This window comes from Balearica regulorum, chromosome 4, assembly GCF_011004875.1.
Source record: "Balearica regulorum gibbericeps isolate bBalReg1 chromosome 4, bBalReg1.pri, whole genome shotgun sequence".
Lineage (NCBI taxonomy): Eukaryota > Metazoa > Chordata > Aves > Gruiformes > Gruidae > Balearica > Balearica regulorum.
In genome coordinates, this window is record NC_046187.1 from 59,479,830 (window position 1) to 59,551,918 (window position 72,089).

At 35.6% G+C, this 72,089-nt stretch overlaps 1 long non-coding RNA gene across 1 annotated transcript; it reads left to right on the top strand.

Annotated features, from left to right (window-relative positions):
- The first annotated feature begins 9,905 nt into the window (after nt 1-9,905).
- Nucleotides 9,906-37,692, top strand: LOC142601566 (uncharacterized). Its single transcript, XR_012835081.1, has 3 exons — nt 9,906-10,076; nt 16,100-16,223; nt 37,504-37,692. It is a non-coding gene; the product is annotated as an uncharacterized LOC142601566 (long non-coding RNA).
- The last annotated feature ends 34,397 nt before the right edge of the window (nt 37,693-72,089 follow it).

A 72,089-nucleotide genomic window follows, 5' to 3' on the forward strand; every position in this document is an offset into this window, starting at 1 on the left:
ATGTTGATGTTAAAACAAAGGGGAGAAGGAATTTTGCATTTTAACAGATAAGTTATTTCTATGCTAGTTTACATCTGGCATAGATGTAGTACCTATGCTTCAACTGTGTATTCTCTACAGTTTATAATGCAAGAATTTTCTCATTGCTTTCTAGTGTTTTGGCAAATAGAAAATCCTGGGAAAGTTATCATAGATTTAATTTTTTACATACTTTAATTATTAGTATATATTTTTAATAAAAACATATTGAGATATTTGATCTGATTTTTTTCTTGAAAGAAAAATCTTATTGAAAAAAAATCCTTCATTCTCTTTATTATATGACTTTTCTCCTGGAAAAGGTTGTATTTGTTGAATATGATAAAGTCAATAGCTTTTTTGCGCACATATTGTTCTTCTGTTACTAATAGATCCCAGTCAACATAATATTTGGAACTGGACTTTCAAAAAAGTAAATAAAGCAAAGATTTCAAATATCTGAACGTTTTCTTTGTTGCTTTGTGGCGATGACTTCCACCTTGCTTGTGAAGTGGATGTACATCAAAAACCTGTAAGACAGAATACCTATTTGCCAAAGAAAGACAACGTTTCTGAAGCTGGACTTCTGTCTCTTTGTACTTAAGATTACAAAAATTACACATCCACTCTTTGAAACCACAGTTAATGAATTACTTAATCTCTCTTTCAGTGATTGCAGTACGGTCCCTTAGTTTGTTTCAGAGATCTAATCATATGCTAAAATTTAAAGTCAGTGTAAGGAAAGAGTGCAAAACCTGCTGTGGTTAATACACAGGATCACACTTTGTTCTAGAGCTGGGAAAGATAAAGAGAAATCCTGTTCATGTTATTGGAAAAGAAGTGAATAAAAGGGACTCTTAGTTTTAACTTCCATATTTTTGTACTGATTGAAAAATTGGGATTTTTTTTTTCCTTTTGTCTTTTGAAAAACAGAACTGGTTTAAATTTTCATTTTTTATATTCTAGAAATGTGTAAACATGGTAACCATAGAAAAATGAAATGAAACATGATGGAGTCAGTTTCGATGTAGAAACTGTTTACAGACTTTCATTTATCAGTTTCTGTTGTATATGTGTATGGGTGTGCATGTGTATGTGCACTTACACTTTTTATATGTAGAACTTTGTGTTATAAGTCTAAACAGGCTTACAGAAATTTAACTCTTTGTGAGATCCTAATATTAACAAGTCAGAACTAACTGTAAATTGTTAATTTTGGGTGTTATGAGGACAGCTTGAGTTGGCCTGCATTTTCCCATGAAACAATCTCTTTTGTAACTTTCTTACTCACTACCAAATTGTATGGCAAGCTTTGCAAAAACCCACAGCTGCAGACTGCTAGAGAGAGCGTTTTCTTCCACAATATATTTGTAACATGGACTGAGAAGCAACAACCTGACAGGGGATTTTTGAGATTTATGATTCTCATCTCGGATCCTTTGTGTATGTGGGTTTGAAGTTGAGGGTTTGCAAAAAATAAAAACAAAACCAAAAAACCCCTGCAAACTCAACAAAAAGATCCAGATGTTAATTTTTAGTGATAAATTACTTCCTCATATCAGATGTTGCACTTACAGAAAAGATAAGTGAAATAAGTAGCCATGCTTGAAAGATCTTAGAGGAAACTACATGTTTGCACTGATGAGAAGGTTGTCGCTCTTTTGATTCCAAGTCAAAAAGTATTTGCAAGCAAAGGGAGCAAAGATCATGGTTCAATGGAAAGAAATCATATTCAAGGAAACTATGTTTGCTGCTGGAATAAGGTTGAACTGTCAAATATTAGAATGGATCAAGGAGACAAGATAGCCTCTTTATGAAATATTGACTACTGGACAATCTTGGTGCAGCTGAATTTAACAAGAACTGGGCCAGAAGAACATGAATGTCCTAATAGTCTCTACACCTTTGCGCATCTTGTAATCTTTTATGGGCTTTGGTTAAATTAGATATAAAGAAGCAAAAAAATAAATTCCCAAAACCCACCCTAGTATCCAAGATGAACCCTAAAAGGCTTTCTATTTTGTGCATATAAAGAATTGCATTTTAAACCAGGACCGGTGTAATTCTGAACTGCTGTCTACCATCAGGTGATCAGTACATGCTTCAGCATACATAGCAAGGAGAACAGTGAAATGTTAGTAGGGGGTGATACACATTGATTGTTTTTCAGGGCAAGGCAATTTTCTGAATGCCCAAATTTTGGTAGCAGCTGCTTCAGAGTGCTCATGTCAAGAAGATAGTAGGCAGCACATTCATCTTTGTCCAAGATGCTGTCTTTTGTATTCTGTTTTTTAACCACACATTTGGTTATAGGTAGAAAGTCCCACCCTTTTTGGCACCTCAGACCATTTCTGGACCTGTTTCAAGATATAAACCAATCCATACAATCCAGTTCCTAACTGAAAATGAAAGGAGAAGAGGCTGTTGGGAGTTATATACAGGTAGGGTTGCTATCAGTACCCATGCTAACACTAAACTATTTTATTGATAACATTCTTATTTGACTACAGTTAAAAATGACAGAAGTCATCTTTTACATGTTCTTAGAAGCACCAACTACTCCATAGAGCTAAGGGACCACTAGATACCTGTGAGCCCTTAGGAGCATAAACCATCCCAGAGGTCAAAACTGTGGAATCTTTAACATCCTGCAGTATTACTTAAATAGAAAACTACTATGCTATTACTATGTATCTATGACTAAACAAGAAGTCAAGAAGTCTATTCTCTACTTCTTAGAAGAACAGCAAAGAGTATAGAAGGGACAGTTAAGGGGCAAACTTACTTTTGCATCTATTCCATTCTGTCCTACTTTTGACATTCCAGCAGAAGCTGTCTAAATTTAAGCAGTCTGTTTTCACCTTACTTTTATTATTGATACATAGCAGAAACTCCAGAATTTTCCTACTGAGGACTTCTACTTTAAGCATCCTCTGCACCTTGAGACCTGTCCCCATTTTGTGAAATAATCCTCATAAAAACATTTGGTTTCCTCCCTTCACTAGAGAATTTTCCTCTATTCCAATCTAGGGGTTTAATGTCTCTCTGCACTTCACAATCAAGTAGAAAACAAAAGCAATACATCTTGACAAGTTGAGCCAATTCAAGGATTCTAAATACTGTAAAATAAGTTAATTTTGTCAGCTTAAAGGACTTACATTGTGCTTATTGTTGGAATGGAACAATTCAGTTTTGCTGTAGTATCAGAACACCTTTTTGGGTTGAGCCTGTGAAGAAATACAGGGGGCAGAGGTGCTTGTAGCCAAAGCAGGCTTCTGACATTTGCAATTCCTTTCATTGCAAAGGATGTGGGCCGCAGCTGGGAGGAGCTGTGATAACAGAACTGGAAAGCATTTTTTCTTGTGATGACAGAACTGGAAAGCATTGCTCTACAGAATCTAACATAGGCATCTTTACTGAAATAATTAGGATAGTTGGCACTTTGTCACCTGGTGAGATACCCATTTGGCTAAGCATAAACATGGCTTTGCTGATAATACATTATCCCTACAAATGATGCTATTTGAAACATAGCATCTAAGTTTTGCAAAATATTAAGGTTTGATCTTGGTATGAGAAAACAACACATTCAGATGAATTTATAAATAGAAATTTCATGTGAAAGATAAGATAGAGGTAGCTCTAGGGCTACTTGAGAAAGTAGTCTTTAGCATCTGCATTTTGCTACAATATACCATGCTAAAATAGCACAGTATATCATCATGTTTGTATCCTGCCTGACGTTTAGCTACCTGAAGAGACTGAGAAACTTCTGCAGATGACATGAGAAACTTCTGAACATAAGTAACACAGTGAGATCTGACAAAAAAATACAGACAGCATTTCACTGTGGATGGACTGCATTTCACAGGTGATGAAGGGCAAGTAATGTGACCTGTGGACTGACATCCCAGCCCAGCCTTATCCTGCACAGCCCAGCCAGGCTTCCCCAGGGCTCTGTCTGACCCCAGTTCCCTTCCCTGGGACTGATCCTGACTCCCATCCACCAACTGCTGTCCCTGTCCAGCCTCAGCCCTGCCTCACCTGCCGCGGGGGAGACCTTGCCACTCCACTCCCAGCCCCTGGGGAATTACTGTATTAAATAATTAACTTCTGTGGGGTCATCTCTTTGAAGGTCTCAATTTGAGAATGACTTCAGTGACTGACAAAAGAACTGTGTTAAACTTAGAAGTCTTTCAATATTCACATAATTCTAACTGATACGCAGCATACTTTTTTCTTTTTTTACAGTTACTTTTTTAAGAACTAGTGTTCCTTAATTTTATGTAATAAACTATAAGGTTAAGTGATATAGATAATTTGACATCATTCATTGTGAAATATCAAAACATGTATAAAAAGCACAGTCAGTAGCGTGCCAGAAGAGCCTTCCTAAAGTGGATCACAATATGTCTTTTATGATCACTGATTTTTTTTCTCCCCACAACGCTAAACCTGCACCCTCTAAGCATTTATTGTTGTATGCTTCTTCAGAGAACATCTAAAAAATAGAGAATTCAGATAGTAGATCTGTTCTGATTCTAGAAAGAAATAAAAAGAATATAAAAGTTTCCAATAGCAACCTTTTTTTTATTGTACTATTGTTGAGATCCTGCAACATTTAAAGTGACACTCACAAATAAATGAAGGGATAAAAGAAGCTTCTTCCTAGAACTGTTACAATTGCGTATCTCCTTGTTTACTTATGCATATAAGGATTTTTTTTTCCCATTGTTAACATTTTTCTTTTCTTTAGATAAAATGATGGTTACTTTTCTGACAATAAAAGGTTACTGGTTGTCCTGAGGTTTGATTTTGGAATACATGCCTTTGAATCTTCCAATGGGGGATATATTTTATAGTCTGTAATCACAGCTGTGAGTCAGTCATGGGAAAAGTAAAATAATGCTCTATCCCTCTAAAAAGGAATTTTTTGGCATTCAAATTTGTCTGTGTAGCTCAGCAGCAGAAAATGCAAACCTTTCGCCATCAATGGTTTCTGTTAGAGAAGATAATAGCAATGCTTGGTTAATGGTTCAAGGAAACAGAATGAACCCATATGAGCACTCTGATTTCATTTATTCTATTCTAATACTTTATAGCATGCAGTTTCATTTATGGCACTATTTATCATTAAGTAATACATTGTAATTCATCATAATTCATACTGGTTTTGTTGGTATGGACTTCTAATGGTCATCTGGCATACGTTAAAAAAAGCAGTGCTTTCAAAAAATTCAGGGGTATTTGTAAAGTCTATTCAACTGCCCAAAAAATAAGACCATGCTACTCAAATCCATGGGATTTTAAGACTAAATTGTGCTCTAAGTTATAGTGTAATTACTCTGGATATATTCTAGAATAATTGACAGGTATAATTGACTTTTTTCAGCCTCCACATTGTAAAACCTGGATCCTGAGAACTTCATGTAGTAGTTTAGAGGAAACAGCTAACTCAACAAGCAGAAAAAAAAAAAAAAAAATGCACATTGTTTCTGGAAAAAAAAAAAAAAGTGCCTAAAATTCTCACTAGACACTCAGCATCTTTGTGATTCATAGCAATTTACTGTTAAAGAGTAGTTATTCAACAAGTACAACATTAAAAAAAAAAGATAGTTTTCAGCCAACTTGTTTTCTGCCTATACTACAGTTTTGTACCCTTCTAAGAATGGTGTATTGAGTTCAGCAGTGGTTTTATTTTGATTTTTTCTTAGTTCTAGTCATCAGGGAAAGATATATGCATAGGTAAATATGCACAAATAGGTGTTACTGATTGGTGAATTTAGATGAGATAATATAGTACCATATCCAAATCGCAGGAGGAGGCCACTAGTTTACATTATATATCATACAATTTATATTATGAATTGGCTTGTTTTACTAAATGAGAGAATAGGATGATTCACCTTCTGAGTCCTGTACCATGTGTCTCATCAGCACTGTTCAGAGAAAACCCCCTTCCAGTTTGTCATCTTTAATTTTTGAGAGCCTACATTCTCAATCCAGCTTTGAGAAAGGAGATTAGGTATTTTCTTTCTTCTGCTAGCAGAAGGCATCAAGAGAATAGAGCTTCAATTTGGCAGACGTTCAACAGTTTCAGGCTTTAAAAATGCTTGGATTAATAGGCCAACAATCAAACAAGTTTTACAGTCCAATGAGAAAACAAATGAAGAAATGGATAATCAGCATGGGGCAGAAGCAAAGATTTGTTGCTGATTTGAAGCATATGCCATAATTGCACAGAAATAAGATTAGAATAAATTCTGCATTTTTGGAGACCCTCAGGTAAGGCTTGGTGAATATTTTATATCAGTTCGTTTCTTAAAATTGCATGACTAAACTCCCACTAGTATGATTACTGCCATGCTTCAAACCCAATATTGTCTTAGACTTTTTTTACTCTGAGTCTGGTGAAGAAGACAGACTGGAAGCTCAGGTATAATGTCTGTCCCTTGGCTAACACAATGAATTTGAACGAGAAATCACTAGGACTAAATACATTCTCCTTAGAATCAAAAAGAAAGAAATTTCTTTAGATGAACATCTTTAAACTCAAATCCCCTGTAGATTACTAGACAAAGGGAAATTTAGAATATAGAATGTTAAAACTATCTATTGGTGAATGCCATAGGACTTCCAATGGAAAAATGCTGGAGGAAGACATATTCAATACACATGCTGAAGGTTACATTTTGCTATATAAAGTGGATATTGAGATTGTATTAACTGTTTACCAGTCCTTCTCCAAGTTGAGAAACTCTGAACAGGAAACTGATAGTTCTCGTAGGTAACTTTTCACTGGAATTTTCTAAGAAATAGAATTATATTGGAACTACAATGCTAAGAAGCAAGAATGAGAACAGAAACAGCTTTGAAATGCAGTATTTCTTTGAAATTGCCCTTGTGTTCTGAAAAAATTGATAACGTTAATTCCAGAGACAAGCCCAGTATCTCTTTGATGAGAGAATCACTTATGTTGGTATGAAGATTAATTTTTCAAGTGAGTTGATATTTGCTGTCGAATAAACCACTTCACTTTTATCACCAGTGTCACCAGGACCTTACTCATATTAATTAATTGTCTGCAAAGTACTCTGAAGATGTAAAATAAGGGTTAATCATGCCATTATTAGTTTTCATTATTTTCTATTTATGTAATACAGAAATTTGCTTTTATAAGAAGTAGTTATTTTTTTATTTCTGTATGTTAATATTGTGAAATAGTATTTTATTAGGATTATATACACATATATTCTTATTTTAAGCAATCATAGATTAATAATGCTAGGAATTATGTTAACCCTATGAAGTCTGACTATTTTTGCTCCTGATGTCAGTTAGAAATACTTACACAGTTAAGAAACTCTGCCTAAGGCACTTCCTGGGGATTAATAAACTGATCACCATTTGGGAGAGTTAGTTGCTTGAGGCAGAGCTGCTTGTTAATTCCTTAGGAAATATGTTGGGTCAAGATTTTTTTTAATTCATCCACAGAGTAAACTCTTACAACTTTCCCCAGAAGCAGCTTCATTTTTCCACTGTGCAGAAGCATATTAAGTTTGAATGGGTGGTACTCCTATATTGGGTATTCATGCAATATTTATAGCAAGCACAGCAGTATGAGAAATTTTTATTGTAATTCTTAATAGTCTGTCAGGAATTATAATGCTAATATATTATGTTCCTAGTCCTTCCCTGACAAAACATTTATAACACATTAAATAACACCAAGATAGAATCATTATACTGAATATGCTTAGCAACGTAACAAGCTTAAATTGAGTGGATTCCAGGACAAAACCACATGGATCATCTGAGAAGATGCCAAACGATTAACAATTACATTGGTTATTTTAACAAAATTAGAGGCCAGTTGCTGAAACTAAGTCCAAAATATGTGTGACAGCACATTTCCTGTATAGCAGAATGGCATCACTCAGATATTCAGAAGTGTAGGTAACACAGGAAATGCTACTCAGCAGGAAATAACCAAAGATGACTCATAATTTAAATCTCCATCTCTAACCTGAAAAATTCTTCTGTTTTAGGAAAGATACAAAAAATCACATTGAACAAGATCAAGTCTATTTGCCTTCTAAAAAAACCTAAAAATCAAATAGAAAGCAATCATAATTTTATTATATATCTCAATAGAGATGAGTTAGGCTGATATGTTTTTCTTGTAGACTAACTTAATTAATATGACCTTCCTATGATACAAAGCTTTTATCAACTAGTTTAAGTAGTTGCTTTCCAGCAATATGACAATGAGCAAAAGTCACTCTCCTGGTAGATCTTGTCTTTGGGTTCAGTAAGGTGTTCACATTTCAGTGTTTATTCAATCTACTTAAACTGTCTGGAGTTTCATTACATCTTACCATAAATTACATGCAATTGCAGTGAACTTATAGTGGTTTAGTCTCTGCTGAGAACATGTGAACATAGGAAATTTTAGAGAAAATAAAAATTCTTCTCATGCAGATCACATTCCACCTGACAAAAAAAAAAAAATATCACCCAGCTACTTTATTACCATATTCTGTTTCGTAGTTTTGCTTAGAAGCTGTTTTGATTGGAAAAACAACAGACCAAAAATAATCGTACATTTTCTATTGCAATGTCTTTTGGTAATACATGGTGACTCAAAGGCAGAGAGAGATCATCACAGTATGATCCTCATGATTTTAGAATTACATTGAAAAAATACCTTACAGTAAAGCAGAATCACAGAATCTTTAGGTTGCAAAGGACATTTAAGATCATCAAGTCCAACCACAAATCTAACACTGCCAAGTCCACCACTAAACCATGTCCCTAAGCACCACATCTACACATCTTTTAAATACCTCCAGGGATGGGGACTCAACCACTTCCCTGGGCAGCCTGTTCCAGTGATTGACAGCCCTCTCGGTGAAGAAGTTTTTCCTAATACCCAATCTAAACCTCCCCTGGCACAACTTGAGGCCACTTCCTCTTGTCCTATCTCTTGTTACTTGGGAAATGACGTCATTCAGCCGCAGCTTAGCAGCATGCGGCCATTCGCTCACCCCTCCCCGGCGGGATGGGGATGAGAACAGGAAAGACCAAGGCAAAACCCCCTGGATTGGGGTAAGGACAGTTTACTGGGACAGCAAGGGAGAGGGAAACAACAGCAGCAGTACTTACAACAAAATATACACAACAGGTGATAACACCAGGCAACTTACCAACCCAACCAGACACCCAGCCCACACTCAGCCAGTCCCAGAGCCACACCAAACCCACCCCTCTCCGACCGGCCCCTTTTTATAGGGAGCATGATGTCACATGGTATGGAATAGCCCCCGGCCAGCTTGGCTCACCTGTCCTGGCTCCTTGTGAAAATTAACTCTATCCTCACCAGAACCAGGATAGGAAAAAAGACTGAGCCCCACCTCTCAACAATGTCCTTTCAGGTAGTTGCAGAGAGCAAGTACTTTCATGCTTATTCAAGAAGTTTTCCCTTTTTTTTCACTTCATAACTCTATAATCATGTGACTGTTGTGGGAGCATATACTAAATTTTACAGATGTTTTGCCAATTTTTCATCCTAAATACTTTGAATTAGGAGGTAAATCTTCAATGCAATCTAACTACTAATAATGTTAAAACTTAACAATAAAAAAATCCTTGTTTATGGTTTATTAAAGAAAACCTCCACAGACCAGCATGATTTGAAGATCAAATCATCTGTCTCTGACCAGGTGGTGAACAACCAGTGTCTCTAATGCAATATGCAACTACCCTCACTTCTAATAAGCTGCCAGGATCCTGATAACAAAGATTCTCTGCTGGTGATAACTTTTAATTATGTTTCAACTGAGTACAATGGTGATGTTGAAATGATCACGTTTCATAATTCTAGCTTCTGGCCCTTTTCTTGCCCATCCCCAGATATTTGCTGGTGTCTTCAGAGAACCCATCTGGACATAGTTCTAAGAAAGAAATAGAAACAGTGTGGAAGTGACTAATTTTTCTAACTCTGTGGGAGAAACAGAAACCTATATTCACAGAGTCCTCTTTATTTACATCTCTAAAATGTAAGATTTAGTAGGATGATATTTTTTTTCCTAGAACAAGTAGACTGTGTCATCAGCAAATGTTCCCTTTGTTTATTTGGAATATTTTAATAAGATTCTTAGGTTAATGAGCCATCCAAAGTTTAATCCAAACCACTGTCAACAAGAAAACTAATCACTAGTAATATTTGGGTGTTCAGAAAACTTGAAAACAAAACAGTTTACTTGCTATTGGAAAAAATTCTAGAGTTCAAAAAGGATTAAATCAGTGGGTGACTACAGAAATTGGGAAGGGAGGGATAAATTTATACATATAGGAATTACTCTTAATCCCAGCAGAAAATAGAAGAAAACATCAGCCTTTTTGCATGTTTCACCGATTCATCCTGTGGAGTTGCATATAAAGATATTAACTCTCTGGAAAGCTTATATTATGTAAGTTAGTCACAGCAATTGAATGATGTAAGCTAACAAGGATCAACCACCCGGTACCATTGTATTGGAACTGGTTAAATTCTTAGAAGATGAGAGTGGGAAATGGACATTTAGTACTTCTTTCACAGATTATAGTAAATGAAATCCTGCATTTACTTTTCATTCACTGGATGAGCATCTGCTCACATATGATTGATTTAATTAGGCATTGCTTACCCAGAAAAAATGGATAAACCGGTATCCCATAAGACACAAATATAATTTTACCAGTACAACCCCACATTTGACACTCTTACTTCAGCACAAAATTGTAACTTTTGTTTTTATATTAAAGCATCTCAACAGCTCACCTCTGGGATAGGAGTTTTTACTTGGGGTATTAAAACAATTTCAGTTTATATTGTAAGCAAAAAAAAAGTTCCCAACTATTCATCACCTTTTGAGGAAAATATTCTACAGTGAATCACAATTGCACTGACATAAGACACATACAGCACTGTGTCAATAAAGGTCTGGATGGAAATGATTAAATAAGGACAAGAAAGGTGTGGAATCCACAAAGGTACAGTAATCAGACTTTAATTATAAAATATTGGAATTAATAAGACTTTTCATGTTACTGGACTGTAGTCCAAGTCCTTGAGCTTCAATAAGAATGAGGAAAATAGGGAATGTATATAATAAGTATTGAAAGAACAGGAGTAAGAGACTGGATGGTAGCAGCTCTCGTATAGTCCTAAGTCAGACATCCACTTAGATGCTTATGTGTATAAGCAGAACAATTACTAAAATAATAGTGGAAAGGAAAGTAGTGGTCCTTAATTTACATCATACTGAGTTAGAAAGAAGGGAGAAAATCGAGTGGTGTAACAAGAAAGGAAATAATTGAAATACAATCATAGTCATTAAAAACTACACCGTGAAGGAACTGTTAATAGTATATACCAATCATCTCATTACATTCTTAAATCTCTTTTTTTTTTTTAAATTATTATTATGAATTAAGAAGACCATGATGAGTTTTTATTGATTGCTTTTTTGATGGTATTTGTGGTATTTTAGAATTTCTGGAACTGTTCTGGAACTTCCTCTTCATCAGGCCTAATATGACTGTGTAATTGGCTCTAATGAGTAGGTGGCACTCCACCTACTACCAAAGAATTGTTCTTTAGGGATCTGTGATTGCAAATTCTTCAGGGCAGATTTTCAAAACTGTTCACAACAACGAGTTATCTAGTGTTGGTACCTGCTGAGTACTGAATGCTTTTGAAATTCTGTTCCTAGCTCTAGGCTCTGACAATCTGGCTCTGAGCTTTTCTCTTTTTTTGTTATTGTGTCGGGGTACTTTTTTCCTTTTTTTTTTTTTTTGTGTTAATCTGGACCACACAAGAAAGATATTGCAATAACTGTCATTGAACTCTTGTAAAACACACTCAATTTCCTGATTAAAATCAAGCGTGGTTTCTGATTTTCTTTTTTTTTTTTTTTTTTTTTAACTTGTTGAGATATTTAGATAGAATTTAGGCAGCTGTCTGTTTAAATCTGAATTGCAATGAAAATCTAGTCTAGAGAACAAGCTGCTCAGGACACACATGGCATCTAGCAACCTGGGAAACTAGAAAACTAAAAGGAAGTAGAGATTTCTGTAAAATAAAACAGATCTTTCTTTGGGCTTCAAATGAGATTTGGATGCCTACATCCCCATTAGGTGAACTATATCCAGTCTAAATTTTCTAGTATGCCTAAGCATTTGATAGCAGTCACCGTGCTGGCTCACTAGCAATACAAACAACCAATTTGCTTTCAAAGTGATTTTCTCCAACAGATTTCCTTCCACCTTTTTATGAGTTTCAGGCATTAATTTCAAAAGGTTGAACCAATCCAGTTTTTCATTTCAATACTGCTTTAAGTTAGTTCTGACTGAAGCTGGTCTGGCTGAGTTCTATTTCGTGTCAGTAACATTTCTTTTAATTGCTTTGATAAGTCCATTCTGCGGTTTTACTCCATCAAAATGTGGGGGACACCAGTGCTGGAGAACAGGCACTCTTTGTTTCTCAGAACAATATTTCAACATCTCTCCAGTTTCCTCAATCCAGCACACAGGAGTTAGGGATGTAAACAAAGCTGAACTGTGGTGCTATGTGCCTGTCAATGCCTTAATAATGATCAACAAAATGGGTGGGGGTGGGCATGCAGAGAATCTCTTTTCATGCTCTGCACTTTCCACAGCACATGAATGTGGCAGTGCATACACATGCACAGAGTGATGTTCACCACTGAGAGAACTAGGAAGACCTTGGGTTGACCGGGCCTTTGCAGGATCTTCTGGCAGAAACAAAGCTAGCTGTCCACTGGAGAAGAGTAAGAACCCACTGGGAATATTTTACCTAATGATTTTCTTAGAAAAAACCCAACACAATACCAGGCTAAGGTAAGGAAAGAGAAGGTTCACACTGCACATGATGGCAAATCTGACGGTGAAACAAAGAGAATGATGTGCAGATGAAAAGGCAGGTGTGACATGAGGCTGCTCTGCAGGCTCTAGTAAACACAGAGACTTCATGCTGATTCAAATCCTGCCAGGAGATGTCAATTTTTAGTTGAATCAGTAACTGGACAAATGTGTTATGTTGATTTCTGATTTTAGTTCAGCAAGGACTTCAAAATAACTTTTAACCTTCTTTTTGATTCAAGAAAAAAATAATTATTCCAGCAGATTTACAGTTGATGCACATGTTATTTCAAATAAATTTTCCTTCTAATAATATTCCTTCTGACCTCTGACCTGGGAGGACAGGTTTTTAGCTTCTTTACTTAACACTTCACTTCTACACTTTTCTTTTACTAAAAGGGTATTTTCCCATGTAGGAGAGGCTGATGCTTCAGTTAATCCCAATGTACCCCACCTTAGAACAATAAACTGTTGTGCCCAAACAATTTCAGAGATTTCAAAGAAAAAAATACCTCATGGCTTACATGGTTAATTTTCTTTTAATTTATGTTTTGTTTAGTTATAAACAAATATATTCCATATCATAGGATGAGTGATGAGAATATCAGAACATTCTCTTAAAGGAAAACTCAAAGAATATTTCACATTGGCCTTCTAGGCATGTTACTATTTGTTCATAACAATGAATTTGCCACAGCAAGTGTCTTCAGCTGCTAGGTACTGTGACTATAGCACTAATTACCATCTCATATTATAAGACTGTAGTGTATTCACCATGGCAATGTTCGTATGTTAACATTCACTTCTTTTGTAACATAGAATGTTGAATTTTTTATGGTGTACTTTGTGAATTAAAATGCTTTCATTATTGCAGGGATGCTGTTTTCTAGAATTTCAGCATTAAAAAAGCATAAATATGACTTTTAATAGTAGTGCATATTTTAACATTCAGGCATTTCTTATAAACACTGATATTTCCCTCTTAATAAAAATAATTAAAGGGACAGGATTGTATGTTATCCAGATTTTAATTTAAAGATAGTTTTCCTTCAAAACCTTAAAAGCAATATTTCAACGGTCTCAGAAATTTTGACTTGAAAGAAACAAGAAACTACAATGTTCACTGAAGCATGAAAAAGGATGTTCTCAACCATATTAAAATATAGTTAGATTTTAAAACCTACTCATTTTAAAGTTTTAAACTACTCAGATTAAAATCTTTCTCCTATTTGTTTGAAAAACATCCCAGAAAGGAGGAAATTGTCTCTTTTCCATTGCCCTCTGTGTAGGTCCAGTGTCTTGGACAGCATTTGTATTGGACCACCAGTGCCCAGGTAATTAAATGGTCCAGGGCAGCATCACTAATTACAAGACTTCCATACTACACAAGATTGGAAATGGAGCCATATATTTCCAAATGGACTGTGAGATTTACAGGAGATACAGTAAAATTATCATTGATAATAATGATAATCAATTATCATTGATTTAGATTATGTTTCATTTAACTACTAAATAAAACAGAAGTTAACCCGCTGATAAATATATGCAGATAATTAATAACCACCCAAAGAAATCACAGCTAGGTATCCAGGCCAAGTCTCAAATAAAGGTTTCGATAACATGTTTCTTTCCAATAAAGAAATCACAGCTAAGTATCCAGGCCAAGTCTCAAATAAAGGTTTCGATAACACGTTTCTTTCCAATGTAATTTTTTCTGAAGATGTTTGAATGTGCATGTTCCCATTGTCAGCCATTGGGTGGACAATTGCTCGTTCAGTTAAGTTAGGAGCACTCTAAGTTAGTATTCTAGAAATTCCCAGGCAATAGTGAGCAACATTGTTCCTTTGTTTGCATGTTTGTTGTCCCTTGTATAGAAAGTCCAAACATTCAACATTTTTTAATCAAAAATTATTATGATTATCTAGTCTTAACTGCACTTTAACACAGGCCACAGTTCAGTAATCTCTGTATGTTTCTCAAAGTGTACCAGGTGAATTTATTTGAGAAATACAACATTGATTTAAATTCCTTCTGTATAGGAGGTACCATATCTTCTTTTATAGAGTTGTTAAGAAATTTACCATAAATATGAGGAACTTGGGTATATTGTCCCTTATCGTATGCAACAAAAAAAACTTTTGGAATAAGTCACTTAAAAATGATGTGCAACTGTCAGTTTAAAAACACAATGTACATTGAATTCTTTCATTTTACTTATGCACATAGATGCATTACAAGAAATATGTATACATATAAAATTAAAATCAGGCTGCTTCTAAGAGGAAATCTTTCTTAATTAATTCAAGCAGCTCAGCAGTGACTTTGGACCAAGATCATTCAGGTATGTAGGTGCTTTCAATCATTTGATGTTGGTCTATTTCTGGTTTTGAATTTTACTGATTGTACTTAATAGAGTTTTGAAAAACTTCATGCTGCACCCTATCCTGACAGAAACCTTAAATTTATCCCCCATATTCTCTCCTATTTTAGTATCTCATCATATTGTTAAAGGTCATATTGATTTTAGGTGGTGTTTGTTTGAAAACAGTACAATTCAGAAAGGTATGTTTGAACATTGGATATCTATATGCAATAAATTTTCTATTTAAGAAATAAACATATTGCAGATCTATCTGGAGACTAATGTTTTGTTCTTTGTTGGAACTTGTAACAAATAGTGACTTAAGTTCAAGGTTCAAGGGGAGGGGGAGATAACTGTGACATAGTAATGTTTCTTTTAATTTGCAACTATGCTTCTGCTGACAAACTAGAGTATGACTTGATCAGACCACATGTACCATAATGGTGCATGATAATATATAACCTGAGAAGCCTAAAGCACTAATCTGAAGTTCAGATGTTTCCGATAGTGGTATTACTGAAAAAGCTAAGTAAGATATAAACCTAAACAGTGAGTTTAATATGCAAGAATTTGTGTGTATCAGTTGTGATTGAACACATGAATTAATATCTGAAACAAATCAAACTCTATGCCTGTTACCATCTTTGAAATTATTTTTAGCAACTTGAAAAGTAGGCAGATTATTTGCAAGAATAAGTAAAGTTGCTATACTTGCCACTACTTCCTTCTCATCCTTATTTTTTTTCTTCTATTAAATCATAAAGTTCTGAATTATTTTTGCCTATTCCATAGAAAGAAGACTGGATATCTAATTAATTGAATAATACTTTTGCCATCATTGAAAAGAAATGATTCTGGAGAAGTTTGTAATATCCTGACTGGAAAGCCTCAGAAGTTAGAATCCGCAGTTCTCAAGGTAAATGTGCAGCAGTTCATTATGAAAATTATATAGTTACAATAATCAGGTAGGATGAAATTGCCCAGACTTCAGCAAAACTGTCATTTAAATGCATCTTTGGTGCAAAGACTGAAGGGAAGATATTTCAGTGGTAAAAGTATAATAGGAATAAGAAGAAAATATTAACCAGCTGCTGGGAAGGATTTCAGATGCACTTCTAGATTCAGCTTTAAAATCCAAGATCTCATGTTGGTTAAATTAACAGTATCTCTTCCATAGTATTGCCTTTAACATGGATGTTTGCCCTTGACCAAATGCCCCATTCACAGGTACAGTGTGACAACGTGTCTGCAGTCTTGTCTTCTAGAGATTTGAGCATTTGTGTGATGTGTATAGTGCTTTTAATACCTGAAGCATTTGGAGATGTCTGAAGAGGAAAGACTTTATACACATAAAATATTATTTTTCTTGCTACCAGATGTCTGGGAATCTTTAAAACAATGAGACACTTTCTAAATATATTAGTAAGTTTTCACAAGAATTGTCCACCTACTCTTTTAGTTATGGCTTAGGGTGATGGTACCGTGAACACCTTTAAATTTCTCTTTCTTCACAAGCAATGTTCATGATGCAAGTTAGGCCAGGTGCTGTCAGTTAAAAGGTATCTGCACATCGCGTCTGAACAAATGTAAAATGAATTTGAAAGCAGTGCGACACAGTGGTGTAGTGACTGGCAGAAGGCCTAGTTTTTATGCTTTCTACAGACTTTAGACACAATGAAGTGTTTAAAAGGAAAAAATGTGCATTGGTAACAGTGCTTGATCCATGTTTATTCCCTCCCAAACACACTAAGAACACTGGAACAATGCTTTTGTAAATAAAATGCTGCAGGACAAGGTACTCTCTCCTCTTCCTTCTCAGAGCTCAGGAAGCACATCATGAAATCGATCTTGTAAAAGGCTTAGAATGTACCAAAATACAAAAGACTGGTATAGCAGCAACAACAGCAATGAAGCTGGTGACAGTCTAGAACACAAGTCTTATGAGGAGCAGCTGAGGGAACTGGGGTTGTTTAGCCTGGGGAAAAGGAGGCTGAGGGGAGACCTTCTCAGTCTCTACAACTACCTGAAAGGAGGTTGTAGCCAGGTGGGTGTTGGTCTCTTCTCCCAAGTAACAAGTGATGGGATGAGAGGAAAGGGCCTCAAGCTGTGCCAGGGGAGGTTTAGATTGGATATTAGGAAACATTTCTTCACCGAGAGGGTTATCAGTCACTGGAACAGGCTGCCCAGGGAAGTGGTTGAGTCCCCATCCCTGGAGGTATTTAAAAGACGTGTAGATGTGGTGCTTAGGGACATGGTTTAGTGGTGGACTTGGCAGTGTTAGATTTGCGGTTGGACTTGATGATCTTAAAGGTCTTTTCCAACCTAAATGATTCTATGATTCTATAACCACATTGGTGCCATCTCCAGGGCTAATAACAACAAAACAATTACATTCTTATTTCAACTATAAATTTAAGTTGTAAGTTAAATAAATACACAAGTTGTTAACATATCTGGCAAAAGGTTATCTCCTACACACTTCCATCAAGAAACACAGCAGACCTAATAATCTCACTTTTGTTTATCTGATTATAGCAGTAAAAATACAATTCATATGTTACGTAAAGCATTGAAATAATATTTTAAGTAGTTCAACAGATATTTTGCACTGTTCATGTTTGCTTACAGTAAAATTGCAATAGTAACAGCAACAACCAGCATCATAATCTGTCCTATGTCAGACCGAACATTCAGATAAATACTAATGCTGAATTTCTATTAACTTAAGTGATTTCAGCAAAATTCTTTCTTGTTTTATGTATTGGCAGAATTCTTAAACAGTCCTGTGAAGATGACAGTCATCAAAGAGGGTTTCTTTTTTGTCTTGAGCCTGCTAAATTTGAACATCTTTTTCAGCTCATGATACATGTGAAACCTCTCTTTCTTCCATAAATTTTCTCCTTCTTACTCACAATGTCCCAGAGTATATTCAATGAAAAATGTAATAGTTTACATTTTCTGACAATGGGCTTATTTTAATTTGATTTAAATTAACATGTTAGATATTAATTACATATCATGCATGCAGATACTGAAAAGATCCACAGACAAAACTTGATATATAAAGGGTGATTTAGAAGACAGTGGTTCTCCAAAACACAAATCCCGAATACTTCTTTCAATATTCAAGGTAAGATAGTAAAATGGTCTAAAACAAATAACTGTAGTAAAATAGATGGTAATAGTTAGTGAAACTATACATTAATTTCGCAGTAAGTGCAGTAAGCAAACATAGGTAGTCCTAGGAAAATATTATTTGTGTATAACTAATATGACTTAGCTACTTAATTTTTTGTATGTGAAGCTATGCCAATTTATATCACCATTTGGCCAAGTATCATTCTATCTTACTTTTTATTTCACTCTTTTTTTTTTTTTTTTCTTTTTCCCCAAAATCCTGGTTGACTAATCTTCCATACCAACATGAAGCAGGGAGGATCTAATTAAATGACAGAAGTCATCATTAACTAATGTAAAGCAACAGAGGTGTTTTGTCGAGAGTTACATTATATTGATCTTCACCATCTGAGGTGATCACGTATATTTTCTAAAGTACTACTAATAGTGAGTGGAGTGCCAATATGAGAATGATGTAAAGAAACTGAAAGTCATTCAGAAAAGAACCACAAATTTCATTGAGACGAAGGGATTTTATGAAGAAAGGTTAAATTGTTTAAATACATGTACCCAGAGAAATGTAATACGGTAAATATTTACATTTTTAAAAAACCCAAGGAAAATAAGAACTGTTTATGATTACAATTTAAATTGCATTTAAGGATCATGGGGATAGAAATGAGCATTCTACTATATTTGAGCAGTGCCTGGTATTGCAAGGACCTATGCTTCTTAGGGCCTTCAGCTTGTAGCCTTATACAACGAACAATAATGAGACAAGTAGCAAAGGACACTCATAGGAATGAATGGGAAATGAGCTGAGAAAATTAAAGCTTAGTATCAGAAATAAAGCCTGTACAAACTTAATAGAGATTCAATATTTTTTATATATATACATAAATAGTAAAATTCTACATTAAGCCTTATGACTGAAATGCTTGGGGTTTTTCAAATTTTAACCTACTATAAGAATATTGTTAATAAAATACAATACCTATTTATTTTGTTTTGCTTTTATTTAGTAGAAATCATAGAAAAGTTTAGGCTGGAAGGGACTTCTGGGCATCATTTGATCAAACCATCTGTTGAAAGTATAGCCCCAGGCTATGTTATGCAGGGCCATGTCATGCTGAGTCTTGCATTTTTGGACAGTCTTTTCCAATGTTTGGTTGTTCTTACAGTGAAGAACTCATAGCCAGGCAGAATTTCTCCTGAAACCACTTGTGCCTGTTGCTTCTCAACACCTGCAACCTTGTGAAGAGAGTACGTCCATTTCTCTATAAATGCCTTTTAAATACCTGAAGATTGATTAGTTCCCATTGTTCCCTGGGTTGAACAAATCCAATTCCTCCGCTTTTCTCCATGTGTCAAATTCTCAAATGTTAGAAACAACTTAGTGACCCTCTGTTAGACACTTTCCAATTTTTCAATGTCTCTCTGGAACTTGTAGGGCCAAAACTGGACACAGTATCAGATGTAGCCTAGCAAACCCTGAATAGAGTGGGGAATAATTACATCCCTTGAACTGCTGGCTATACTCTTGCTGATGCAGCTCAGGACATGGTTTGCTCTTATTGCTGTAAAGAGACATTGCTGGCTCCTGTTTAATTGGCTGTTCACCAGGATGCCAAGGTCATTTTCAGCAGAACTGCACCCTAGACAGTCACAGCACAGCCTGTACTGTTGCTTGGGATTATTCAGTCCCAGGTACAGGGAACCACATTTATCTTTGTTAAGCCTCATGTAATTTTTGTCAGCCCAGTCATTCAGCTTGCCAAGCCTTCTCTGAAGGCTGCTCCTTCTGGCACATCTACCTCTCCTCTCAGTTTGGTGTCATTCACAGATTTCATCAGAGTACATTCAATCTTGTCATCCAGGTAGTTTATACAGGTACTGAATAGTATCAGACCCTTTATTAATCTGTGAGAAGCTCTACTTAGGGCTGGTCACCAGTTCAACTTTGAGCTTGGCATTTGAGCCACTTTTTCACCTGTTGTCAGGCCATATCTTATCAGTTTATCAAGAAGGATTTTGTAGGAGACCATGTCAAACACTTGCTAAAGTCAAGATAGATGTCATCCTCAGCTCTACTGTTGTACATTGAACAAGTTGTTATGTCATAGAAAAGAATCAGGCTGGTCAAGCACAATTTATCATTTGAATTTTTTTCCAGTCACTTTCTGGTCCTTCATATACTGCTATTCTTCCACAGTTTTTCCAGAGACGGAAATGAGCTTTGTGCAAGTTTCTCTAAAAACTGCAAAGCAGATATTTGAATGGGCAAACAGAAAGTGTGTAAATGAAGAGCCAAAGTTACTTGAGCCAGGGAAAGTAAGAACAGTGCTCAATATCCAGGGTGAGTAGTAAGTTGTTCTTTCTAGGAAAACAGCAGAATCTCCAAGGGAGAACTCTAGTTTCACAGCTAATTAAATATTAAGAAAAAATTCTGACTAAAACTGTATAACTGCAATCATCTTCATTACATGTATTCAGCAGCCATGACTTGGTATGAATACTGTGCACGTGATCACAGAAATTATGCATATGTTACACTTACATTAGGCAACTGATGAAAATTGGTTAAATCATGTTAGACAGAAAAAAATAGTGGAAAGAAATTCTTGACATGTTCTGAAAGCTTTTCCTCTGAGCAAAAATATATTTAGAGGCAAGTCTCCTAGCTATTTGACATTTTAGAGTTGCAGAATTGTCTACCTATGCATTATCTGATACTGAATTCAATGGATTATTAAAAAGTTCATGCTTTTATTCATCTGCAGTTGTATGATTTTTATGTGGGAGTCCAATCTACCACAGTTTTGCAGTCAGACTTACCAGCTCTTTGGGATTCAAAGCAGCTGATGAATGAATTTAATTAGCAAACATATTGTTGAAGGATATATTTCAGGAAGAAACTTTTGCATATTTAAGGGCAATAATAATGACTCCTTACTGAAATATTTAATAATTATTCTTGCTACCAGTAGCTTCTTTACTAGTTCAGGGTTCTCATAGCATTTATGAATGGAAGTTTGGTCAAAGAAAATAAAGATTTGATCTCTTTTGCACTTTTCTATTTCTTTTATTGTTCTCCTTTTTAAGCAGCTTTAGAATTGCACTGCTCCATTTAGGTGTTTTATTTTTAATGGATATTTAATGATCAGTGGTTTTGCAAAATGAGGATCTTGATCAAACTATATCTTGGTATTATTCCCACTTTGTTTAAACTGTATAGGTTCAGAAAAATTAAGTTAAAGCATTTGTGCTTTGAACCTTCTTGCATGTTATGTAATAGTTTGTATATAAGCAAAGCAAGCTAAACCATGTGTAAAATAAGTTTGGGTAAAGATTTAATTTTTATATTCCATGAACATGGGCAAGGTTTTTCACTATTAAAAGGGAAAAAAAAAAAAAAAAGAAAAAGGAAAAAAGGAAAAAAAAAAAGAAAAAAAAGAGAGGACTTTTCCCTCACTACTCTTTTTTGACCACGAATTTTGCAAAAGACCACTTTAGTTTAATCTGTGCAAAATCAACACCAAATTGGTTTGATCTAAGTTCTAATTTATTTTTATTGTTGAGAACCACTCCTGATTCTGTCAAGAGAAGGTCTGAATTCAGCTTGCAGTTTACCTCTGCTGTTAATAGAGGCTGTATTTTACTCAAAGATTAAAATGTCCCCTTTGAACAGGTGCAAAAAATCTTACTGGAAGATTTTATGAGTCTATCATTTGAACCTGGTGAAAATACTCATTCTAGCAGTCTATAAAGAAAACCAAACAAACAGAGTTTTCTAAACTGAAAAAAATGTGAATTTATTTCAGTTTTGATGGAACTTTCAGACTGATGTTATGGGTTGACAAGCTGCCCACCCAGCTGCTCTCTCATTCACCCTCCTCAACAGAACAAGTGTAGAGAATGGAATGAAAAAAGTCATGGGTTGAGATGAAGACAGCGAAATCACTTAACAAGTACCATCACAGGGAAAACAGACTCAACTTTGGGAAGATTAATTTAGTTTATTGCCAATTAAAAATAGAGAAGAATGGTGATAAATAAAGACAAAAACTAAAAATTACATAGTGTCCCTCCTGATACAGAACTCCACATCAAAAAAAGATATATAGATATATATAGATATATATATATACACACACACCAGGGGAGTGTATACTTACAATGATGAAAATCCCTTTTACGGAATTGTTAAATAAGGAATGTAGTTTCATCAAGCACTGTCATATGAGTGAATGTCAGTAGCAGGTACTTTAAACTTAACATGGCTTTTCTAATGCTAGGTACATCTCACCTATGTATTTGAATATTTTAGCCCAACAAATTAACTATGCTAAGAGCTAACCAACTACGCTTTGTTTATAGGGTCAGATTGATTAACAAAGTATCAACCTCTAAAACTATTACCTTCTGTGCCTAAAATGTTTTGGGGAGAAGAGCAGAAATGGATGAAAAATGTCCATATGGGAAAAAAAAAAGTTTTGGGGAGGAAGAAGGGAACAAAATTATCAGCATATCTGTTGAAAATGGTACTACCTGAATTTCCACAGAAGTATGTACCAGAAATAGACTTTTGATTCTGTCACAGCTAGATTGATGGTATGTCTGTAGCTCTCATTTGCATATATGTGTTGCTGCATTAGACAAGTACAGATGAGAAAAATTACCTATTTCTTGAAATTATGGTCAGTAGATATAGTATACTTTCAAGAAATGCATTTGATTCCTTGTCATCTAGAACATTAGTAGATTTCTCTTCAATTTTCTAAACTGCCTGGTGAGTTTGCTTTACCTAAATTTGAGTTTATACACTCCAGTTGATCACAGTAATTTTACCTTTGCTGTCATCAACAAGCACTCTATAAATTTTTTTTTTTTTCATTTACATGCTTTTAAATAAGCAAAAAATGTTGCATAGTATCTATACACTGTCTTATTCTTTAAAATAATTTCAGGATTATTGGTGAAAATGTTACTTTTAAAAAAAGTATATAACCTATAAAAGCAAGAAAATTAGAGATGCTTGTGAAATATGTTGCTTTTTTCAATGATCACAGAATCCTTTGGTCTGTAATATGAAAAAAGCAGAGAAAGTATGACTTGAGAAATTAAAAGACAACACAAGAGATAAGGAGAGAGAATGGAGAAAAAAAATCAATTTTCTGAATCACTGTCTGAAAAAGGAAAATGTGCAAAACCCACTATGCAATTTTACACACTGCACTGTACCCTGCAGAGGGCCAGATTTTTTGGAACACAACAGAAAATGAATTTGTTCTTGGATTTGGTTCAGAGAGAATCATGAGAGCAATTTACTTCTGATAGAGTTCCAGTAAAAAGCTATTATGTTGATTGCCATAAAGTTCATCAGTTTAAATATGTAACTTTTATTCCTGACTCATCATTTAGGTAGAAATACTCATTTACTATGACAACAGTGCCCAAAATAAAGGCAACAATTATTTGAAGATCTACCTTCCAATTAATTGTTCACTCGTATTATCGAAGTAAAGGATGTGCAACAAAGTTCATAAAATCCAGTGTCTCTTAAAATGAGAGTGAGTTCAGGATTCCAGTACTTTCTTGCAGTCAGTCAAGCTCTATCTCATTTCATGAATACGACTGGTACTGTTTTAGTCTTCTTCCTAGTTATCTCCACCTCATCTCTTTAATTTGCTGATTTTATTTCTTATTATTCCGGCTTTCAGTGATTGATATGTTATCACTTTAAATCCCGAGACAACTCTTTCCTTACCCAAGTCATGATCTGCAGAAAACATTGGGAGTCATGCAATCCCACTCTAAATCTACATGGGACAGAAATATGGCCTTATGCCAATGCCCTCGCATAGCTGATGGGAGACAAAAATTACACAGGAATCTATAACAAAATCATTATTATATTTCTAGTTATATGCTATCAGATACCAGGGACAGTGCATGATGCAGTGAGGCATAGATAACACACAGTGAATCACTAGCTAATGCTGTACAGCATATAGGGCATTCTCTGAATAACCACCAGTCCAGAAGGAGATGGAGTAACTAATGTATTTTGGAATATACTTTCTGTAAACTATCCAACATTATTTTGTTGGAATATTTCCAGCAGTTTGATTCTTGCTTCCTGATGACACTGCTGACTGATCATGTCAGAAATGATGAAGGTTTTAGACTGCACCTATGTATTGGCCTTGAAGTAACATGCAATTCAAACATCTCTCTAGACCTTTGTATTAGGAAACATCATAACCACGTGGATTAAAGTGATTGTAAGGTGTGATAAAGTTTTAAATTATGCACATATCAGCAATGCCTATAATCTACATAGGATAAGTTTTTAAAATGCAAAACCAAAAACAGAGGTAAGAAGAAAAATAACAAACTAAAAAAAAAATCCCTAATATTGCCATTCCTTTCTAAATTGCCTTTAACCTTATGAAGTTCAATGAGGCCAGTGCAAGGTCTTGCACCAGTGTTGGGAAAATCACCAATATCAACACAGACTGGGTGATGAATGGATTGAGAGCAGCCCTGCAGAGAAGGCCTTGGGATTACTGGTGGATGAAAAATTGGATATAAGCCAGCAATGTGCACTTGCAGCCCAGAAAGCCAACCATGTTCTGGGCTGCATCAAAAGAAGTGTGGCAGCAGGTCAAGGAAGGTGATTCTGCACTTCTGCTCCACTCTCGTGAGACCCCATCTGGAGTACCACATTCAGCTCTGGGGCCCCCAGCACAAGAAAGGTGTGGACCTGTTAGAGCAGATTCAGGGGAGAGCCATGAGAATGATCACAGGGCTGGAGCACCTCTGCTGTGAAGACAGGCTGAGAGAGCTGGGGTTGTTCAGCATGCAGAAGAGCAGGATCTGGGGAGATCTTATTGCATCTTTTCAATACTTAAAGGGGGCTTGCAAGAAAGACAAAGACTTTTTACCAAGGTCGGTAGTGGCAGGACAAGGGGCAATGGTTTTAGACTGAAAGAGGGTAGATTTAGATTAGATTTTAGGAATAAATTCTTTACAGTGAGGATGGTGAGAGCCTGGAAAAGGTTGCCCACAAAAGTTGTAGATGCCCAATACCTGGAAGTGTTCAAGGCCAGGTTGGATGGGGCTTTGGACAATCTGGTCTAGTGGAAGACATTCCTGCCCATGGCAGAAGGCTTGGACTAGATGGTCTTTAAAAGGTCCCTTCCAACCCAACCCAACCCATTCTATGACTTTATGATTCTGTGATAAATGGAAATTACTTAATGTTTATCTTGAGAAACATAAAGCTGTGAGGCATTTTCATTTTAAAATTTAACTGATATAATTCCTTACTGTATTCTGATTGCATAATTTCTAATCCTTCACAGCATTTGATCACAGAATTCTTAAGTATGTGAATGATTCAGGGGAGGAAATCAATAAGGTGATGCATGTTCAAAAATACACATATAATTGAATGCCATGCTGGAGAATAATATACTTACCCAGGAATGTGCAGGACAAAACTCCCAAACATGTTGAAAGGTTCCTAAGCACATACCCATGGGGGTTTGGCTGTCAGGGCTGAGAGCCAGCTCAGTGCCAGCATGGCTGAGGGCAGCTCTATCCTGCTGGTGGCCATGGTGAGAGGACCTCCTGTGCACCCTGTGGGGAGGTTGCTGCCAGAGCCAACTCCCTGTCTGTGGATGCTGCTTTTGGCCAAGGCACTGGGGCTGTGGCTCTGACTCAGGGTAATATGGTGCAGGTGAGAATCTTGCTTCCTTTAGCATTTGGCTAACCATTCAGTGAAAACCTCTCTGCTTGCCTACCTTCCATACTGCAGTTAATATGGCTACATCTAACACTGTAATATTTCTCATCTTTCTTTTCCCTCAGTGAAGAACAGGTATGCTGGTAGATTGGTATTTATCCAATAAAATACTTCAGAAATAGAAGTATTTGTTAGCAGTAATTGACCATGTGTTTCTGAATTTCTGTGTGTTTGTTATTTAAAAATATTGTTGAATGGTTTGACTGACTCATTTTCAGAGCAAATTACATCAGCTCTTCAGTTTAAGTAACACTTTGTTGTAGCACAGAGCCAAGGGAGACAACAAAAACTTTTACGTGTTGAAAAATGAATTCCAAATTATGGCAGGATAATGAGTATTTTGAACACTTCCATTCTTCTATGAAACATATTTGAGACAGTTGAAATTATCAAGTGCTGTCATGAATATTAGTGTTGTCTAAATATTAATGAATATTAATAGCATAAAGTCACTGAATTATATATAAATAACTCTTTATGTCTGTATATCTTTTTCTACAGTTATTAATCCAATGTTAACATTATCACGTACTGTAAAATACCCAAGGTACCTTAAAGAGAAAAGGAAATCTATGATAAGTTCCTGTCAGTTCTGATACTTGCTTTTGAAACTTTTAATTTTGGGTTTGTTCTCTATACAACCATCATTGACATTCATCAAATAAATTATTTACTTTCATTCTGTTTTTTTCTTAATTTATCTGTTATATTGTAGAGATAATGAAATAAATACAGATTCATACAGCCATAACAAGAATGCCTAGCTGTGATAGGCTAAGATTTATTACTGAAAGTTATCTACAATAGGATAAGTTTTGTTTTACTGTAGGTATAAAGAAATTTTCATGCTGCATGAGGCAATGAATTAGGTACAGTAGTGCATACAATTGCATTGCCAAGTGCTGCAGTCACTAAATGCTCAAAAATAGCCCACACATGCCTTGAAACAGTACCCTCTGCTTTATTAAGAAATAGAACATTATTAGGACATCTTACTTAATCACTTTAAGAAGTTCCCTGGAAGTTAAAAGATCTTCTACTAGTTACTAGTAGAAAAGAAACAACATCTGTGATAGTTCAATGTCTTTCGATTGCACTGCAATGTCAGCTCTGGAACTGCGCCCAGGTCTCAGTAGCTGTTCTCTAAAATGTACCATAAATTACACCTTAGCTTAAAGTATACACTTTCAGTGTTATTGAAATGTTATTACTCTGAGATGTATCCATTGAGGTTTTTCGGTAAAGGGAAGAAAAAAAAAAAAAAAAAGGAAAGGTGTCAAAATGCAAACAAAGACGGGGACAAATTCCATCTCATTTTTTATACTCTGTAATTTTATTCATGTCTTTGCTTTGAATGAGAGAGAAGTCAGGGCAGTATTTGTCAGTGTGTCCTTAAATGTACAGAGAAAACCTTTTGAACAACTACATAGCCCATTTTAGAAATTATTTCAAACTCCATCATCTGTTCCTTTTCTCATTTGACCTATTTAGTCAGATAAATGTTCTCTGCTTATCCCTCCACCTGGTATCTTTAAAATTACTTCAGAAGGCTCTGCCACAGTCAAAACCAATAGACTGAAGCAATATATTAAAAAGAACAACTTCACACTTCAAAGGATTCTACTATATTAGATGCAATTGTCTTCACAAATTCTTCTGACATACTATTGGCAAAGTCACCTAAATTTGGCTGTCTTTTCAAAAAGCATTATTTCTTCCATTTTAGAATGTGCCATTGAAATGCCATTAATATCCTGATTGTTCCCCTATATCTACATTATGTTAACTTATTTTTGTAAAAACAGAACATTTAAATGTGGAATGTAAGAACATCTATTATTTGGTGATACAGTATGTCAGCTGCTTTGACTAATTAATTATTTCATAAGTGAAAATCAGCAATAACAGTAAATTCATGATTCACATTAACCCTCTTTTACTGTAGAAATCTAGTAGAACATCATAAAAATACTTGAAAATAAAAGCAATAATTGGCTGGAGTAAAAATGTTCTTATTTGTCACTGCTTCTATAGTATGCAGGAGAATGAATGGTTGAAGGAAGGTGAATGGAAGTTTGGTATGGAAAAATACAGCATCCTGTGAATATATTTTCTTGTCTCTCCTGTTATGGATATGAACTTTTCATAGTGATTTATTGACACTTTATTTTGATCTGATTATTGAGGAGTTTTGAAGTATAAAGGCTAGAATCAGTTGAAAATAATAATAATAAAAAAGTACATTATCTTCCAAGATCCATTGTAAATACTTGGGAATTTATACCAGGCAAGTTTACAGGCAATGATTGTAAAGAACTTAAACACATCTTCTTCAGCTACTAAAATGGCTTGGTCAAGGAGGAGAAGGAAAAGAACAGTACCCAATTTCTGGATGAATGGAAAGGTTTCTTATGAGAAAAAGAATGTAGTTATTAAGGAGCTATTTTGGCTGTTGGAGATATAATAATCTAAAAAGTTCAGCCTGCTTACATTATCATCAGTAGAGAGTCTGCAAGATCTGTAGCATTCTACTTCAGAGTAAAAAGTCACCTGATAACCTACCTTCTCAAGAATCAGAAAGAAAAATCCAGTGCTCTCTGCAATAACAACATTCCAAATCCATCCAGATCATTACAGCACTACTCCTGGGCATCTTTCATTCCATTCTCTTTGGTTTTTTTCATCCAAATCACACTAAAGCAATTCCTGCTATACTACAGTGCTGAAGAATTAAAGGTGATTCCTGCAATACATGACTCAGGTTTTTAAATTTCCATCTGCCAGCTGTATCCTATAGCCACTATTACACTGTTATAAGGTGGGAGAGATCCCTTTATAGATCGTTTGGTGTGTATGTGCACTCACACAGTCCTATTCATCTAGCAATGCCTGCAATATATCCTTCCCTGTGCTTTGTAATTAGAGTACGACTGTGTTTGCTTAGAACTTACTTAGATCTTCTATTTTTTGTAATGGTTTGCATTTCCATGTCTAAATTTTACTAACATTACTTGTGATTTATAAAACAACTTTTTTAATCAACAGTGTTTGCAGTGATGAGGGGGAAGGATGGAACAATGGGCTTGTTTGTAGAACACTTGTTTTGCATTGCCATTTGTAAATCACATTTAACTAACAAGTGAAGAAATGAGATAATCGGTTTGATGTATATTACCTTTGTGTAATAAACTGTATACTCTGAGTATATGATTTTTAAATGACTTGGATCTAAAATATTCACATTTATTCATATATGTTTCTGGTGATTTGTGAAATCACTTGGTTCAAACAAGCAAATTAGATATACTGTGGCCCTTACCAAATTGAAATGTAGGTGTTAATGTATCTATGGCAATTCATATGTAGGTTATACCAAAACTCTCATTAGAAGACTCAAAATAAAATCAAGAATCTTATATTCTGATATAATTTGATTCCTTCTGAAAAATTTACAGATAGCAAAACTGTATGAAAAATGAAAATGGCTTAAATATAATTATATATGCATACATGTTCTCGTTTGTGTAGAGATTCACATATTTATGGTATATAAAAAAGCTCAAAAATTATTATTGTTTAATTAGTTAAACTGTGAGAAATCTGTTGGGTATTTTTTCAGATTGCCTTGAAAGACCAACATGTACAATTAATTTCAAACTAATTAAGAGAATGTACTATATTTGCAGTTACAAGACTCCCTAAATCTGCTTGTATATAACTGAGAAAAAGTGGAAAAGGGGTTTGTGAAAACTGAAAAAAGGATAAGTGGTCTGTGAAAATATGAATATCATGTGCTCTAGTTTCACTGTAGTTTTTGTGAAGAGTTCAATAGATAGAGCAAAGAGAAGTGGGGGAAAATGCAAAATACTAACTTTGTTCTGATCTTTTATAAGAAACATTGTGTTTGGCAAGAGATCTGAAATTAATTTGTTTTGAATATATGAAAGAATATATGAAAGTTAGTATCAATAGAATATTTTTCATGCCTCTATCTAAAACTGTACAACCAATTATATTTTGTTGCTTAAAGTGATTATTTGTAGTTTGCATTGATTATAATGATTCATGGTCATTATGACTGAGCAGGTCAATGTGAAAAGTGATAGTGCCCTTCATTGCCAGTTTCCCAAGAGAAAAATATAATCTTGTATTTTATTATCTAATTTTATTATTATTAATAATTATTCTAGATTTTGACCTTCAACAACAGCAGGAGTGCATGAGTTTTCTAAAGACCAGTTTTTCCTGTTTAAAATAAATCATTTGAAGGGTTCAAAGCAGTAGGAAAAAACCTAGAGCTCACTGTTAAAGGCTGTCCAGGTATGGCCATCTACTGCTTGCAATATGTCCTATGGCATCTTGAATTTGAATTGCTTAATATCACTTCCTCTAAAATCTACCATTTGTTCTACAGTATTCTATGGATAGGTAGAGACTGCTGGCAAAAAAATGAGTTTGGAATAGCTTAAGGAAGAACTGTTTCTGAGCTTAAGGAGAAGAGTTTTGTCTGCCTGCAACATCAAAAAATGTTAGAGCTCATATCCATTGTGCATTTTGGCATCATGAATATCCTAGTTAATATTATCTTCTTTATTAAGATTGTATTTGCAGGCAGTGGGACACTAGGATACAATTTCATTTGCAGCACAGGTTTATTCAGAATATAGGTCTATTTGCTGCAGGTGGCGTGGTAAATTAGAAGTGCTACAAACTAATGAAAATTGTGAGATCCCTTTTTCATGTCTGAAATGCCTAAACAGGATATTAGATTGTAAGTTACTGTTACAGCAAGGTTATGAACCAATTAGGGAGCTCATGAGAAAAGCTGTGGAATTCTTACTTTTAATGAATTTAAAAATCTTCAATCTCATAGCCAGAATGGTGCCCTCAGAGTGGATAATTTGCAGCTATCAGTCTTCTGCCTTCATCTTCAACTTATTATCAAGGTCTAATTAAAATCCAAAAGTGATACTGAGTACTGTGCAAATCTTCAGTTAGTGCAATAGCCTATTATTCAACAGAAAGAATGGGATGCTAGATTCAGATGTGGTGATTGATGGACATGCACTGGGGATCATGCAGGCTTACTGGATCAAAGAAGATAAGAATAAAACTGTGCAGAAGATCTTTCCTGTCTGCATGTCTCATACTAGCAGGAATAAAGATGAGCAATAGAGGAGATATGCAAAACAAGAGGTATGCATTGAAATATATCTGAATGGGCAAAGAAAGTCAGTCAATTGTATGTGAGACCACGAATGAAACTCATAACTAGACACTAAAATCTGTGATATACTTATTACTGAAAAGGTGGGATCCACTCAGTGCAATAAGAAGTTTAGAAGGAAATTATTTAGATAGGCTTTTGGAATTTAGTGGTCTCTAATGCAAAGTACATAAAATTAAAGGCTTGAGCAATTTGAGTGTCAAAGAGAACAATAAATAGATATTAAAAAAGAGATAGTATTACAGAGCATTTTCCAGACAAAACAATACAGAGCCACCTACTGTCACAGTTCCTTGTCTATATCTATCAGTGTCCTTTTTTCTAGCCAAAAGTTCAATATTTGGAATTATCTCAGAATGAGACATTTCCAGCTATGGCAATGTCACAGAACTTGGATTTCTGAAGCATTTCTGTTGTTCGGAATCAAAATTCATTCAAGATGAATGATGCTATTTGACTAAATTCAAATGATCCTGCTGGAAGGATAAGTTGCAATCTTATTATTGGGAAGGAAGCTGTTGGCCTTTCCTTCACTAACATCAGTAACATAGGAAAAGACAACAGATGCTGATACACAGATAGAACGTTGTGGCCACAGGATGAACCCAAATCAGACTGATTTCAAAAACGTTGTAACTCAGTGTTGAATGGTCATGGATGTGAGCAAGGAAAAGGGTCATCAGAGCTAAAATTGGATCTGGATTGATGCTCTGGGAGAGCACCTTTCAAGACTCAAAGCTGAGTGCTGTCGTTGAAGAGAATTGAAGTTGGAACAGGGAAAGATCCAGGAATCTGCCACCTGAAATTATAAATACATCCATATTTCTACCTAAAAAATATTTAGAATCTTGTAAAAGGGTTCACTTAATCATCAGGATACAGAAAATTTAAATCAGATCCAAAACCTGTCCTCAAGATTATAATCTATTGCAGTAGATGTTATAGCTGGCAACATTAAAAATGCAAGGAGGAGAATGAATTATAGGGAACGGGAGAGTTACTAATTATCCACAAAATTATTATACTGAGTAATGAGGGTTTTTTTTCACTTAGTCAAGTGGGAAATTTAATATTTTAGACAGTGCAACAGATAACTTTCTGGAAAACTGGCAAGTGTCCAAGCTTACTGGAGATGGTACTTTCTGGTAACAGATGTTTTGTGAAAGATTTCATCCTGTGAGAACAAGCACAAGCCTGAGCAATATCGAAAAGTGAATTGTCATTGAAAATATTACCTGAAGAAATAGAGAAGGAACTGAAAGCTTTCAGGTTAGCAAGAACACAGACTCTTTTACCTCTTCTATTTGGAAAAAGTCATGGGCTACCAGTAGCAATGTGTTTGGTAGAAAAGGAAGGAAAATGAGTTGGACAGCCTCCTCAAATTGAATGCATAACTGAGAAATTAATACTAACATGTACTATACCAATTATTGCTAGAGAGTCACAGATCTTTGTGTAGGTCTTTCCGGTCTTCCTATATCTCTGAGACATCACTTCTTATTACTTTTGTATCAGTTCTTCTTTTATTTCTTTCTATTAGACTTACAGGTATAAAGGTTGTTCTGTCATGTTTTCAGTTCACATGGTTATTGTCATATACTGTAGATCTACAGGTTTCTTTCTTGAGAAGCAACATTAAACAGTTTTTACAGCAGAGAGCCTGGCTTCTTGTTCAAATTTTGATTCCTTGTTTATTACAGGACCATTATTATACTTCATTTAACAATGTGAGTTGCAGACAGACACCAAGTTTCTACCCTGAACCCTGACCAGTTTGGGATTTCTATCTTGCTGATAAATCCTTTTCAGTTACATCATTGTGGAGTGTATAAGGCTTAGTGGGTATACATAGGCAAATGCTCAGCAGTATTATTACTTGTGCTGCTCTACATATTTGTTTGGGTCTGTTGTCAGTTCTTTAAAATGTATCAGTAAAATGTGTTTTCTATAATCTGGGAGAATTTGTATTTCAAACTTTCAGTAACTTTAGGGGAAAGTGGTGTTATCACTTTAAAACACTTTATTGAGCATGTTTCTAGTGTGGATTTAGTTATGGAAATATCAATGTAGGTGTTTGATATTGACCTAAAATAAATTCACAAGATTACTCATTGAAGATTTGAGGACAAAGACATATAAAAGGATCAGTAACTGGAATGCCAAAACCTTAATTACAGAAAGAAATAGAATTGTTTTGAACACATGTACAAGGAAGAAATGTAATTCACGTATTGTCTAGGGTATCAGAAAGATACTGAAGATTTTGTGCTATGCAGGTTACTGTATGACAAAATGACAGGCAGTCAACATGGATTCACAAAGGTAAAGTCCTGTTTAAGTAATTTGGTATCCTTCTACAATAAGGTCACCCACCTAGTGGATGAGGGGAAGGCAGTGGATGTAGTTTTTCTGGATTTTAGTATGGATTTTTATACTGTCCCTCACAGCAACCTTCTGGACAAGTTGTCCAACTGTAAGATGAGCGGGTAGACGGTGCGCTGGGTAAAGAACTGGATGAGTGGCAGAGCTCAAAGTGTTGTGCATGAGATAAGGATGATTCTAACTCACCTTTCAGAAAAATTGAGATGTTACTACAATAAAGAGAGCAAAGCATTCATGTGCACAATATGTTTTATGTAGTTGCCCTTCAAAGACCCTGTCAGACTGGGGAAATGATAACAAACACCAGCAATTCACTTAAACCTATACGATAACAATACAGGAAACAGGAGCCAAGTAGCTTATGGAAGGCCATAACAAAGGTGATGAGTTCATTTTATTCACAGCAGCTCATATGGTGCTGTCTTTTGGATTTGTGACCAAAACAGTGTTGAATAACACACCGATGTTTTAGGTCTTCCTGAACAATGCATACAAAATGTCAAGGCCATCTCTGTTCCTCACACTGCCCTGCCAGTGGGTAGACTGGGGGTGCACAAGGTGTTGGGAGGGGAAACAACCAGGATAGCTGACCCAAATTGACCAAAGAGATATGCCATATTATATGACATCATGGTCAGCAATAAAAGCTGGAAAAAGGAAGAGAAAGGAAGAATTCCAAATGAAGATCTTCAGAATGATGGTGCCTGTCTTCCCAAGCAACCATTACGCATGATGGAGCCCTGTTTTTCTGCAAATGGGTAAGCATGTGCCTGCTGATGGGAAGGAGTGAATTAATTCTTTATTTTGTTTTGCTTATGCATGGAGCTTTTGCTTTACCTATCAATCTCTATTTATCTCAACCCACAAGTTTTCACATTTTTGCCCTTCCAATTCTCTTCCCCATCCCACTGATGGGAGTGAGCGAGAGGCTGCGTGGAGTCGAGCTTCCTAGTGGGGTTAACCCACAAGATGAGGAAAGGAAGAGTTTGTGGTAGATTAAGGTATTTGGGAATAGATCTCGGATTCAGGCCTGTGCTTTGGTGCTTTTTCCCACTAATCCCATTACAGAACACATTTAGGAAAGCAAGTAACCATAAGAGATTCAGGATTGCATCATTCATTCTCAGGTCGTGCTACCGGCACAACACAAAATCTTACACTTTACAGTTATTTCCAGTTCTGAGAAAACAGTACATGCACTGTTCTGGCGTTTTATTAATAGTCACTGTAATTTCTCAAAATTTGTATGCAGCACATACTGAATTCCTGCTTCTGTTTGCCAAATTTTTTTGGTTTTTTGTTTGCTGCTTACTTTTAAATCAAATATTTTGTTATTTTCCTTATTTTGCTTGATAAATTTTTGTATATACCAGACAGCACGTAAATTCTATTTCCTCCTCTGTCACACTTCTGCAAGGAAATTATCAATGGTTTGGATACCACAGACCAAAGTCTGATATTCATTCTCTGTCTGTTATATGTTACTGTAGCTCAGCTACATTGTCTTTATAGATTAATAATGAGATCTTGTTTAACAATCAGTGCAACTCAGTCATGTTTTTCTTCCTCCCTGGAGGACCAATTGCTTATCTCATCAAAAGGATGATAATTCCCTGTGTCTGTCAGTTGATATGATCTTCATCTGGACACAAACTACATCAGCAGACTGAGCTGAGCTTCCAGCCTTGCTGGTGGTAAAGGATTCAAAATTCATGTTTATCATATGCAGAAGATAGATGCACAAGCTAGCTTCAGGCACTGCATTAGCACTAAAGTCCATTAATTCTAATTATGTTTTGCATATAGAGAATATTAAAATGTTTAAATTAATAAAGGAGAAGGGCCATCCCTTTGGCACAGTTTCTGCATATTAATACAGTTTCCTGTGCAGGAGGTGATCTGTGCATGCAAGGAGCATTCCCCAGGCCACTGGAGATTGAGCACATAAAGCCATTTAGGGGACGTGTGCCAACCATAGCCATCTCATAGCATCTATGTTCATTAGGCCATGGAGTTTTATTTTTATAGGCTTTGAGTAAGAATGAGATCATTAGCTTCTTGAATGAAGGGAGGACAGGAGTGATCCAGCTCAGCTGTGCATGTCGTGTACGTGGATATGCATATGAAGATTGCACAAAACAAATGCTATCCTTCCTTATTGTCTTCTATATAAGGGAATTAGTTGTTTCAATGGTAGTTCAGCTCTTGCACGGAAACAGGGAAGGGGCCAGGATGATTAGAGCAAATCCCTTCTAGTGATTTGACACTTTCATTTAAGTTTAGAGATTTTTAGGATCTTGCCTGAACTTTTGATTCTCTCTTGGTTCCCATCTGATAGTTTTTGATTAAATGATGACAAAATGTAATCTTGTTTGAACTAACAAAATCACTCTGCAACATTTTTCCCTTTGTTGTCTGTTACTGAGTCTATTCATTTACCTTCTATCTCTGCAAAGTATAAATCCTCTACTCTCAGCTTTTATTATCATTTTTAATTAAACAATATAAACATGTAAATGTTCAGATGCTGTTTAATAATAATGGATCAAAAAGTCACTTACCTGTTATACCCTGCCAACAATATCAAGGAAGAAGTAAGAACAATACAATTAACTATCACTGAACCCTATAATCCAGCATTCCTAACCTTAAAAAAAATTTGATGGATGACCACAAAAAATAAACAGAAATTTTTAACTATATTCTAAAATATTAAGAAGATAAGGAATGTGGTACTAATACTAATACTAATGGTAATACTAATACTAATGATGAGAAACAGAGCAGGATATGATTTTAAAGCTCTATCAGGAAGCCCTAAAAACTCCTAGTAATTCTTTAAGTACTGTTTTATTAATATATCTAGCTCCTTTTAAAACCAATGAATGGATATATTCGATATCAGGCTTGGACCTGGTATGAAAGCAGTGATCTGTAACTGCCAAAACTTAACAGTAATTTACCATGGCAAAAAAGAATATGTATGGATCATTTAATCTGGAAATTTCAAACAGTGCTCAGATCCCTTCAGAAATTGTTGGACTTCATCAATGTTGGTTTTTTTGTGTTTTTTTGTTTAAAAAAAATCTGTTAAAGGTATGTTCACACAGTTTTCTGAAAGGCAAAAAAAGCCTTGTTCTGCCTTGCACTTGCTGGATGGAGAACTATGTAGCTCTACTCAGCATGTTATCATACATGATCTAGTAATCCCTGATGAGAGACCAGTACATTAGCTTGCACTCTGCATTGTGATAACATCGCAGTTACTCTGTTCTGCTGGGAACTCAGGTCAAGCTGGAGTGTGGGCAGAGGGAACTAATATCTGCATGCAAAAGCCTTTTTAGATCTATCTAAATGCTCTGAATGCTCTGTAGTACATTGACAAGTTAACAGCCCATCTTGTCATTCCATTACAACTCTCTTTTTCCAGCTGTTTTATCTTTTTAAGCTCTTCTATATGACTATGATTTTCTTCCCGTGTACAATGAGGAATGCAGGTTAATCAGTCTGCAACCTCCCCTCACATATTCTTTGCCAGTCAGGACTCCCCAGAGGATATGTGTCTCTACACAACCTTCTTCACTTAACTGCTCTTCATGAAGATAAATAATGTTCATATACAACATTCAACAAAAATGTTTGGTTTGGTTTTTTTTCTAGGGAAAAGGTACCGGAGCTTTCTGTTTCTCCATCATCAAGAGATTGGAAAATTTACAGTTACCTCTGGTGCTGTTTATCATGCAGACTGCATGTCTGGTTTGTGCTGAAAGACTGAGTAGTACTTGATGCAGAAAAAGCCTATGAAAATATCCAAGTGATTTACTTTGCAATGGACTTTATTGTACTGTCTCTGTCACAATATAACACTTTGTCTTTAAAGGATATGACTTCATTCTGTTGCTATACAGATTCTTTATTTTCTTATCTTTTAAAAATAGTCTATTTTTCAAAATAAATTCTTTTACCTCCTTTTCCCCAGTCTGCTGGGTCTCTTACTCTTCTAGCATCTCACTACCGTCTCTCTCACTGCTGTTCTTGTGTACCTTTTTTATGTCGGCTTCTAGGCAGTCCTGGACAAATGGAGGGAGCAACTAACTGTCCAGTTTAATAAGTGAGTGCTGGTATACTTAAGGAGAATAAATATGGAAAACATGAAACTAGAAATACTATTGGGTATTAGAGCCTGTGTGTTGGCAGTATGCTCAATAATAATATTAAATGAGTGGATTTCTTCTTTTAGTTTTATATAGTTGGGAATTTGATACACGAGAGGCACAAATTCAATATTTCTAATGACTTGTTTTGTCAAGAATTGGCAAATATTACTCTGTCATAACACCATAACCCTAGAGAAAAAGTATTAGAAGGAGATATCATAACTTACCAAAGACTGATTACAACTTCCAACTGAACATAACATTATTACAGTAAAAATGACATGCATCATGGTACACATTACATGCCCTGTATCAAAAATAAACCCTGCATTGCAAAATAACTAAAGCAGGCCTTTCACAGTGTTTCAAAGATATATTCCCAAGATGTATACCCAAATATAAGTGTTGGGCTACATGTCTCTCATTTTCTTTATATAGTCAGTGGAAATGCGCATTTTAACTCTTCCTTTTTGTTCAATTTGTTCCTAGCCAAATTGAACAAGATATTTTTGGCTTGTGTTATTCAAAGGTACCCTAGAGGAAAATGCTATGGCAGACATACAGCTCATCTACATATTCAACTAGGAATTTGGCACATAATTTTAAGAACTGCTATGTATACTAGCAAAAAATGCCAACATTAGAGAAGCTAAAAATGGAGCAAACCAAGTGAAAAAAACATGACATGATGTAATTTAACAGGATAATGCTACTTATGGAATAATCTATTCTTGCACATGGTGTAAAATAATACAAGCATTTCTTCTTTTTTTTATTCTTCATATTTTAGATATCAGAATACCTAAAAGTCAGACAATGCAATTAAATATTTTCATTTAGAAAACTCTGGGGTATGTCAAATAAATGCAGAAAGACGTAAGCTTTTTTCCAGATGAAAATAAGTACTAGTAAATAAGATGTCTGTCTCTTTAGTAACAGTGGCTCAAAATAATGCTTCCAGCTGTTAAAATAGCTTGCAGTAGCATTACGTGGTATTACTTCATTTATAGAAGTTACCTTATCTTAGTGTCTTTACAGGCATGCAGTCATACAGTGTCAACCTCACAATGGCAAAAAATGTAAATTTAGACTAATGCAAGAACTCAAACATTAACTGCATTCTCACAGATATTCTACCTATAAGTCTTCAAAACTACTAATAAGCAAGAAGAGGGTGGTGGAGAGGAAAGATATATACCAGACATTTTACATAGTTTATCACAGAACTTTGCTGTCTAGGGAGCTGAAACCAATTAAGGGGTGGATAGATAATACAAAAGACAACAATATTGATGCACAAGAGAAATGGCAAAGATCCTTAAACCTTTTTCCTTTTCCTCCATGTCTTACAGAATAACCATTTGCTAAAGAAAAAAAAAGACATGCTACGTGACCACACAAAACTGAATAAGATTCAGACATACTGAATGAGTTTTTCTTCTGTTCCAAAGGGTGGGTTTTTTTCTGAAAATTGGTACACTTTTTACACAATTAATTTCAATTAAAATGGAAAAACAGGTTTTGGAGTCACTCAAGCTTATGAATTAATAGCAGAAGATTCCAATACTTTGCCTTGGCTAAGGGCCAAAATTGATTTAATGCTGTAATTTCATTTCTGTGGGGAAGTTAAGACCAATTTTGATTTTAGCATTAAAAAAACACACACACACACACAAAAACCCAAAACACATTATAGAGCTCTGTGGAAATATAGAAAGAGTGACTAGATAACATCAAAAAAAGTATTTTTTTTTTCTTCAGATTGATGAAATGATAACCAAGAATTGTTGATATTGTATAATTCATAAAAAACACTATTTCATACTATGAATGACACATTCAGAATTCAGTATCTACATGTACAACTTGATATCTGTATTCATAGTAACTCATTGCATAAGTTATCCAATTATGAAAGGCACAAATCAACGTTACCGTAAGATCTGAACCTCACTTAAGTCAATAGAAAAGTTCTAACCTGCATATAAAAAATGCAAATACTCAATTTGCAAGCTATGAAAAAACTCAGACTTTCATTGTAAGATGTGTAACAAGAGATATGAAATAATTAAGATATGATAAGCAGTTAAATGACAAATTGCCATCTAGGAGACATTTAATATGACCTACAAAAGTTCTAATATATATACATCTGTAGCTTATGTATTACTTATTTATACATAAATAAAATTAATATAGTGACGTAGGAATAGAAATGACTTTGTGAGTCCCTTGCTTTTGTAGATTATCAAATGTTAGTGTTCAAAATCTATTTAAAAAGAATTAGTCTTTCTTCATCTGCTACTGTTATTGGACCTTCTTCTTCTGACATTTAGAAACACAACTTTTCTTTCCAGGGTAAATTTCACTGCAGCTCATTTCACTCCTTTGCTTTTGTACCTACATTATCCTTCAAAATAAATAGTTCTTGTTTCATCCCCACCTTTTTGCCCCTAATTAGTTTTCAAACATGTAGTTAGATTTTATTTTGCTACTTTATTGCTGCCTTTTCCTCAGTTTCTTTAACTTGCTAGTGTCAAAGTTGCTGCCACTTCTACTTCATCTTTGTGGTCATTCAGTTCTTAAAGTAGTACACTAATAATCTTTTTCTGCTTTTGTCAAAATTTTTAATTTCTGTCATTAGTGTGTTTAACTTTTACACATTCCTCTTACATTATCAGTGAAAATATTGATTAACTTCTCCAAGAAGGACAATTTTGGAAGTCCAAGTCTTTCATATGACCCACTGGCATGTTTCAGCTGACCTTGACAGTTTCTTATCACTACCACTGCGTCTGCATGCGGTCTCATATATGGCCGTCCCTGATTTGATGTGACTTCTTAGCTTGACCTTGAACCTGCTTACAACTAAAGACTTGCTGGGTGGTCACTGGACCATAGCTGACCCTGGTTACTTTTTTCTGGACCTTATCCTGGCCCTGAGTTGCTGGCTCAGCATCCTGGCTCCCTGCGGGTGAGGCTGCTGCCCCAGCCTGCCTTGCTGTGACCCTGGCTGATGGCTTGCCGTCCTTGGAGGAGCAGCCTGCCCTTGTCTCTACCTGAAGGCATCTACAAGTAAAGGGTGAATAGTGAAAAATTTAGTGCCCATTGACCTTTACTGTCCCCAAGAACATCTATAAATTTTGGATGGGGCTTCTGAAACAGTAGTTGGATGGGATTCAGAAACTGAAAAACTTTCCATGAGTCCAGGCCTCCCCGAACTGCAGCTTCAAAAATGCCTTTTCAATTTGTGCAGGTGCCATCCAGTAAAAAATACCAATGCAAGAACATTGTTTTCCCTTTCCCATACAAGACTGTATCTTTTAAATATAAGTTCTACTGCATTTTAATCCATATTTATCATATCTAGATTTTTGAAGGAGGAAATACAGCTCTCCAAAATAATTTCCAAATGTAACCCAGACTCAGGAAAACATTAATATATATCAGATTTTAATTATGAAAAAAATTGTTAATTTAATATGAATACAATTTTATATAACGCTGCCTTGGTGATTTAGAATGTCTTGTTAAATTGCATGCAATATAATAAAGTAGTGGAATAATAGTAATTCCAATACAAGATGCAGGTAAATTTAAGACTAAAGAAATTACTTAGTTATCATGATGTATATTTAAGAGGTACCATTGAGACTAACTTGGGATGAGCATTGGAGGAAAGGCTTGCATCAGGAATGGAGTGAATTTATTGTATGTGGTTAGGGGAGAATATTTTGCAACATCTATCTAGGTATGCCATAGATTTTGTCAGTCTTATTAAAATAAAAATTAATTCAGATCAGATGAAAAAAAAAGATTTGGATCCATTTTTTAAATTGAATTTGTGAATAACAAATGTCTATGAAAAAGAAAGTGAAGCAAATAAACACTGAAAATTAGAAGAACACAGCCAATAAAATGATGATTTTGAAGGAATATGGCATGCTTTAAATATGCTAAGCAAGCTTGATTCTGCCTTCTGTAGTTTAAATTAATGCAAACGCCACCACTTATTTTAAATGGTGCAAAACAAGTGCTTCACTAATTATTCTAGAATAAGGAGCTGGCCAGAGATTTGCCTCAGTTCATGTCTTCATATCAGTAGCTTCTGCTATATACAGGAGCTGTAAAAATAAGCATTTCTCCACATTTTCATTTCAGAATAGGCTATAAAAACCACTTTACCACAACATACATAATATATCATTTCAAATGATCAAACCACTAGCTAAAACTAGTAAAGCTATTTTGAGGAAGGGAATTATGGCTTCTACCTGCCCCTTTTATGATAGATGTTTGTGGTCAGTTTCACAAAATAGTAGCACTTTATTTTCTTCTTTTTTTTTTGTTTAATATTTATATAAACACACACACTTTTTTTTTTCTTTTTTTTTTTCTTTTTTTTCTGAGAGCCCATGGTATTGATTCAAAAGTTTGGTCCTTCTTAGGAAGAATTCTGTGCTTGAAGGCATCAGGAGCAAATTACCTTTGTGTTGCCTCTACAGTCTCAGGAATGGGCTCTTCAGTTCCATTTTCTTAAATCTGCCCTCTTATCCATTGTGCAATTTTGCATGGTAATGCTCTCAGATTCTTTTCTCAACAGCTAGACAAAACATGTTCTCAGCCCATCAATTTTGTATATTCCTTTAGCAAGAAGAAAAGCTAATCACTGTAATCCCCAAGATTTGCCCATTTACCTTCTCTAATCTGTGGCTTTTCAGTACTTCTGGCAATACATTGGTTTGTGCACAGGGGTCCAAGTTAAAAGTAATTGCTTTTGCTCCATTTGCTTTTATGAAGGTAATATATTCATCTCGTGTTACAGCATTGTCTATTTCTCCAACAAATAATTCACCTTTGTAAACTTTAAATGCATTCTGCTGTGCTCTCCTCTGTGTGAGATGAAGTGGCAAGCTGACCAGTTCTTAAGATCTGTTGACTGCATGTCTATCAAGGCATTAATAACGAATGCCCAGCTGTGATGGGCTGGGTACATGGTTAACATAAGTGAGAGAGAAATGCCCAAGTAATTCTTATATGTGAAATAAAGTATAGAAAAAACACAGGACATCTGCCCATAAAGACACTTTGAGGATACTGTTGATCACACTTGGTTTAGTGCCAAAGCTTTTGATGTCCTACCTTCAGGTAAAAAAGATTGAAATACCATAATAACAAGCCATTTTAAACAGCATCCCTTGAGCAGTAATCCATTCAAGATAGAGGGAGGAGATTGCTGCAGACTAGCTCAGTGCACTTCTAGACTGTGTGCTGAAAGCATATGAGATTAAAGGTACTTATCATGTGGAAGCCATCTAAGCATCAACCAAGTTTAACTCAGAAATCACAGACTGTCATTTGTAAAATGACTGGAAAGAACACCATCACATTCTGCTGCTTTATGAGGCTTCTTTCAATATTATTTAATTAATTATATTCTCACCGTTTTTTTCTGTGTATTGCATATAATCTACTAACTAGCATAATGTGGGAAGCTTTTTGTATCTGATCTGAATGATTTTTAGTTCACTTGCCTCTATCCCTACTCTATTCTCAGACCTGTTCTCTGTGTCAGACTATTTTTTTCTTTTCCATCAGATTCTGTCTGGACCTGATGACCTCTGCTTGGAAAATTTTAAGTGCTTCATCACAGGTCAATTTCTGTGATGTCTTCCTGACTTTTCTGTTTCATGTCATATGCTCATTTTAGGGATTTGATCCCTTAATGTTCCAAAATTGACTCATCAGTTCAAACCAGACATAATCTCTTCTAAAATGTTTGCTTTGTTAGAATCCAGTTCTGATACCTTTACAGTGTTATCACTGTGCTACATGTCAAACTCCTTTGTTATCTTTAGGTTGCAGGGGCCTTGAATGCAAGTTCCCTACTCACTACTGATGTATTCTAATGATCAGATTCAATATCAAAAGGAATGTCTACTATTCCTTCAGCTACGTTTCCTGAAGGAGAGTGGCTATAGCTGCTGTGATTTATACTGTATCATGGATGTTGATATGTGTTAAGCATGCTCCAGTGTGTTATGACAGATATTATCTGTTTTGCTTGCGGGTAGTTTACTCTACGGACACTGTATACTTTGTTTAAAAGAGAGTTTCTGGACAAAAGAAATGAAAGCTGACTTTGTCTTGTCTTAGCAGCTGTGCACTGTATCATAAGAATCAAAACTCAAGAGGAAAAGATTTTTCCTGAAAATAACTGAGCATGTTCAGCTAATGAAATCTAGAGCGTGAGAAGTGAGGGCAGCCAGATAAAAGCCACAGCAGGCAGTGAAACTGCAACATGTGCAGAAGCCGAAATGCTCCACTGATGCATTTCTATGGAAAGACTGAACTTGGCAACCATGAATGTAGCAAATAGTAAGGGCAGGCTTCAGCATAATCAAGATATGTTTTCTTTCAGTATGGTGGTCATTTTAGCTCACGGTTAAGTAAATTCACACTGATAATTCACAGAAATTTTTACAGGCAGCCATGTAGGGGACATGAATGGAGCACATAGCCTTTCATTAGTCTGTTCTTTACACTATTGTAAAGATTTCTCCTGGGACCCAGTGAGAATTGTGTGAAGTGATTGAAAGTTGCTTGATGGTGAATAAGCCCGAATAAACTACCCATTCCATGAGGAAACATTGGATAATGGAAATATTGGTTTACAAGCCCTTTATTTTAACTTGCATTACCTGACAGATCTGAGTCTTTTCTTTTTCAAAGGCCTCCTTTTTTCTGTGTCTTAATATAACCTAATGATATTTTTTTTGTTGTTGTTAATGTGGACTTTTTATGAAATATCTGCTAGTAGTTTCGCTTCAATACATCAAAGAGACCTTTTCACACATACAACTAGAGGTTTTATACTGCTCAGGCTGTCTTTTGGATTGTTATAAAACTTATTTGCTCACATTTTGGTGCTTTCATACATGACTAGGCACCTATGCTCTCTAAATATTAATGTATGAGAATCACATTAATATAAGTGCCTAATGGCTTCACAGATGCAAGGGTGAGAGCTTTCTGGGATGTTTCTGCACTGCCTGGATCATTTCTGTAAATTCATTAAAACACCAAAGACCACTTTCTGAGTGTCACCATTAACAACTGTTGTTAATGATTAATCTATTTTTTTACTGCCTCCAGGACTTAATATTATTCAAATATAGATGAATAGCTGTCTTTAAACACAACTAAAGACATTAAATTTTTCACTTGGATCATCTGATAATGTAGGGCTCCTGGACAGCTGGACAGCTACATGCCTGTAGGCTTTCCTCTGTGCCTTTACTCTTACGAACTGACTCCATAAATCTCTACCCATTAGCAGTTTGGAGTATACCCATTCTCCTTTTTCCTCAAAGTCAGTCTTCTTTAAATTTCAGTATAGCTAGAAAAAAAATTCTGAGTTTTAAGCTGCAACTAGTTTAAACTTTCAAGTCACAGTTTAGTTAGAATTGGCTTGGTAGTCTATAGGCAGAGTTTTCTCTTTTAGATGTTCTTGCAATTTCTTCTCCAGCAGAGGTTCAAAGAGAAATTAGAAATTTCTTTCTTCCTCCTTGGATGTTCTAACTTACTTCCTAAACAGGCTTGAATAATAGTTCCTTGAGCAAGGCTTTCCTTTGTCTACACTAAAATCTGAAAACTAACAAAAAATGAAAAAAAAAAAAAAAAAACCAAACAAAACCACAATTGCTCTTTGAGATCTAAAAAAGGTGAAACAAACCTTAAACACTAGTACAGAGGAACAGTGAAGTGAGATTCAGGCCGTAGTATTACTTTACACTTTGTTGTTAGTTCTATTAGCTATTATTAGGAACCAACTATTAGCTGGTTTCACTGGATTTGGGGTTGTTTGGTGGTTTTTCACTTTATACTTTCTAAGAATTGACTGATATTTCACTAAGTTGGTGCAAATTAATTGATATCAGGCACCAGGTGCTCTGGTCATCTTGGTGGCCTTCCTCTGGACTCCTTCCAATACGTCCATGTCCTGATGTTGGGGACCCCAGAACTGGATGCAGGACTCTAGAAGAGATTTCATGAAAGTGGAGCAGAAGGGCAGGATCCCCTCCCTCGACCTGCTGGTCACACCTCTCTTGATGCAGCCCAGGACACGCTTGGCTTTCTGGGCTGTAAGTGCACACTGCTGGCTCACATTGAGCTTTTCATCAACCAACACCCTCAAGTCCTTCTCCTCACGGCTGCTCTCCATCCATTCTCCACCCAGCCTGTAGTTGTGCTTGGGATTGCCCCGACCCACGTGCAGGACCTTGCACCTGGTCTTGCTAAAATTCATGAGGCCCACCTCATGAATCCTGTCAAGGTCCCTCTGTATGGCATCCCTTCCCTCCAGCATGTCAACCACACCACACAGCTTGGTGTTGTCAGGAAACTTGGTGAGGGTGCACTCGATTCCACTGTCCATGATGCCAACAAAGATGTTAAACAGCAGCAATCCCAGTACCGACCCCTGAGGAATGCCACTCATCACTGATCTCCCCTTGGACATCAAGCCATTGACTGCAATTCTTTGAGTGCAACCATCCAGCCAATTCCTTATCCACCAAGTGGTCCATCTGTCAAATCCATGTCTCTCCAATTTAAAGACAAGACTGTTGTGCGGGACAGTGTCAAATGCCTTGCACAAGTCCAGGTAGATGACGTCAGTTGCCCTTCCCTTATCCACTGATGCTGTAACCTTGTCACAGAAGGCCACCAAATTTGTCAGGCACGAATTACCCTTAGGGAAGCCATGTTGTCTGTCACCAAACACCTCCTTCTTTTCCATGTGCCTGAGCATAGTTTCCAGGAGGATCTGCTTACTGATCTTGCCAGGCACGGAGGTGAAGCTAACCAGCCTGTAGTTTCCCAGGTCTTCCTTTTTTTTTCCCTTTTTAAAAATGGGGGTTAAGTTTCCCCTTCTCCACTCTGTGGGAACTTCACCAGACTGCCATGACCTCTCAAATACGATGGATAGTGGCTTAATAACTTCATCCACCAGTTCCCTCAGGACCCACGGATGCATCTCATCAGATCCCATGAACTTGTGCACTTTCAGGTTCCTTAGATGGTCTTGAACCTGATCTTCTCCTACAGTCGGTGGTTTTTCATTCTCCCAGTCCCTGCGTTTGCCTTCTGAGGCTTGGGGTCGGTGTGGCTAGAGCACATGCTGGTGAAGACTGAGGCAAAAAATTCGTTGAGTACCTCAGCCTTCTCCATATCCTCCCAAGCAGGTCTCCTGTTTCCTTCTCGAGAGGGCCCACGTTTTCCCTCATCTTCCTTTTATCACTGACATACCTATAGAAGCTTTTCTTGTTGCCCTTGATGTCCCTGGACAGATTGAATTCTGTCAGGGCTTTAGCTTTCCTAATCTGACCCCTGGCTGTTCGGACAATTTCTCTGTATTCCTCCCATGATTCCTGTCCTTGCTTCTGCCCTCTGTAGGCTTCCTTTCTGTGTTTGAGTTTATCCAGGAGCTCCTTGTTCATCCATGCAGGCCTCCTGGTGGTTTTGCCTGACTTCCTCTTTGTTGGACTTCGTCTTACTTATTGTTCCTCTTTGTCGCTCCCGAGCTTGGAGGAGGTGATCCTTGAATACTAACCAGCTTTCTTGGGCCCTTCTTACCTCCAGTGCTTTATCCCATGGTACTCTACCAAGCAGAACCCTGAAGAGGCCAAAGTCTGCTCTTCTGATGTCCAGGCAAGTGTTCTTACATGGAATCAAAGGTGTGCAAGAAGCTGAGAAGGAACACAGCCAGGACAGCTGACTCCAACGAACCAAGGGGATATTCCATATCACATGACATCATGCTCAGCAATAAAAAGCTGGGGAAAAGGAGGAGAAAAATGGGATGATTGGGGTTATGGTGTTTGTCTTCTCAAATAACTGTTATGTGCAATGAAGCCCGATTTTCCAAGTGGCTAAACATCTGCCTGCTGGTAGGAAATAGTATATGAATTCCTTATTTTGCTCTGATTGCAGAAACAGCTTTACTTTATGTATTAACCTGTCTTTATCTCAACCCACAAGGTTTTCTCCCTTTTGCCCTTCCAATTCTCTCCCCCATACCTGTGTGGAGGAGTGAGCGAGAGGCTGTGTGGGGCTTAGCTGCACACCAGGGTTAATCTGCCACAATCACATATGAGAGTTGCTCATTGTGTTCAAGGCTAGCAGCTTTATGTGATGATGATTGTGTATTCCTGTATTTTTCCACTCTTTTGAATGTGTATAATTCTTTAAAAAATATATTAATATGACTTCTTAATTTATGCAATTATTAATGTAATTATTAATTTTTGTATGCATCTTGGAAAAGGTTTCTGCTGATGAGGTTTGAAGCCCAACCATTCATTTAAGTCTATTCTTGTAGTTTTTGCATAGTCTAGTTTAGATATCTTTGACTGACACACAAATTTCTCATAGACTCTCAAAATGTGTTAATCAGTTTCAATTCACAGTGGATAAAAACCACAGAAACTGTTGCTCAGTTCTGAGCACTGGTTGGTCCTGAAAATTTTAACCAGTATGAATCAGGATGCTTAAAGTGAAGAGTATATGTATATGAAAAATATTTAAATGAAGTCTGTGGCATTCTACATCATTTACTCTTTTTAATAGTCAGCCATTCTCTCCATCCATTTTTGAAAATCACCTGAAATATTAATTACATGACTTAATAAGAAACTTTTCCTTAAGGAAGGTGAACTTTTTGTTTTGTCAAACATATTCCCCTTTCCTTCTAGTCCTAATAAATTATAAGAATCAGTAATCTTAAATAAATAAACAATAATAAAATCCCAAAACAAACAACAAGGGAACTATATAAAGAAGCAGGGGAAAAAGGGAAAAAACAAAAAAAACCCCAAAAAACAAAAAAAGGAAATATTTCTGGTCAGTAAAAAATAATTTGGAAATCTAAAGGGGGGTGGGGGGGGGTGGGGGAAGGATCTTCCTAAACAATTAATTTTACGGTGACAAGTTACCTTGTAGGAAGGAAATCGGAATGAGTAGTTTGTCAGTGCTGATGGAGACAAATGGTGACTTCTGTACAAAATGTTGTTAAACTAAATGTCCCATCTTTCACTGCATTCAGAGAAAGTAACATACATTGATAGTAATAATCTATGCAAGTCATAATCTTTCATTAAATAAGAATTTTGGTTTTAATTATGCAAAGAAAGTCTTGTGTTCTCCTGTCAAATATTTTGGCTAGGAAAATCTGAGGTGCATTTATTTTAAAATGATATTAATACAAAGAATAGGAATTAATACAAGGTAAGGTATATATTTGCCAGCCTTAAGTTACATATTTTTATGTACTATTAAAAGGTTGATATAGCAGATCATTTGCACACTGCATCTTAGAATAATGGAAACATTTTAGCAAAGTTTATTTATGTGCTATTATCTAAACTAATACATTTATTGGGAGAAATTTCTGCTTGACATTTTGTGTTTTGACTGGCATTTGCTAGTTGCCAGCTGTCATAAGAAAAGGACTGCAACACATGCCGTTAGCAGCATATGCCTTTTTGGGCGCTGAATAGCGTTTTCATACAAAAAATCAAATGATCCATAACATATTATGCTGTCATTTAAAAATCGCATCAGAACTGTAACATTCTTCATGTTCGTAATAAATTTTGTTCCCCAAGGCTCAATCTAGCATTTTCTCACCATGTTTGGGGACATAATGAGGAAAACATTTATTCTATTAATTGGCATTACTTTTTTCAGTATGTTAATGATTTTCTCAGAATGAAGATTTCTTGCAACAGTTTTTAGAAGACTGATTTCTGTGCTTTGCTACTCTCTGTCAGATGAATTTATCTGTTTTTTCCTACCACAGTCTCTTCTCCATCATTCATAACTGACAAGTTCTTATCAGATGAGATAAAGATTTGATAGCCAAGCCATTTTTTCTTTCCCCCAGTCATTTGTTTGTTTTTCTAAAATAAACTATTGCAGAGATTTTAAAGAATGTGTGTGTAAATGAGATATTCATTAGTCATTTTCTGATAAAAATACATATTTATTCTACTAATTATATTACCTTTTAACCTTATTTTGCTGAGGAAACAATCACCTCACTTTCTTCCACAGAAACAAAACCAGTTTACTTCCTAGAAAGAGAAATTGTAATTTCTGACTATTATAGAAACTCACTGATGTCTGGATTTCTTTATAAAAAGTTTGGCTCCTAATACGTCTATACTAGGAGAAAAGTTATTCTAAGTTCCCTAAGCAGTCAAAGGGAAAAATGAGTATTTCCTTGGTGCGTGATTCAATACACTTCTCTTTCTCCAAGGACTATTTGAGGAGCTATTCAAACTGTGAAACTAGCTTGAACAAACATATTTATTTAAATTAAGTAATTTAATTTATTCTTGAATATTTAGGAGCTATGGATCACTGTTTTCTAAGAAATATTTTATTGTTATTAAGTACTGAATATTACTGAATTTCTCTAAACCCACAGGAATTATCTATTTTCCCCCTTGAATGCTGTTAAGTCAAAAGAATCTTTACTTTCTGTTATGCTCTGACTTAGCTGTGTTCATTATTTACTGACTCTAAAAAGGCCAAAAGATATTAATCAGAAACTGAAGTAATTGAATTTAATAGCTTTATGCAGTATACCAGACTTGTGGCCACATTGCTCTTAATCTTTGTTCTGTTCATGGTTTCAATTACAGAAAGATTATTTTCAGGAATATAGATGATATAATTCAGAAGCTTTGATACTTGTGTTGACCCTAGATTACTCATACTTTCATATAAGCATGTTACAGAGGAAGAACAAAAGTAATAATAAAATTATGTATTTCAAAAATTGCAATTTTAAACATATATTTGATTTTAAGAATTCTTTATATTAAACCAATACCTAGAGTCTCAAATCTACTATGCTAATTAAAATTAATGCCATGTTAAATAAAAAACTCATAACTTTAAAAATATATGTTTTCTAGTGATATTTCTGAGTCTGAGAAGAAACATAAGGAAAAAAAAATTAATTAGAAATTTGACAAAAAAAAGAGTAGGTACTATTTTGGCCAAGCACTCCTGTTTAAATAAATGAGCAAGCTTAAAAACAACTCACAGTAAAAAATTCCTATGATTTTTTCTTTTTATTATGATGAAAAAATAATATAAAAAGAGTTTCTGTATGCATGTTAAGCACATACATATATACTAATAATGCATATGCCAAGAAAGTTATCTATGTTTAAGGTCAGGTAGAAGAAAAACTGATGGGTGTTATTCAGAAGGATGTCAGTTAAATTACTGATGATATCTGACTCCTTTTCCTATAAGATAGAATTTCAAGGGAGGAATATGTGAGGAATCAGCTATGGAGGTCACATTTCAAAGTCCCGTTTCCTAACCTGCTACTCTCTAAAGATAGAAATCTAACTGCACAGAAGTATAACTTACAGAAGGAATATTTTCAGTGTTCCAGGTCGTCTCTGAATCTGAAGTCATAAAGAAGTCAGAAATGAAAGAAGGTGTAGTCATCTGGAGGAAATCAAATTACACATGGGTTTTGCTTAATCTATACATTTGCAAAAAATCCTATTAGTTAACTCTCAACTACTAGTGTTCAACTACTAAACTCACTATTTGTATATTTAGTATGTAACAGACACTTTAGACACACCATCTTTCAAAAGCTATTTATTCATTTATTTATTCATTTATTTATTTATTAATGTGCAATTAGTCACTGTGTGTGTATTTTCCTGCTTTCTGACCCAGATGTCTGAGATTTTTGGTCTACTTTTTTGATCTAATACAGGATCACCAACTAATAAGATGAGGTAATCTTATCCACGCATCTTACTATTCATATTTTTAATTAAAACTAGACAAAAATAGATATCAAATAAAATTTTGTTGTAAACATAATCTAACTTTTAATTTTATGATAAATCTGCTATGCAAAAATTTATGAAACATGATTTAATACCCTGACAGCACTTTGTCACACATATTCAACTCTATTATTTCTTCTGTCTGACTGAGCAGCTGTAAATATAATTGATTAATTAATAAGTATAGTTTTGGTTTTAACATGTTGGACCTTCATATCAGCTGTATAATGAAAGAGGTAAATATTCTGTGCTTAGCTCATTTTAGACATTTGGAAATGTGTTCCTTTACACTTTAATTTCTTTCCTATATCTTGTTTTTTATAAAAAAAATACTAATTATGATGTTAAATATTTTTATATAATCTTTCTTTTGTGAAAGAATAATTAGAAAAAAAACCTACACAAATATAAAATAACATTTGAGTCAGAATGAAGGAGCAGTGAACAGTAAACCTTCACTGCAAGCCTTCTTTTTCTTTCTAGAAACATGGGGGGGGGGGGGGGGGGGGGGGGGGGGGGGGGGGGGGGGGGGGGGCGGGGGTAGGGGGGGGTGGTGTCCCTTAGAAAAGCCTGATTTGCCAAAGCAGAAGTTCTTTACAGATTCTTAATTGCCTTTGCATAAATTTCAGTGGGAGTGTTTTTTAGGTGTAGCATTGCTAGTTTCTAGTGTAAGGAACAAAATCACAGGCAATTTACACTATGTTGAGGGTAGCAGAGATAATAATTCTTTACCACTATAGATGCCCATGTTTGAATTTTTTTGAAGATGTAGTTTTTGTTTCCAGAACAAAAAACAGATGCTGAAAAATCAGTATTTTCTGTCCCAGTTCTAGTAAATTATGTATGATGCAATGAAAAATGTCATTTTAAAGTCTTACTATATGAAAACCAGAAACATTTCTATTTAATAAATGAACTTATGTTTGAAATAGAGTTCATTAGTATTACATTGCAATATCATTAACATTAAGAGCAAAAAATCCACATTACTTACAAGAGTGATGTTAATAGTACTTAAAAACCTATCTTTTCACATGAACTTTGTGGAACAGAATATGAACACTTAACAGAGATGCACTATGTACCAAATTTAGCTTTTCAGTTGAGAGGTGCAAGTTCTGTGTAGAAACTCACTGGAATGAGAAATATCTTTTTTCAGCCAGTTAAAAACATCTTGACTACATTGCCTGTCATCTTGAATCTCCTACAAGGATCCTTTAGAGGTTATTTGCTTTTGGGATAAGAAATTGGAATCAAGAAAGACCAGTAAACCCACACAGGCTATCAATATAGACAGCTGAACGAACAACTATTATTTGAACTCATTTACACATAATAAATATGAATAAAGATCTACAGTTCATGAAACCATCTCTGTCAGTTTGGAACATAATGTGAGGAAAAGACCAGTAATTAGGCAAAGAATTTATCCCGAATCTTACTGGCAGTCACACAACAAGAAGCCATGTTTGCTCAAATGTGGAAGTTTGTCTAATGTGATAAAGTCAGAAGGAGTTGTTGGAGCATAATAACCACATGCATGCAAGATTTAAACTCTGCTTGACAACTTGATCACTACTAACTTAGTAATAATTTCTGCAGTTCTGCAGAAACTTTCACACTTCTATTACAAACCATGATCTTAAAAATGGCTGTTTTCATGTTATATAAACTGTTTAAATATCACAGAATCATAAATCATAATAGAATCATAACAACATTAATACTTCATTGCAATACATGGTAACAGTTTATATACTACTAAATATTATTATTTTCTTCTGGAAAAGTTCCATTTTCTATATTCCAAATACCATATTCTATTTATTGTTCACAAATAAGGGAAGTAGACTCCATAAATTTTTCCTTATTTCCTATTTCAGAAAAAATAACACAAAGTAAAATTCACCTGGGAATCTTTATTGGAATATTATCTGCCTTTTAATAGTTTCCCTTTTAAGATGCTCCAGTCTACTATTTGTACATCTCTATTCTTCATAGTGATAAAGGAAAAAAAAATATTTGACATGTGTCCCATTTATGAACATGTGTAGTGAATAATCAAAATTAAGAGTGTGGAAAAATTTTTTTTATGGCCTTATAATAATTATGTCAGGCATTTAAAAAAAAAAGAAAATGCATAAAAATAAAATTTTTGAATGAAACTATGATGAGTAGTCAATTTCTGGACTAATATATCCATTAACCATTTATCCCATTCACAAAATGTAATAATCACAGAACCACAAAATTCACAGAATTTTTTTAGGTTGGAAGGGTCTCTTGAGATCATCTAGCCCAGCCCCATCTGCTCAAGGCACCATCACCTAGAGAAGGTTGCCCAGGACCATGTCTAGCTGACTTCTGAGTATTTCCAAGGGTGGAGACTCCACAACCTCTCTAAGATATCTGTTCCAAAGTCTGATCACACATCACAGTAGAAAAATGTTTTCTTGAATCAGGTGGAATTGCATGTATTTGAATTGTACATTGCCTCTTTTCCTTTCCTGGGTACCACTGAGAACAGCCTGGGTCCATCTTTACACTCTGCCTTCAGATATTTGTACACATTGATGAGATCCCCCCTGAGCTTTCTTTTCTCTAGGCTGAAGAATCCCAGCTTTCTCAGCCTCTCCTCATATGACAGATGCTCCAGTCCCTTAACCATCTTTGCGGCCCTGTGCCAGATTCGCTTCAGTAAGTGTATGTCTCCTTTGTACTGGGGTGCCCAGAATTGGACACAGTACTCCATGTGTGACCTCATCAGTGCTGAGTAGAGGGGAAGGATCACCATCAACCTCCTGGCAACACTCCTCCTAAAGTAGCCCAGGCTGTTGGCCTTCCTTGCCACACGGGCACGTTGCAGGCTTATGGTCAGCTTGTTCACCAAGACCCCCAAGTCCTTTTCTGCAAAGGTGCTTTCCAGCTGGTCTGCCCCCACCATATACAGGTGCATGGGGTTGTTCCTCCCCAGATGAAGGATTCAGCATTCCCTTTGTTGAACTGTATGAGGTCCCTATCTGCTCCAGCCTTTTTGGATCCTTCTGAATGTGACTGAATCCAGTGTATCAGCCACTACTCCCAGTTTTCTATCATCTGCAAAGTTGTTGAGGGTGCACTCTGTCCCATCATTCAGGTCTTTAGTGACCTTAGCATTTTCTGTGTCCTTTGTCACCAGATTGCTTACCTCATTCAGCCGTGGGCTCATGTTTTCCATAGTCTTCCATTTGCTCCTTTCTCACTTGTAGAAATCTTTCCTGTTGCCCTTCACAAGCCTTGCCAGATTCATCTCCAAGTTGACCTTGGCTTTTCTAACCCTATATCCCTGCATGATTGGACAGAAAAGCTGTGCTCCTCCTAGGTCTGCTACCCCTGCTTTACCTGTTATACACTTCCTTTCTGTCTGAATTCAGACAGGAGATCCTTGCTCATCCATACAGACCCCTGCCACCTTTGTTTGATTTCCTACTTCTTGAAATGCAGCTTTCTTGAGTTTAGTGGAGGTTATCGTTTAATATCAACCATTTCTCCTGGACCCCTCTTCTCTCCAGGGCTGTATCTTATTGGATACCTAAGGACAAAGAATGTGTGGCTTCCAGTTGTTTGAAGAAGGACTCTTTTACTTCTTATTCCCAGTCGGGAGGTCTGTAGCAGGTATCCACTGCAACAGCACCGACGTAGGTCAGCCCTTTAATTTTCAGCCATAAGCTCTCAACTGACTCCTGACCCATTCCAAGGCAGAGCTTCATGAATCCTTTAAAATGAGATGTCGATTTAAATGCTGGACCCATAAAAATAAATGATGCTCTTGTCCTCCTGATGGTGTTATATTAACTGCTTCCTGTGATTCAGAAGTACATCCTAAATGTACAGTGCTATATTATTCAGTGGGAAAGGATCACAAAGGAGCTAATTCTGCAAAACACATTTTAACTAACTAGTGCCTAGCTTTTAAAATGAATGTGTATTTGGTTTTCAAGTGAAAACACAAAGTATGTTCTTCTCGAATGTGTAATAAATCTTTTAATCTATTCTTGAGCTACCGGCTAAGTAACAGTTTTCAGCTGCCTGTATATATAGAGAAAATATCTGTAAATTAAATATACATTTTTGCTTTACACACATCACTTTGTAGAAGAAGCACTAGTTCTCATACTTAGCATAAATAATTTTTATTCACAACTGTCAAGGTTGGGACACTGGACTAAAAGCATCTTTTCTATGAATTTGAATGGCAGTTCTTATATGTAAATATGTAGTCACCACAACTTTGTCCCAAAAGGAGACTTTGCAGTCTTGTTGAGAAACTGCAATAAATTTGAATGCACATATTCTTTGAAGCTGGAGATGGTACGAAACTCAAATTTGTACCTGTATGTAAAAATCTCATACCATAAGTATAATGTACAAGGCTGTACAACTTTTCCAATGTGTCTATGTACGTGTCATACTGCCATTTCATCTGGAAGAAAGATTAATTTTGTCATTTGGCCAGCTACAACAATATTCTGACAGGTTGACAAGATAAAACAGAAAGTTCACCTTGTATTCACTTATTTTACAATATGTAATCCACAATTTTCATGAACTTCAAGGGTTACAAGTTATACTGTTTCTTTATCAGGCATGCAGAGGAATAACACATTAGTAACCAATCTAGTGATTGGTTACTGTTTTTAATTTGTTGTCTACTTCTAATTATAAGTGCAAAAAAGTGAGCTGTGTCTAGATCTTCCTCATTTACTGTTTTTGTCACTTTGGTTGTTTCCCAGAAACATTGTTTGCCAAGGGTTTGTTGGTGTACAAAATGCCTGGACTTTCATTCTGATATCCCATATGGTCTTCCTTGGTTTCCCAAATGCCGACCACAGTGAAACCTATTTTCCTGGCAGCCACAGAGGCCTTTAAGAGTCCATACTACCCATTTTCCATTGTTCAGGGATGGTTCAGTTTTTTCTTATTATTTTGGCATGTAGCTATGAGCAGGTGTCATTAGGTACAAGGAGGCATGTGGTGTCAGTGCAGTGGGGCTGTCATGGAAGATGGACTTCCCTCCTCTTTTCCTGGAGAGCAGATGTCCTTTGCAGTGTTCTGCAGGCCTTCCTATCTCAATCCTATTGATACCTGGCATCTCTGCTTAATGGCAAGGGCTCTACCAACTCTGAATGGGCACCCAGCCATCCAAACAGAGTGGTCTGAGATTCAGGCAGCCGAAAAAAAATTTATGTGGCTGTAATATATTTTAAAGGCCATAATCCCAGCTGGCCACACTGAAATGGTTGTCCTTTCTATGTTCCTGTAATTATTATTCAGAAATGTGCTACTGCTACTTTGTCTTCGATCTGGATTAGTATTTCAAATAGCATTGTATAAATTTAACTAAACATCTATTTTTCTCATATATACATCCATTTATGCATATATATGTACACACTTGCAGTCAAATGGAATATTTATCACTGTAGCATTTAGCAAGAGTGAGTGACTTACGACTTATTTAGGTCATAATACTTAGCAGTTATATAATCATTTTACATTCTAAATCCTTAGCACATTCAACTCACATATTCCATAATTCATATTCAAGACCTATATAATCAATGAAGGTCAAGGTAATCAATGTAAACACACACAGCAGAATAAGTAAAATCAATATGTGTCAAAATCTTTGAAAACTTTCATGCCTTTCTTTGCTGAAAGCTCATTTGAACTATAACAGAAGTTGATGCCTTCTTCATATTCTTAATCATCAAATGGAACTCATGAAATGAGATTCTGTATAGCCCTTTCTAAGGAAGATAGCATTAGATTAGACTTTGAATGTTTTCCTTGTTTTAACACTATAAAATTTCCAAAGAAACATTAGTTTAAATCCATCAAAATCTTTACGAATCTTTCTCTAGGTAATATTTACATGTCTGTGCTGTAATGTCTTAAATTAACCAATTATACATGCAATGACTTATGCAAGTGACTTAGTTGCTGCAGGTTTTGGTGCATTTAAAGGTACATTAAGAATGCAATTATATATAGAGGGCATTGAAGTGAGCTGGGAACTGACTTATTAATAATTTCAAAAGCTGTTTTTCCAGAGGATTCTAATAATTGCAGACCTCCAGCATACAGATCATATCCAGCATACAGTTCATGTCTTAGGTCACTACAGAAATTGGAATTCTCTAGAATCAACTGTTCAGCCATTTTCTCTTTCTTTCAGCAACTTATCACAATAAGTTGCAAATTTTATCTATTTGTTTCATAATTGAAACAAAAACTATTCTTCAAAACCAGTATTTTTTAAGTTGTTTTTTTTTCCAACGATACAGTTTACTTTTTCCATACTGAAAAGTTAAATAATTGTGTTCATTTGGTCCTACTCTGTGTATCAAAAGCTACTGAAATTATTAGAAGCTGTGATTTTTATTTTTCTTTTAATTCTATTAACAACAGTTAATCTCTGGCTTTTATTATGTTATTGTACACAGTCTCACCCATACTCCTTTCATGACATTGACATCAAATTGTATCCACTACACTATTAGTTGTAAAAATGAAGTGTGTCTTTATTGTCGTGTTATGTTATGACAAGGTTTTAAAAGAGTATACTCTTTTCAGAATAGCTGTTACAAATTCACCTTTGTGTGCACCAGCGGATGCACAAGTAATTTGAACTGGGCAAATATTTCCAAATATGAAAATTTCCCATGTAGTTTCATTATTATAGACATAGGACTTAAATGTCAGTATTCAGATTTACTGTTGTCAAAAATCTCCAGCAGAAAAAAAAGATGGATTTCTAGAAAAGAAGGTCATGACCTATTCCACCATTTTATTTCCTTACATAACTGACAACAGCTGCCATTTTTATCTGAGTGCCTAGCATGTCCTCAGGGGCATGTAATAAAAAAAAGGATTGCATAATGAAATTATATCTATGGTGTTGTAATTGCCATAAAAAGAAAGAAGAGATAATATTGAAATAAAATTAGCTATAGGAAAATACAATAATGATCTATAACCAGGTAAATGGAGGGCTTCCAGGGGGGGATAAAAGATGGAAAAGACCTGCAGTTGTCAGACAACCTCACCAATTGCTTGATAATATCATGGTGTCATGGTTTAACCCCAAACAGTAATTAAGCACCACACAGCCGCTTGCTCACCCCTCCCCTCTCCCCAAGAGGATAGGGAGGAGAATGGAAGAAAAAAAAAAAACAAATCAGAACAATGAACTTGTGGATTGAGATAAAGACGGTTTACTAGGATAACAAAAGAAGATAATAATAATAAGAATAGTAGTAGTAATAATAACAATTATATATATGTAAAAAACAAGTGATGCACAAATGCAATTGCTCACCACATGTTGAAGGGAAAAAAAAATCCCCGATGTCCAGTTTGTTTTCTAGGCAGCGATTCCCCCTCCCAGCTAGCTCCCCAGTTCTACATGGAGCATGACACTCTATGGCAGGGAAAGTCCCTTTGGCCAGGCTGGGCCAGCTGTCCTGGCTGTGCTCTCCCAGCGCCTTGTGCACCTGGCAGGGCGTGGGAAGCTGAAAAGTCCTTGACTTGGTGTAGACACTGCAACTAACCTAGTAACAACTAACGGACCTCAGTGTGTGACCAACATTATTTTCATACTGAATCCAAACACAGCACTGTACCGGCTACTAGAAAGAAAATTAACTCAGCCAAAACCACGACACATGGTATCAACAGAAACTCCATTTGCAGAGAAATCGATCTATCCATCTTTGCTTCATAGTAGTCTCACAGTTTTAGTCTCATCTATGATTTATTCCCAATAAGCCTCACAAAAAGTCAGGATATGTGAGTTGATACAATAACATGTACTCCACCAGAACTGTATTGGCACCCTAGGTGGATCCAAGGAAAGCCAGTTGTTTCTCAAAAGGTTTGGGGTTTAAAGCCGAGAATAACCACCTGCTTGAAATCAAGGGAAGTAGCTAGGGACTGTAGATGTTTATAGTTTTGCTTAATAGGTTTTTTTTCCTGATAGGTAAAAAATACACATAGGAGTAAGATTAGGCAAAATTTGCCATTAAGTAGATCATGAAGGTCATGAGACCCTAGGCACAAGACAGAGCAGCACTCGTAGACCTTGAAGGCTTCAAGGACTTTACCATCTATGGAAGATAATAGTGAGTGTGCTGTTAGCCTAAACCTATTGACAATGATACTGAGTTTTATTCCTTTATAAAGCTTTCAGGGTCTGTTTGCAGTTACTGTTAGTCTGATGAAAGATACACAAATAATTAAAGAAAAAAGTGGTAAAAATTAATGAGGAAATGGAAAAAAAAACCCTATAAATCATTTACATTCAAGGGTAGAGATAGTCCAGGGGCATTTTGTTAAAGGATGCAACAAGGGGCAGTCATTCTGAAAAATCTCCTGGCGTTGAGAAGAGGTTACTTCAGCATGTATGTTAATCTATTATTTCTGACTGCTTCCAAGGAAGCCTTGCCTTCAGTGGGGTTCAAATGTGCATGTTGTCTTAAGTTAATTTTGTTTCTTCTGGCTAAAGTTAGGTTATCTATGATCATACTTATACTTACACTGCATACCTGAAAGTTAGTAAACTGTTGCACTGAGCAGCAGTGGATAGCTTGTCAGGTCATACTGGAGATAATCATTCACCCTGCTCTTTTCAATTCTTTCTTTCCTGAGAAAGTACTTATACCCTGTAATAAAGTCAGCTTTCAATCTTCTAATTAAGGTAATCTAGTTTAACAGTATGACAGAGTTAAATGGACTCTGCCGGTGAAATTATATGGCATATATAGGACTTGCACCTATTAGTCCTATTTTTCTGAAAGTTGTCTCTGGTACCAATCATTATAGAATGCAAGGTAAACACTTTTTTTTTACCTTTATAATTTTATTAATGACTATTGACTTATTCTAGTAGATCTTGAATGATATGTTCCACCATAGCAGTGACTAGAGGTATTCCAGCATACAGACACATCTTTATTTAGAAACCAGCAACAAATTGTCTGTATAAATTTCTTTTTCTTACGGTCTTCAGGTCATTTATTAAACAGTGCATCTCCCTCTCAATAAATAGCTCAGGTCTAGTAAAGATTATTGTGTCAGTGATAACAGGCTGTCCAGGTACAATAATGAGCTGACAGCACTCTAGGTGTTTCACAGTAACATGGCTTTCACATAGTCCTCTGGGAAGAATAACATGCTCTTACTGAGGGTTTTGTTTGTCTGCTGATGGTTATTTCATAGTGGTTACTGTCTTTTCAACAACTAAACTTTCTTGTTTGTTTTTTCTGGTATAAGTTCCTGAAAAGACAAGATTAATTGTTTGTGATTCTAGACTCACTAAAGTGAAAAGAAGAAACCCCATTTTCATTTCAGTGCTCCACAAAGCAAGTAACCTGTACAGAAGGTTGCATTAGCCCTATAACCTTCTGTTGGGAAAGTGATTCTTAAGAGGAGTCCTGCCAGGCAGGTATATGACAGAGGACTCAGTGTCTTTGTGGGTTTAATACTGAGATGTAATTTAATAAATTATGCTGCTACTGAAAGTAAGAAGCATATGTAGAATCAACGCCAATTTTTTTAAAATTAGTACTCCTGCAGTTGTAAAGACTGAGGCCATGTGGTGATAGAAGCACACAGTGTCGTTACCTACATTCTATAGTACTGATTGTGAATATGTATTGGATGGTGTTCATCACCTCAGGGAAACACTTCCCTGAATTTGGTATGGTAATGTTAGCCAACAAATCATTTCAGTGAGAAGACTATTTAGAAATGTTTCAGTGTTGGGAAGCTGGGAAAATCCTGCAATGGTTGTACAGGTGAAAAATATATAGTACAGATAATAAAATGGAGTCTGGACATCATCATTCCACTTCTGAGTTAATAAAAATAATGCAATAAAAAGAACTAGAAGGCTTATGTATCAGCCTATACTGTTCTTTTTCACAATCTGTATCCAAACATTCCTAAATATAGGAGTCCTTATGGAGATCTAACAACAGGTCTCCTTAAATATCAATTTCCAAATATTGCCATTATGTTACAATTCCTTTTAGTCTAAAGCTTTAAGGTTGCTGCCATCATACCAAAAAATACTAATGGCTTTGTGTTATTTAAATCAATTGCAAAATATTGACTTATAAATCATTTCCCTCTCTGTTTTGAATGACATTATGGTTCCTTATATTTATGAAGGCATTGCTAGGAAGTACTGAATTTATAGAAAATTGACCATTTGTGTTGCCATGAGCAATGTAAATTTCAGTGAGAATTATACAGAAGTGATTACATCTCTCTGTAGCAAAAAACCAAAACCAAAATCAAACAAACAAAAAACCATCCACAGATTAGGAGATCCAGTGTAAGTTTTATTCCCAGCAATTAAACTTTATTTTCAGAATCTAGGGCAAATTCTTGTCATTATGCAACAGTGGTTTTCTAGATTATTATTTCAGTTCTAATGTTAACGCTTAGTACTTATGACTTTGTTGAATAAATACATACATAAATAAAACAGTAAGCTTCATTTTAAATGTATGCAGGAAAGTCTTTCTGCCAAGTCATTTTAGACTAGATTTGTAAAAAGACTACATATGTCTCTCACATGGACAAAGAGGCATATACAAGTCATCACACTTTGAAAAATTAACTCATTGCGCCTAGGTCAGTCAATTAATAAATATTTGCACAAGGATTTTGTACTCATGGTGGGAACACAGCATGCAATATGGAGATGAAAGATATGCTGTGTTTACTAAACAGTTTAGGACTACACTTCTGCATCAGTCAGAAGTGTGACCAGTTTGTGTACACAGTCAGTACTCCAGAAAGAAAAAGTTTGGATGAAAAGGTATAGCGACAGGCTACTAGGGTGATTGAAGCAGGGAGGAGATTTCTGGATGGGAGGGCACCTGAAAACATATTCACCATTTAAAGAGTCCCTGATCATCCCTGCAGGAGAAAGGAAGTGGTCTGTCACAAAGGGAAAGAGCCCAAGCTACTAGACCTGCTGAAGGCAGTTCTTAAAGCTCAGGAGCAAGCTGCAAAATGTTCATCCTCTTTCCAGACCAAAGATAATAATGTCAGATTTTTTTTATTATTATTATTATTATTATTATTTTCTTGTAGTTACCGGTGTTATGTGGTTGTTCTGGCTTGAAATAGTGCTAGATTGAGGATGTCATCACTGCATTGCTGTGCACATCATGCCTACCCCTTAAATAAGTTTGTTTTGCTTTAGCGGACAAAACAAAGAACAGAAAAATTCTGGCTGTATTTGCAAGAGGGTTGCCACAAACTAAGCTTGTTCTAGAAATTCATTAAAAAACAAAAGCAAGTAAAACAAACAAAATAAAACAAACATAAGCTCCTAAAAAGTTTCCACTTCTCAGAAGTTTGGATCACCTAATTGAAGAAGAGGAAAAAGCTCTGGTTTCAAAGAGAACTTTGACAGCATCACATTATCCAATTGCTTGTCATACCTGGATTCAAGTGAACTAAGGTGTATTTTGGAGTTCAAATTTAACAGAGGGAGTTCTTTGCAATAAAAGTAGCTCTAGTCCATCTAGTTCTAGCTCTTAACAATCAGCAGAAAAACTAGAAGTAAGACTCTCAAGAGGATATTTGAATCCACAAATAGCAGGTCTTGAATAGTAAAGGGTATTTGTGTAAGAGTCTAAATTATATGTCTGTCCTAGAATCTAGTTTTTCTTCTTACCTAAGCATAGCTGGAAAGCTAAAGTCTACCAATAAGTAACAACAGGCATGGTGATAAGGTTGGATTTAGGTTGCCAGAGTAAGTCCCAAGGTATGTAAGGAAGATGATGTCCTGTAAGACTGTGGGAAAACAGCTTAATGAGCATGAGAAACAGCCATGCTGGGAAAATGGCAGTCCTTCAGAAATACATGCACATAACACAAAATTGTTATGGAACATTTCAGCCCACACTGCAGAAACCTACCTACCAATTTTTTTTTGCTTTGTATCTTACATAATTGTCACCATGAGGTGCAGCCAAATAGGATACGTTTAAAAGCTTCAGCAGTTAAAACAGAGAAAGAATGAACAAATCTCTCTAGGATGTGTGGAATTGCCAGCAAAGGTCTGATTCCAAGACAAATTCTTTAAAAAATCTTATATCAAATATTATCCTATTTATTAATTATTATAATTATATTAATACTCAATATTGTATTATATACTATTGAAATAAAAATTGCATTTCTGTTATATGAAACTTGTAATATTTTATTTTCAATTGATTAAGAGAAATCAGACTTGCTGTAGAAGAACTTACAAAGCCGGTTGAGCTGCTTCTGGATCTAGGTATTGTGGTCCTGTTCTCCAGCTCAACAACTGCTTGCCTGTGAGTTCTGATATCAAGTCTTGAATGAAAGATTCTTTAATTGAATTCAAGAAAGTTGTCCATGTTTATTTAGACATTTCCATAAAATTACATTTTCCTGTTCATTGTGTCAGACCAGCAATACAGGCATCCAACTAGCACTTCCTATTACTATATAGAGACAGAAAGAAAAAATCTTGAAATGTGACATAGAATGCCTTCATCTGAAAGCACCAACATCATAAAAAAAAAAATCATAGTTCAGTGAGGACTCCATTAGAAACTGGCCAAGTTATCCTAAAAAAACTAAGTGATTGTTTCATAGAATTAAAACATCATTGTTATGTTACTGATTTCCATATTTTGTTATAGTTGCAGGTAAATTTCCTCAAAACTTCTTAATAAAATATCCAAAAATCACTTTGATAGGTCTTTTTCACAAAAATAATAATTACATATAAAGGATCCATCTTGAGAACCTCATATTTAAGGTCTCTGAATAGATTGTTTTCATATTCCTTTTTAAATATTATTCATCCTCTGAAGTCCTAATAGAACAGCTATTTTATAGATTTTTGATTATGTGGAGCTGAATTGCATTCCTCCATTCCACCTCTAATCCAAACCTCCAGAGGAATTGTAGCTGCTACGTGAAATGAAAAGAGGGTTTCCTTGCTATTATTTAATCATCCTATCTGCTATCTATTATCTGCAGTAATAAGAGCAAAGTTCAAAAGCTGTAAGTCCCTTTTTAAATTAAATACCATTAGCTTTAGCCCCACATCAGATTGCTTGAGATCTCTAAAATAAATGCCTCCCTTAGATATCTTCAACAGGCAATTCATCCTCACTTGCAAGTACTGAGCCTGAAAGTACTGTGCAAGAAACAAAGAAAACTTTACTGTATAGTAATGCAGAAATACTGCATCCATTCGTGAGAGAAATAAAAAAAATTCTCATTGTATTTTGGGAATTTGCTTATTAATGCAATTTCTTCCACCTTTCTGATATGAATGCTAAGATCACTTCCTTTCCAATCTCTTTAAATCCTATCCATTCCTGATATAACTTCAGTGGAAAATTCTATCTGAGTCTTGAAGTACCTGCCTGTCCCCAACTCCTTATAAAGCAGTATCTGATGGTGCTGCAAGGGAAAGACCCACCACCATTCCTTCTTTTCTGGCAACTTGCTACATATTCCCAAATGCTATACATTCATATCATTTTGACATTATTAACTGATTTTCTCAAATGAATTTGTAGATTTTCTTCTGCAAGTTTTGGGCCAATGTATGGTTAGCTTGATGCATGCATTAATGGGATATTAAAACCTGACAGTGTCTTAGAAAAAGCGAAAAGCTGTGATTCATCTAAAGGTGCTAAGCAGCACATTGCAAACACTGATGAACTATCAGAGATGGAACTTGGCTGTGACTCAACTCACCTCTGTGCACTGGCAAAAGATACCCTGAGCTATATCCATGCAACAGTGGAGGCTGTCCAGCTTATTCTCTAATGCTTTGATATTCTATCTTCTAAGATATAACATCTCTGGGCATTAATATTTGGATTATATTATGTTACCTTTCCTTCCATGTAAATTCTCTGACTTTTAAATGCCAAAGAAGATATCATCTACAACAGTTTTGTTGGCTTTTAAATCTCCTGTTTGCAAGACAATGTAAAAGGATGGGAAAATAAAATGCCTCGTCATGATTATTATTGCTTATTACTCAAAAGAAAGAAAAAAATGACCTAATCTACCCTCATTTGAAGGACATTTTAAACAATTCCTTCACATTTTCAAATATTCACATTACTCAATATTCTCTGTGCCTGATTGCATATGCAAGATATTGTTGATATTTCCTACCAAGGATCAAAAGTCAAATCTATAGCCCAGTGTAGCTGGAAAAAATTTCAGTGAGACTGCCATTCAGTTAGAACACAGATTCTAACATTTGACTGTGTGCTCACTTCTACCAGAAACAATGGTTCCTCTGAGTCTGTTAAAGCTAGAAGTATTTGAATCAGGCCTATTCAGTTCATTTGACCTTAACTTCTGCATGGTTATTTTTTTGCCTTAGCTTCAGATCTCCATACTCAGATATATTTATGTGCTTACTTTTCAGAGTAGGCCAATTTGTTGTTGTTGTTGTTGTTTGGATCTCTTATTCTTCTAAATGACATTTAGTTCTCAAAATATGCACAAAAAATTAGCTGGACAGAACACATCCTTACATCATTAAGTTCTTAACATGTACTTATGTTTCTTTCAGAAGACTCCAAAGACTCCAAGGCACCTTACAACAATGAAATTGAGTGTGACTTGTATGCCTAATTCCTATGGAAACCTTCCAATCAATCATTTTTTGTTCACAAGAAATAGTTATTACAAATTAATTTAAATGTCTCTGAATTTATTAATAAACAAAAATATATGACTACCTTTACATTTATTGGAAACAACAAAATATTTTCTGCATGTAAATGTTGACACTAGTTCTGTCTTGTTGGATTGTTGATTAATAATTGCTTTTGCTGCCATGCTACACAACAGAAGGATATCTTTGAATCTGAATCCTTACTAGTCAAGAATAGGAAACAATAATTCTTGCATCATGGGAAATACAGCTAGTGAGGAAGATTACCCTGTATATAGCAAATCCTAAGCACAAGGGCATTAGTGAAAAATGAAATAGACAGTACGTGTGAGAATTCTGAAAGTAGTTCAGCAGGGTTCCCTAAATGGATAAAATTAAAGTGAACCATATGGAAAAAGAATTCTGTACAGAAATTTCTGCAGAAGTTATTTCAGTTTCTGAGTCTTGAATCTCTGTGATGAAGAAATTCATCTTCTACACCCTCTGTGCATCCACTTGCAAACTAATTTTCTTAGAGATCTGCTAGCAATATGAGGGAGCTTTTGAAAACATCCATGGTAAATCACAAAGTTCTGATTGATCACAAAATTTAATTAGGAGACATAGCATAATTCTCATACAATGACACATACCCAAGTGTTTAAAAAAATCACATTAACAGCAATTATTAGTACACCTACAACAATTATTGGTACACCTATCTAATAAGATTTCTGAGTCACCACACAAAGTTTACAAAGCTAACAAATTAGAACAAAAATGTAAAATTAAATTGGCATTTAAGATTTTGTGTATAGATTAACTACGCAGACAGATATATATACTACAGCATTTTGTAAAAAAATGTTTCCCTCAAGCTTTTCTTTAAACTTACATTAAATGAATCGTATTATGCCAGTCTGCTATGTCACTAACAAACAACTAGTTTATTTCCAACATTCTTTCTGGTCACCCAACACCTGAGAGAAATAAATAATAATAAAAATCCAAAACCACACCCCCCCCCCCCCCCCCCCCCCAAAATCCCAAGTTATTTAGGCTGCCCCATCCTCCATGACTCTTTGCTGACTTTGTCTCTTAGGTGCTATCACTCTGAAAATCATCTTAGTCCGGGCGCACTTGTGATATTCCCTTCTGACTCTGAAATCTATCAATTTGCCACCAATGAGGAATACCTATGAAACCAACAAAACAGGCTTGCATGGTTGACAGTCATGTGTATAAAAGTCTTTTACTACATGTCCTTATGCATGATGGAATTCTCCCTTTTGTGGGAGGGCAAGCTCAGATTCTTGATACACCTCTCTCAACAATGGGAAAAAAAGAAAAAAGATGTCATTAGTATAATGGGGGGATAAAAGCAACTGTTAGCAGAGACCAAAGAATGACAGACTGTGTTCTTCATTGGAAATTCATGAAAATAAGGGATCACATCTGCAGATAATGAAAATTTATGTATTTCTACTGCAGCAAGTAACATCACCTGCAGGTTTTGCCCTTCCTTCCTTCTTTCTTTCTTTCTTTCTTTCTTTCTTTCTTTCTTTCTTTCTTTCTTTCTTTCTTTCTTTCTTTCTTTCTTTCTTTCTTTCTTTCTTTCTTTCTTTCTTTCTCCAAGCATTTGAGACCATCACGAAGATTTTTAGTCAAATTTGTAATCTCTTAATCTGTAAGGTGCGCATTGGAAATTAAGAAACAAGTCACTGAGACACTAAGATCAAATTTTACTTTCAGTATGAATTGTATCAGCTAACAATTAAACAGGTAATTATCAGTTAACCAGGTAATTAACAGGTAATAAAGTAAAATTTTACCCTTGTGGTTTATCATCTGAGTTAATACACAAGATTTTATGCCTCTCCAGCATAACTTCCTCAGACTGTAAGTGAAAGGATTGACAATTTGTAGTCATGACATCATTTGGGTAAATAACAAGTGGAGATGTTTGAGGGAGCTGAACTAAATAAACAAACTGAAGTAAAACTATTTTAGTATATCTATTGAAGATGTAAGAACTGCAGCAAAACTGCTGTACTCTCTATAGGAAAGAGTCACACGGAAATGCGTGCCAGTATTGTTTTTAAGAGGGAAGAAAAACCACTGGAGATGTGGTAGCTAGGATCAACTGATAAGAAGGAAATATCAATAAAGGAGAGAAGAAAAAAAGTTAAAAAGAAGTTAAAAGTAGTGCAACCAGAGGAAATTTAGTTGGATAGAAGAAATTCAGTATTCACAAGGAAGTAGGTTTGATGTGGCAGGATCAGAAAGGGAAAAAATATGTAATGATATTCATAGCTGAAATAAAAGACTGCAACTGTTAAGCATTGGAGTTGAGTGAGAGGAGTGTATTGGTCATGTAACATGGTTCCAAATGGGAGTTTTGCTTATGTTATGTAGCTAACAGGAAAAAAAATATATTACAAAGTGACCCATTCCTATAGAGATCTCTGTGCAAGCTCTCTAGTTTCTCCTTCATGGTTTATAAACAGTCCCAACCTAATATAATTTTGTAATTCAATGGCTCACAATTTGTTTCATATGTATCTATGTTAATGATTTGTCCAATGATGTAGTTCTAACTAGCAAAAGAAGCCTGTATCTGACACAGCTTTCTAGCCCCTGTGCTGACTACTCCTTTCTTACTCTTTTTAACAAGGTGTGTTTGTGTATGTGTATGGATAGAGTTATATTTTGGAGAAAATTTATGTGATCAGATTTGAAGGTAGTCAATATACATTGAAAAGGAAAGATTGAAAAGTTTCATTAAAGTGTGCTGAGGCAGTGGATATACATCTTTTACACTTCAGTGGTTGTCTTTCACACATTAGGTGCACTGTAGAACTGCACAGGAAAATACTACTGTGAAGTGGGAAGATTCAGAGTAGCATCATAAGGAAAACATTCTCAGAATCATATATGATTGAATAAATAGGGAAATATACTGTGATCATCTGGGAATTCAAACAATTCAAGAAAGTACTGGAAAATGTTTAATTTTTATCAAGCATTTTCCTTTTGGAACTGATTTGGTGGTTTGATATAATATTATTGGACCTTTAAATCTACGGTTCTTCAAGAATTCTTATTTAAAATTCTGGTATTGGAATAAGCTTACTTTATTATTAAAGAAACAACATCCTTGATTATGAAACAACAGAACAACAAAACCCCAAAGCACAACATTTCTTTAAACGGTGGTACAATGTAGTGCATACAACTGGCTGTGTCAGGTCATGTTGCACAAAGCTATCAAATTCAAAAGCTATTTTTGAACACTCACTGCCAGTGGGTTGTTACCTACAAGCAGTGAGTCTTTTACCATTATCCACGGGAAGAAGTCAGTGGCAGGTGTTCTGCTTCTGGCATCTCTCTGCTTTAGAATTTATGGGATTCTTTCTTTTTCCAAGGAAGCTTTCATTAAATGCTGTTACAGCCCTCTATGCATAGTCAACAAACAGAGATTGAAATATAAAAGAAGAAAAGAATTCCTTCTCCCTGCAGATTCTGAACAAAAGAAATATATTATCCTAATGCTTATTGCAGAGAAGAATGATGCCTTGTACGGTACCATTTATGGTTATAATAAAGAATGGGTCTCTGATAAGACAAGCTGTTCATTAGAATGCCATTGGCAATAACAGTAAGAAGTACATAACTAGATGTTTCTGCCAGCCTTAAAGGCATTCTGTGCTCATGAACAACCCTTAGGATATCCTTTCAATAAGCTGCCAACTTTTTTTCCTCAGGAAAGTATAGGTGTCCTATACACTAAGTTTATGATGTGAAGAAATTTATCTCAGGAACACCCCGTACACAGAAATCAAAATGTAATTATTCTGGTGTGTATCTTTCAGCCTCCATAAATTTAATTTCATACGCATAGTCAGTTGTCTAAAACTAGGAAAAACTGTACTTTTTTTCATTCTATCGTCAAAACTTAGCTCCACTTTTAAGATCTACATGTTGTATATTAATTTTGTCTAACTGAATGACATGAATAGCATCAGGTTATTCCATCATAGCAATAAAATTAAATTCATTATCACACATGAAATTGATAATTCTTTGTTAGCAGTTGAGAATAAGTATGAAATTTAATTAAGAGAATGAATTGATGTCATGATAATGGAAAATAAATTTAGGGAAATTAAGTTCTAATGGAATTTTGTTGTAATATGATTTCTGTAATGGATGTTTATTTGCCTTATAGGTTTGGTGAATGTTAAAAATAGTTAATTTTTTTACAGAAATGTCAATATAAATAACATAAAAAGTTACCATCCAAAAAGGCATGGATATTTCATTGCACATAACAAAGGTTATTTCATGCAATAAGTACTTGCATAGGTAGCTCATATAAAACACATTGAACAGAATTATATGGTATATAACTAAATCTTATACTGTAGGCATGTTTATATGTTCTTTTGACAAGCAATCTTGCTCTGCAACTGCTTTGAGTTGAATGGAGATGAGACAGTGCCAATATGAAAAACTGGAGAACAATGTTGTCAAATTCTTTAACAGCAGAAAGAGCCGTGACCTAGATAAAAAATCGAGCCTCTGGTGCTTGCTTTCAACCTACTTGTACACTTCCCTTTTTGAGTTTTGTCAGGAGCTCCTTCTTCATCCATGAGGCCTCCTGCACCCTTTCCTTTACTTCCTCTATGTCCAGATGGACTGCTTCTGAGGTAAGGAAATAACTCTTAGAAAACCCACCAACTCTCCTGGAAACATCCTTTTCTCCAGGATGATCCTCCCCTGGGATTCTTCCGAGAATGTCTGTCCAGGGATGGGACATCACTATTTCCCCTTGCTCCCTCCTCTCATGAGTGTCAACTCCACAGCTCACAGTTACTGCAGTCAAGGCTGCCCCCGAACCTTCACATCCCAAATCAGTTCTCCTTTGGTTTTAAGTATGAGGTCAAATGGAGTTGCTTTCCCTAAGCAGCTCCTTGATCTAGAAGTTATCACCAACACACTCCAGAAATCTCTTGGGAAGGGAAAGTAGCACATGGAAGTGAAGGTAGCATGGGTTAGGAAAATAGTTGATCTTAGATGTGAGCTGCTTCTTTTCTTGTGCACTAGGCAACAGCTCAGCATAACTAATACACTTTTACAGCAAGTTATGAGGCATAAAACTGCATAGATACACCAAGAACCCTCAATATTCTCAGTGAATGTCTTCTATTGAACTTTATCATAAGAACAGAAGCCAAAAGCTGCCTATGTGAAGTTACTAAGTAGTTTACAAGGAAAAAAAAGAGCCAATTTATTTCTTAGGTGTGATGCTCAAACCAGATAAATTAATCCATCTAGTCATACAGGCATAATCCCAGGAAGGAGTGGTTTGGAAAAATAATGTTATTGCATAACAAGCTTATGTGGGGCCCAAATTCAAGTCTGGTCATTCATGATCACAGAGTCACAGATTGGTAGGTTGGAAGGGACCGCTGGGGA